Raw genomic sequence first — 60,318 nt, 5'->3', positions numbered from 1 at the left:
CCGTTTTTCCGTCCTCCCCCTGATTGTTGCGTCGCTCTCCTTTATCTCCTTTCGGTGATTACCAGCAGGTGTGTCTGCTCCCACACCTGAATTGCATCTGGGACCACGCCCAGTGCTGGCAAAAAGTCCACATTATTCAGCATCACATCCTGCACATGTACAATTCCAACAGTGATACTGGCCTCCAAATCAGTTCATACATCACACCTAGAGCCTCCTTCTCGATTTTGGAATGCTTCTACTACTTCATGCGAGAAGCATGAGCTATGGGCCTCTATTTCCCATCTGACATGGTGTGTTGGATAACTGCCCCGATTCCATATGCAGAGGCATCACACGCTAAGGTGAGTGGTAAGTCTGAGTCATATGTGCCAAGACCTCATCACTTGTTAACAGCTCTTTGCATTTAAAAAAGCTGCCTGCTAACTCTCAGTCCATATCCAAGTCATATCCTGTCATAGTAGCTTGTACAGGAGGGGCTAGTACAGTACAGCGCATTGGCAAAAATCTTCCATAGTAGTTAATGAGTCCCTAAAATGCCTGCAACTCCTTCACATTTGTTGGAGCTGGTGCTTCCTGTATGGCTCTTTCTTTGTCCCTGTCAATGTCCACTTCAGGGTGTCCCTGACTATTCCGTCCCCGACAACTCGGGCACAAAAAGCCCAACGCATAAAATTATTTTATAAAAAGGAAATACAGAAGCACTAAAGTTAGAGATTAAAAAGCATTACGCGCTAAATAGGACTGTAATTAATTTGACACCCCCAGTGGAATCATTGTAATGCAGTACTCACTGTGTGTAGCTATGACGCCAACAAATTCACATTTTAGAATCCTTCCTTCATTTATCATCCCGACGAAGAGACGATAGTCATCATCACGTCTTCAACCGCTTATCTGAATCCAGGTCACGGGTCTGCTGGAGCCTATCCCAGCTGACTACGTGCGAGAGGCAGAGCACACCCTGGACAAGTCACCACTTTATTGCAGCTCCACATAGACAGGCAGCCACTCACTCAATACATAGCATAGATGTAAAAATTAATATATGCAGTGCGGATCAAGGACTGACCCAGTGTTGGATCAGACACGTTATTGAGGCCAGATGTCAATCCTGTCACACATATAGGTGGCGTGGCCCAAAAGACACGCCAACAAGGGGTATTATAGGATTAGGACATTTATTCATGGAGGACGTTAGAGATGGCTAAGATTCATAGTTGCATTCAGCTTGCATAAACATACACCCCCCCAAAATGCACCATAATTAGACCATATCACATAACGGCTATTACCATATAAACAACACCCATAGAAACTGATCCAGGATAGGATGGGTGGGAGCAAGTTAGATAAAACTAGAATGCTCTAGTTCCAGGAATCTTCTTAGAGTCCCTGTCAGAGGAACCCAGTGCTGCAATCCTTTGCGTGAGTGTCGCATATTAGCTTAACCTAATAAATGTTCAAAGGGATATTTCCCTCAGTGTGGTAATTCTTTAAAACACGTTCTCTTCAGTCTGGGGGAAATCAGTCCGAACAGCAGGTTATGTTTTCGCCTGCGTTGGTTTGTTTGTCTGTTTGTCTGACTTTTACCAAGATTAAAGTTTCTGGACGGATCTTAATGAAACCTTTAGGAAATGTTGAGAATCTTTCCAGGAATGGTTGATTTTGGTGATGATCCACAAGAGTTGACTGGATTCTGGATCACTTAGAAATTTCCGGTAACATTACAGTCAATGGAGCTTCAAATTCTGTTCCTCTATCTCACCACCAAATTTTATCCGGCTCGGATCCGGAATGCGGATACTGTTGCGATTTGGATTTTCCTATTAAGTTATAATGGAGGTGTTTTCCAAAAAATTATATCTTGTAAAATAGGCAGTAAATTCACTCACCAAAAATCACAGTCATAAAGGTGTCTGATTTTAGATCCAGAATGAGGTCAGGAAAAAATATAAAATGTTAACATTAAAACCCCATTTGTGAGGGTTGCTATGGTGACTCTTGCTGCAGGTTGGTTTCTGCTCCTGCACAGGCATCTTTGAACTGAACGAGACGCACCTGTCACACATCTCACCTAATCAGCTCCTGCCTCTCTGGACAGTTCTCTGCCAGAATATCCTCTTTGTTTCCTCAGTGTTTTCTTTAATACCTGAGGAAACAGATCCAGTTGAAATCGGAGTGAAGTTTCACAACAAAACAATTTTGTTTTTGGGCATAAAATTCCATCCCTATTCACTTTACAGCATTTTGGGTAATATTAAGTAATGTCACCAGCTTTGTGAGAGAACATTAATGTTAATATTTTTTAAGTATTTACTATATGTACTATATAGAAAAACATGGCTGAAATAAAAAAAAACCTGCTCGCATTTAAGTACATAAAAAATTGTTCTGTAAATATGAATTTGACTCTCATGATTACAACCATTAATTTAAACCTTTTGTAGGTATGGTGAGCACTGAATGCATTTGTGTGTCTGCTGCCCCGTGTGGTGAATGTGAGTATAGCTGGGGAGTGGGTGGGCGTGCGCGCGCACACCTGGAACACGGAGGCTAGGAGAGAGGCAGTTGGGAGGCCGTAATTTTTGTTGACCGCTTTTACACGCTGTTTGTACACGTTGGCTTTATTCTATGGTTTATTTTCATCCATCCGTGCAATACACTTTTCGGACTTTGTTCATCGCCAGTGCCGCCGTACTTGGGCAACAATAAATCCACCCGTGAACGCATCCTGGATTCCGCGTCTCTGTACAAACATTTGAGCGCGTCGGACAAATACGCAGGACCCAACGCACCCCTCAGCGGCTAAAACAGGGAAGGAAGCCGCAACACCTTTTTTGATGCTGCTTTGCAAATCGTTTGTAATAAATAGCAAATATAGCAACTTTTTATCTAATATGTGCAAAATAACAAGAAAACAAAGCATGCTAAATTACAACAAATATTTATTTGTGCAATCTACAACAAACAGGAGGCAGTTGCCCAGAAATGACAAACTCTCTAATAATACATTTGAATGGAAAACCTCATCCTACTCAGTCTCTTAAATGTTTAGTGCCATTTTTTTGACTTTACAAATGTCAGAATGCACCTATTTACAGAGGAAATGCTCAAGTGTAGTCTATAAAAGGAGCGTGCTACATAGTTCCACAGTGACCCTGTTAAGATCAACTGCTGAAATTCAGCTTTTCTCCAAGAACCAAAAGGACAGATACAGTACAAAGCTTTTCTTTTCTTTGAAGTTGCATCACAAGGGGACAAATGTGTTCACTGTGCACTCATTGTTATTGTCTTTCATTGCATTCTCCTTTTACTCACAAATCAAGCATAAAAAGAGAAAAGAGTCTGTTGAAAAGCAAATGTGCAGGCAGCCTGTGTGTAATATTCTAAGCTAATATTCTCAACAGCTTTAACGGTATGTACATATGACCATGATGTAATAGTCATATGAACACAGAATCCGTTAAAAAGGCTGGATAAACAAACGTATGCTGTTCAAACAAGCATCAAGAAGGCTCAGGATTTGTATTGCACAACCTGCAAGAATTCATCTGTCATTGGCTAATAATGCTATGAGACCATTAAAACTATTAAAACTTCAAACCTGAGGGGGAGGAGTAAATGAGAAAAGAAAACCTGACAAAAGAAATGTAAATTTGGTCTTTGTTTGGAGATCTGGTCAAAAAGCTAATTGCAAGAAATGAAGGAACTCATGACAGCGTAACACTGAGATCCCTTATTGGCTTGTATCGTCCATCAGAATGCATTGTAGCTCAACAACTGAATGGTATTGTACACACATAAATCATTTAAAATTGAATGCAAGATGACAAATGAAGACATTTTATATTAACTCCAGATATAGTTTATCTGCAGTACATTATCATATTCCAGGTTGCACTTAGTTGGAGCCAAATGTTCTGCGTAAACCAATATATCTTCATATCAGAAGGTCAGCGTGACCTCATTTTCTCAGCAAGACAACATGACAATACGTTCAAGGTGCTGGAATACTGACATCACGTGTGTTGATGCGCAATTTTGTTAAACAGAGCCTAGTAAAATATTTAAAAAAAGCATGAATCTGATCTGAATCTGATCAATTTTTGTTTCAGCAATGTGAATTGGGTTTTCAAAAGCATTCACACTGAAATTACAACATATATTGGTTCTTAAATTATACTCGTACTTTAATTTGGGATTATAAAATAAAACATTTATTCTTCAAGATTCAAGTAGATTTTGGGGAGAAAAACCGAATGTGTTCTATGTTCGTGCTTATTTTTTTAATGTTACATTATCCGCATTTTTAATAAAGACAAACATCCCATTACCGTTATACTGAAAGCTCTCATGACATTTTGAATTTCAAATATGATTGAAACATTTTCAAGGTTTTCATGCTTAATGGCTTATTATTTCCAATCCTGTAGTTTTTGCAACACTTCAGGTTAGACGACTCAACTAGTTAGAATATCCTAAAGGTTTCTTTTTGTAAACTGATAGAGTATTATTTTGATTCATCCCTTTGAATGTTAGGAGAGGAGTGTCCAGTTTTTTTTTCCGATACACTCATGTCAAAGACTAAGAGCCCCAGCTGCAGTTTGTGGTGTGTGTGTGTGTGTGTGTGTGTGTGTGTCAATGATTATTTTGAGCGTAGATTAAACCCTTCTGGCTCACCTGCTGCAAACTGCTGACAACCAATGCTCCACTTTAATGTCGACTACGTTAGAATATCCAACCGTGTGCAACAAGTGCAAACTTCTCGTCATGCTAGGAACAGAAACAGTATGTGAAACCTTATCACAACAAACCTTTAACTCTATGTTCAGCATATAGAGGGGTAGCAACGTAGCGGATCACGTTGCAAGAGTATTTGAAACGTTTCTATTCACATTTTTAAAAATCCACTGAAATTAAGAAACAACATCTGATAAGAAATACATCACAAACATTTCAGAGTCAGCTTTCTAGGGGAGTAAATACGGATTGGTGGTAAATCCTTTTGCATTCAAAGTCTAAAAGGAAAATGAATTGTGACATATTTAGGTCAGTGTTGCTTGTTGGCTCATTTTTGCCCGAGCTGAAGCTGAAAGTCAAACTTTATTTTGTCTTTGTATTGTTTATCGCGCTTCCTTTTCTGCACCAGTATGGTTCCATAAACAGCAGAATATTTTTGACATCTTATTTTCTTTTTTTTTTTTTTTTTACAACATTTGGATTACCATCTCCTCCTGAATGTATCAGTTTCTAGTTTGCAATTGTGTAAAGCTTTGAAAAGGGGAAACAATGATTAAATGTAGAGAGTAACTCTGCTCAACTTCATCGGCTGTGCTTTTTGGAACATTTGGATTCATCTCAATATCTTATGAATCCTTTCTCCAATCAGAATTGGAGAAATGTGAATTTTCCTCACTGTTATTTAAATGCATGCACTGCAACTAAAATGCTCGATTTAAAACCATTTCATCATTAAGTGGTGTGTAGAGATGTAGAAATGTTCAAACAGTAAGAGCATGGAGAGTAATATTTTTAAATAGAGGAATGGCAAACCCAGTTTATACTAGCACCATGATAACTTGGAAGAAATAGAAACATCGGCTTAATATATCAGTATAAACCTCCATATAAAATAAACCAAATAAAAAGGTGAATGTATTGTGTAAATTACATCCTATTATGCCACTTTCTTCTATTTACTGTGGTACAGTACTTACATGCAGCTTTAGTTTTGCCTGATCTCATTTATAGACAAATAAAAAAATACTCTCACCCATTAAAAAAAGGCCTGCTAGGTTTGTTTGTATGTTGTGTGTTTACATGTGAGCAGTTTTGGTGTACGCTGACTACATCTCACAGGCACTTTGAAAATCTGTTGATTCAAAAGACAGAAACTTGGCAAACAAAGGGGAAAGAGAACAGAATCGATTAAAAACCCATCTTAATGTCATTTACAGTATCTTTCTTATGCAGTTTTTTGTTTGTTTGTTTTTAACATGTCTTCAACAGATGTGTGTAAACATCTTTAAAAAACAAACATTTTATCTCACTGGATAAACTTTCTTAATCGAGAACAAAAAGCTGCTTGACCAAAGTAACATTATCAAAATAAGTAAATATAAAATTATGAACTGAATAAAAAAAAAACTACAGCTCTTAGCTTGTTTACCAAATACACGTTTATAATGCTACATTTTCAAAAATGTGTATTGAGGTCAAACAGTAGTTGTCCATGTGCAACGCAAGGACTGAGACAAAAATGGAGCGGCAGGAAGAGTTGACGGTGTGCATTTTCAAGCTACACACAAATAACGCACATTTGATTGAAATGAAAAGAAATGCAATGACTGAACTGCCCTTGGACAGATGAGAATTTTGAGTTTGGACCACGCAAAATATCGAATACCACGAAGCATAGAAAATATAGTGTCAATTTCCCAACATAAAATAAACAGACAAATATGACGGCCATTTTTTCTCCTTTGCATTTCCTACCACACCAAAAAAGCTGGGATGTTTACTCTGAGCAGTATCATCTACATACGGGAGACAAGTCCACCAATGGAGTCTGAGTCTGGTCATGCTGGGATATGTAGTCCAATAGTCCTCATATCTAAGACTTGTCTGGAACTGAAGACATGTCATCAAGATGTGGCATTTTTCACATGAATGTCAGCAACATTTTCTGGAATGTTATTGTGCTAAAGCACCAAAAAGGCTTCATTACATTTGCGTGTGTGTTTATGTCAATGTTCAGCGAGCAGGCTAACGGGGTCTGCTCTGAGATCATCTCACGCAGAGCTCTCACCAGCTGGAATGGCTTATCTAATCTCCAGGTTTATTCATAATTCCCAAAGGGACACATGCACATTCAAAATGTATTGTCGTTCTCATTGGGTTTCTTCTTCTTCTTCTATAAATCCAAGGCAGCTGATCCTCCAGCATTATGGCAAGGTGATGTCTTCAAGGTGGATTCTGCAGTCCAAATCTGACCGTTTGTAGGGTCATGATGACATCATAGTTCGACTTGTAGTTTACTTATTGTTTACTAAAATAAAGATTGCATGCGTGTCTATGGTTTTTGTCCTGCTGGTGGTTGCATGTGTTTCACCGTTGGAGTTTTTATAATGTTACAATCAAAGTGTAATATTGCCTGGGTTCTATGTGTGTGTGTGTTTGTGTGCGTGTTTCTGTGGTGCATTCTATGCAGTGTATGTTTGGCAGTGCACCTGTGCGGCAGGTAGCAGGTGTGCATAACCTTTTAATGCCATTAGGTGGGGGCTGGAGTGTTTTCATGGCAGTAGTGAGGGATCAGTAATGCTTTAAATGTGTGTGTGTGTGTGTCTGCATATGAGATGGATGCGGCAGTGGAAACGCTGTCACTCGTTGCAGGTGTCGCAGCTCTCCTCTGTTTCCATTGGAGACTCTTGTGGGCGGTGCTTGCACTGGACAAGCGAAAGGCGAGCTGCTGTTCTTATTGGTCGGGCAAGGCAGGAAGACTGGCCAGCGCAATCACAAGCTGCTTCCTAAGACATGGAGAGATGTCTTATTTACTAAAACACCAATTTTGTTTTAGGGTTCAGATATTTGAGTTTTAAGAAAATAACAGTGAATGATTTAGCATTTTAATGGAAAATTCTACTTTTGCGGTCGCCTTTAAGATGCATCCGATCCAGCTGATGGTCAGTTTAATTATTTTGAACGTTCACTTACAGCATGTCTGTGATCATAGTCCAAAGTGTGTTGTGCGTGCATTTACTCTAGTTCTATTGTGGCTGTTGGTGGAACTATTTTTATGTTATTTGTCCAATTGTCGTAGGGCCCGCCTCCTCTGAACATGCACTACACCAATTGAGCGCAAACAGGATGAGAACCGATGGCGGCATTAACATGAAACTATTGACACAGCTAAAGCAGTGCCAACTTTGTAAATCATCTGACTGTTTAGGACCTAATTGTAAATCGTACTCGATGAAAGTAAGACATTTTTATTAGCCTTACCTCCATCCCAGATCCTGTAGATCCTGCATTGCCAATCATTTCTTTCCCTCCTCCCATGACACTGACCAGCTCCTCCCCAGGAAGAGGGAGTTCACCCTGTGCACGACCGCTGCAGACCTTACTGAAGAACTCCTGGACCAGGCCTCCATACCGCTGAGAGCTCGGCTCAGGTCCACAGACCACCACAACAGAGGGCTTCCCTGCTGCCGGCGTCTGCCGGGCTGGACTGCCAACCTGGCTGCCTCCTGCCGGCAAACAGCAATCCAAGACACAAGTATTGTAGAAATGTTCAGATGCGAAGCGGTGGAAAAAGCGCTATATAAGTGCAGTCCATTTAGGCTTGTTATTAACTAGAACTGTTTTAGAATCAAACCAAGCTTGGGAACTGTTTAGTTCTGGCAGTTTTTAAAAGGGTCTCCCCTTTATTTCTGGGAGATATTTCATTTACCATTTATTGGAACCCTTCCTCTCTATTAAGGAAAAGAGAGCGAATGGGAAACTTCAGCAGCTGGAGGGTTTGCCCATGTTTCAACTGACCAGTTGTTGACGGGCTGAATCTCGGCACCGGCAGCAGAATGTAGTTCAAAATCTTCTGCATGACAACAGCTTATGCTATAGAGCCCATCAAAGAGGATCTGTTTCATTGGTGTATGCTTGCTTGTTTGCTTGTTTCACCAGAATGTGGTGAGATGCAGATCTAGGTGTGAACTCTAAAAAGGTTTTACATCCTTGGTTAGTAGTGATATTGAAGGGTAAATAAATAATTAAAAAAAAGGTTTAAGTGCAGCATGTGTGCTCATGTTTCTATCGCTGCACTATGTGTACAGTCTATTCTGCTTTCTAAATGTTGTTGAGTGGAGCACTGTTAGATGTGCTTATGTTGCTCTTCTTCTAAGATGGAGAACTACTGGCATTATTATAGTCTTATTCATAAAATAAAGGGAGGCCAAACACGACCAGTCTTTGATTTTTTTTAGTAGAGCGAACAGCCCATGTTATTTATAGAGCGGCAATGTTAAAGTTAAATGCAATTTAAAGGCAGTTGTAGATATCTTGAAGCAACAAATACTTTATGTTTGTAAACTAAGCGTGCTGTAATATTTTACAGTTTTGAACTCTGATCTCTCATCAGTGATTCAAATGGAAAATTATACTTTAATGAGGGACTAAATACTTCCTTTCTCTCGCTCACTGATATATATATATATATCTTACCTCCGTCGGCCCTCCATAGAGACTCAGTGCTTCCAGAATGTTCCACCACGCTGAAAAGGCTGGAGAGGCCGTCGGTCAGACCGCTCAGCACAGGGCTGTCTCTGGTGGTGGTGGAGCGAGCCCAGGCTGAGCCACCTCCACCACTCAGAGATCTTTGCTGGAGACTCCACAGGCTGCGGTCCCTCGAGGAGGAAGCCCCATCCAGTCTTGAAGTGGACCCTAAAGACAGAGCTTACTTTGAAGATCTGTAGAGCATTTCAGTAGAGCCATAGCGACAAATTAGATAAAGATAGGTCTCGTGATTAAAACAACTCGGACACAAGTTATTGGATGAAAGTTACCAGAAGAGACGCGGCGCTGCAGTTTAGGTGATCCATACTTGGGTGAACAACACGGCCTCTCAATGCGGCCGTGAACTTTATCCAGTGACGATGATATCTGCCGGGTTCGGGCTGATGAAAGGGACGAGGTGTTTGTGGACAAGGGCCGTGTGGACCAAGGCTTGTGTGAGGGATGCAACCCCGCCCCCCTGCTGCTGCTCAGGATGTCGGTTTGAAGCCCAACGCTGACGCACTGCGAAGCGGTCTGTGTGGAGCTGGTGGACACGCTGGCCACCTGGTGGAGAAATGGAGATGATCAAATGTTCCTTCAAATAAGTAAGATTTAAGATCAGAAAAGTCTTAATAGTTGTTCAAATTCCTGAACCCCCCCCCCCCCCCCCAAAAAAAGCCTTTCAATATAAAATAAAGAATATGAAAACTAAGAATAAAAGATGACTACAAATGATACTATATGTATTTTCATACATGTAAACAATACGATGATCAGAATATGGATTAATTCTCAAAGGTCAGTGTTTCTTCACATTCTTATTGCACTTATCTGTGAAGTCCAAAGGCAAGAACTGGTTTTAAAAAAAATATAGACTAGCTATTATTTAATAGATTTGTGTTTTATTGATGAAAATTAGCATAAAGCACCCAAAAACATTTATTTGAGCTCTTCATTATTATTCGTTTACTACCTGACTACCAGTTTCCTTTGGAGACTTCCTCTCCAGAGAGGAAGAGCGTATAGCCTGACGGACACAATTGGTCATCTCCTTCATGTCATCGCTTAGATTGGCTGAAATCTCTCCGATCTCGAGGTCGCGGAACCCTGAGGATGGCGCCAACCCCTCAGCCAAACTGCCAGTTGAACCACCAGTGCTGTTGTTGATAATACCAGGAAATGAACTGGTGATGCAGCCACTTCTGCTCTCCAGCAGCTCCCTGTGCTGGTTGGACAGGGAGCTCAGCCACTGCTCATACGAAGACGAAAAAGATGATGACGGTCGCGGAAGCTCCAGAGTTTCCACCGCAGGCACACTTGAGTCTGAGCCACTGAGTGCAGGGGAAGAGCTGCCATTCTGGGCCTGCTGCAGCTCTTTGGCCTCCTGGTATTTTCTTTGGTGCTCCTTACGTCGCACAGCAGGAGGGCTGTAGTAGATCCGGATGCCGGTGCGGTCTGGAGCAGTAAAGCTCCTCTGGACAGACTCCTGATCCAACTGTGACACCATTAAGCTGCTGCAGGAACCATCCCAGGTTTTACATGTGTCTTTAACTTCTGGGGTCTATGAGGAGACGAGAGAGAGAGAGAAAGGTACTAGAGAAGTCAGTATATCATGATCACATTCCACACTACCCAATCATCTTGAGTTTCAAAAAGGGGAAGAGAGGAATTATGGTTATCGATGAATAGCACAAAGTAGGTAACCGATCAAAATATTTAACAAGATATAAAGTAAAGAGAAATCATAATATCACAAGTTATGCACCTCATCGGTCAGGTAGGTCCAACTTTTCCTTGTGAGGTCACCCAGATGTGGGTGAATCGATAGAGGTGGGACTGTTTGAAACCACTCCTCCTGATTGGCTATCCCACTGACCTCAGCACCATTCAGCTCTGACATAATTTTCAGTCTATTGATATGAGAAAAGTATTTATGAATCAATTTTGAACATTGTGAATATATATGTATATATAAAAAAAGCAATAAGAAAACACTCTTAATCTGGTCAAGTCTAAAAGATAATGTTTTCATTGTTACCTTGGTGATCCTGTGCTGTTGGCGACGTCTGTGTCTGCAGCTGATTCGCCAGGTATTGACTTTTCCTTAAAGGACAAAGAAGATCCAAAAATAAACGTATTTGCCTTTAAATGACATGAATCATCTGTTCAAGTGGCTTCTGTAGCATTTTTACATTTGATTTCCCACACCCTGAAAAACACATTCCTTTCATTGCCATTCCATTCCTCTGGAACTATTTTCACAGGAAGAAGTGATTAGTACTGTTTAATCATTCTATGCACAAACACATTGACAAACACAAAACTGTTGTTGCCGAGTTAGTTTTGCTCTTGTCACACTCTGAAGTCAGAGAAGGACCAGGGACAGAGAATGTGGAAAAAGGGGACAACTCACTGAGCTGTAAGGACGTGTGCAGCATACTAGCAGAAAGCTACGCACTAGTAGCTTGCAAACAGAATTTGTATTTTAAGAAGACGGATTAATGTAAATATGTGGAAATAATGGTTTGTTTAAATAAATGTATAATTCATCCTACGTGAAATACTCTATGTTCAGAGTCTGCAATATAGTTGGCATGGCAGCAGAGTTGTCTAAAGAATCTGTTTAAAGTCATGGCTTGGTTGTAACCTAAAAGTAATGAATGAAACTGATGGCTCATACATGCTGGTCAAACTTAAACTTCATCTTCTTTATGCTGCCTGCTTCAGAAAGCATATCCTCATCTGATCTGGTGCCCCCCCCCCCCCCCCCCCCCCAAAAAGAATATTCAAAAATATAACAACACTTGCACTAATTGACCTGATGGGGGCAGTATAATCAAGTGACTTTGATGGCCCTGCATTAAGCCGCCTCTAAATTGACAGAAGAGCAGGCTAGAATGAGACATTGTGAATTAAAGCATGATCTCGCACCAGAGTGTCCAGTACAAGACACAATCACATAATGGGAGTGAAGTGAAATAAGAATACTCTCATATAGACATGAGAAAGAAATACGAGGCAGTGGGACCAGACTGGAATGATTGGAGAGGAAAGAGGTTGGGAAATAGAAAACAAGGACATACTACTCAAACTGCCAACCAAAGGATGGCAAAGCTGCTGTTGAGACGATGGAGGGACTGACCTACTTATTAACAACGACGAAAGCCCTCTATAGCCCCACCGACATGTGGCAGCAGCTTGGCAGTGCCCGTGCTGGGGTATAATCAGCAGGTCAGACTGACCATATTTTTCCTGGCGAGCTAAACTTGGTGGTTTAGCTGAATGGTTTCTGTCGGTACAGGGGGCTCTAGTGCTTTTAAGGTCAGTTAGTGATTGAGACCACACCCATTAAAAACTGAACGCCAGAGAAAGTATTTTCTTCCTGTGGCAATACAAATATACAATGCATCATTGTGTATTCGTTCTTGTCATACTCTGAAGTCACACCAGTACTCTGGCGACTCTCTCTCTCTCTCTGATACCTGTTGTGCAGCAGTATCTCTCAGTCTTTGCTCCCACTGGGTTCTCTCCCGGCTCAACCTTTCCAGCAGTTCCAGTTTCTCTCTGCTCCAGTTCCGTTCTCCGATCTGAAGCTGATTGGTCCAGGTTGGCCACATCGGAGAGTAAAGAAAAAGGCGACAACTATGAGAGAAGCTGCACACTGACTGGATGGATGCGGAGGGCAAACACACCAGGATAGTACTGGGACGCTTATGAAGTGTGAAAATACATATATGGAAAGATTTTCAATAGAACTATACGTGATTCATTCATTAATGTTTACCTGTTTGGTTAGGTCCATCACGGCTGCATAGGACTCAGCCAGGAGGTGTTGGTGTTCTTCACGCTCCTTCTTCAGCACCACCTTCAGGTCTGGAGGTTCCAGTGCATCGGTGGCAGCCAACATGGAAGCAGCCTTGCCCGTTTTGTTCTCAAGCTAGAAAAACATCAAGAGAGAGTGTAGTAAGATATTTAAAACATTTGAACACTAATTGTGTCACTTCGAGGAGCAGATAAGGCAATACTGGCGCAAAAAAAAAGTATATTATTTTATGATTATATTTATGTTTATTAGGTTTATGTATTTATTTTGCATCTCGACAGTGGACGTTTTTTTTTTTTTTGCTGCGAAGTCAATGAATCCGGACAATTGTTGAAGTAGAACAGCAATATTACAGTGTAAAAATACTACAATACAGTATGCTATAAGAAAAAAGTACACAAATAGGTTCGTCGCCATTAATACTGGTTTTGCCTGGGCTTCTCTTTCTATTACAAATGTGTGTATATATACTGTATATATATATTGATGTATTATTTACACAAACAGACATTCGTAAATCTTGTTCATACGTTTTATATGGCACAGACTGGGAGTGATTCGTGAACAATGACATTAACATTTCTAAAATGCAAATTTGTTATCCCGAGAGCCTGTTCTGCTATTCTTACCTTTCCCTCCACCATTTCTAACAATTTCTCTCTCTCTCTCTCAGTCGCTCTCACCTTCAGTTTCACTCCTTTTATCACTCTACACAAATCTGTCAAAGAGCTTGTAGGTGGGATCCCTTGAATTTTATATTAGCAACTCTGCTTTCCCTTTCCCTCTGAGTCTAAGAGTTCGCACAGCCAACACTACCCTGCTGTCGATTTGGCACAACCACCCAAATACCCACACCGACACACAAACACACACAGCAATCAGTCATCTCTCTCAGTCTGGCTCTGCGGCACTGACGTCCATATATGGTGCTCATGGAACTGTCTTGGGGCCAATCCCTCTAGAACACCAGCACACTTAGCTCATCTCCTGACACTGAAGTGATTCTCATCAATGATGATATCCAATCCAGGTCTCTTTCATTCAATCTATTATTTCTTTTACAGACATGACCCAAATCATTTGTTGAAATACAGTGAAGACAGAAACAGCACTAATTAAACCTACAGCAAATAATGAGTTAATATCAGGATTAGATCCATTACTATTATGACGGCACATATTGCAGCAACCAATCAAATATTATTCCAGCTGCATGCTTCAGGGTCTTTTATGTTATTTAACTAAAAGTGATTTGCTTTTGATGATGAGCTTGAGAATTGCTTGAGGACTTTTTCTAAAACCATATAAAATCTTACATTTTATTTTATTTAACTTTTAATTGTGAACCTTCCTTCCCTGAATGGAATAAATTCAACAGATGTGAACAATCAGACCTTCCAACTGCACACTTATTCAGAAACAACATGTGTTCATATCTTCAGGCGGTTCTCGACATATGAAAATGTTTGACGGGTAAGAGTCGGACAGCGTGTGAAATTGAGCTGACTCGTTTGACAAAGCAACAGTGAGAGGAGGTGCTGCCAGCAGCCGAGATGGATGGGCAGAGATTGGAATGACTGGTGAACAGCTACACATGTAGACACACACACACACACGCACACACACACACACACACACACACACACACAATACCAGCCTTAATTGATGCCATACTTTGTAATGTGCATTGTTGGTGGAGAAGAGATTCCAGCTGTGGCAACTAGGTCCCATGAACAAATACACACACACATACATGTTTGCACATGTGCATGCACAGATGTCCGTGCACACACAGTGTTTACGTAGCAATATGGAATAAAAGGTATTCCCAAAACGTGCGTGATTTTGTCTTCCAAATTTTGATACATACAAAAACAATTAAGGATAGTGTGTGTGTTTGTGTGTGTCACACAAATACCAAAACATTTAGCACCACCCATTGAAAACCTGTGACAGGAGTAAAAGCAAAATATCATATATTTTTTGTCTTCCTTCCTTCTGTCATTTAAAACAACCCTTTCTTTTTTTACCTGCGTGATGAGGCTCTTTAGTTCGGTCCGCTCCACTTCCCATGATGCCTTGGCCTTTGCAAACTGCTGGGTAAGCTCCTGCGATCCCTGTCTCTCCTGTCGGAGCTCTCCACTCAGATCCTGCAGCGCCACCTTCAGGTCCGCCAAGGTGCTGCTCACAGCACTGGACTACGGGCAAAGACAAATGATGCACGTAAGACTGTGTGTGTGTGTAATCATGTGCTTGTACATGAATGTGCCACTCTGCCTACTTTGATAGTTGGACTGAGCGGTTGTTCGTCTGCAGTAACTCTCTTGGCGGTCTGGTGGGAGGGGCTTGACAGATTTTCCTCCTCCAACAGGAGGTAGAGATCCTTAAGACTGTTCATCTTAAAAAAGGAGCCGGATCCACGTAAATCTTTATTTCATGCTACGTTTTGCAACACACACTTAATGGCAAACTAATAGGAACAAATGATGATTTATTCTCCACATTTCTTTCCGCATGACCAACATTTAAACGTGTTGCACTTCATATTCAGACTATTTCAAATTCTATTTTAAATTATCAAGGTAATTGAAATGCCATGAGTAAATCTGGAGTATGGACTTTAGGCACAAGACTCTAGAGAAACAAAGCTGAGAGATATTTGTTGTTTCTGCCCCTTCATACCTCCAGAATGTCTTTCCACTCAGTGTCCTTCTTGCAGCCCAGTCGCCATTGTTTGAGGAAGCAGCGCAATTTGAGGCTGAGCAGCAGCAGTGCCTGTTTGAGATGCTGAGACTCCTGGACCAGCAGAGTCCTCTCCTGGCTCCACAGCTTCTGCTGAAGCCGCACGTGGAGGCCTAAACTTTGTAGCTGGAAGTCCCGACGGAGCAGAGCTTTCTGGTGCTCCGCCTGCAGCTGAGAAGCACAAGACAGAGCAAGACAATCAGGCCAAACTGTTCATTTACTAGATGTTGGGCAGCTTCTCATGCAAGTTAATAATCAATCAGGAGCATCAATTTGTGTCCTCTACCATTCATAATGCCATTCAAATCACCAAAAGCATGAAATAGTTAAGGTTGTTATGCATAATATTTGAGCCAACAAACACTTGCTGTATCTTGGTTAATGGTTAAATGGTTAAAGTTTTTTGTATTCAGGGCTTCAAACTGACCTGTGTGATAAAGATATCTCCCTGAGTCAGCGTCTCATTTTCCAGGTCCGTCTGACGTCTACGAGGCGTCTCCGCTGCGTGAGACAGCCCAGCCTGGAGGTCACTGGACTGGACGGGCTGCAGGAAGGGAACGAAGGAAGTGAAGACACGTTGAATGGAGGAAAAGAAAAAAGGTGCAAATTAGAAAACCAATAGGGAGAAGATTAAGGTAAAGAGAAGAAGAATGATGGAAGCAGCAGAGAAAGATGTGATGGATTAAAGTAGAAATAACACAACACAACTTGTGTGCTTTTTCTCTCTGACCTCTTAGGAAATATTTTTCATTATGAAGGTGCATTACTGAACTTAAAAGAAAGAAATAAAATGTTCTAATATCATAAGAACACCTTCATTTAAAGACTGATCAGTCCTTTATTTTTGTGAGCATATTTTACAAGAAAAAGACGATTTGTGATGTTAAAGTCCTCGGTGGATGGTGTGGTGTTAGCATCGGCACGCAGCTTCCTGTATTGTTGGTGCTCTGTCACAGACACATCTGTCTGCAGAATATTGTCCCCTGCCTCTCACCCACCCACTCAGCCCAGGGTAAGCATACAGACTTGCACAGTCAAGGTTTCCATGGAGACATGCCATCAAAAGGTCAGGAAAACAAAGAGGTTTTGTCCCCACATCTGACAGTGAGGTCACTGTTTGTTTGTTTCCACCGCTGTGTTGCTAACATGAGCTGTCACCACGCTACCACGTGAGTTACTGCATGTGCAAGATTTTTCTTTTTTTTTTTTCTTTTTTCTTACCTTGTCTGCATTCGTGCTCCACAGTGACGTACATAACGTCAGTCACTGTTAGAGTTCTATGCAATTTTTATTCTTATAGTGATTGTGATTGTGCAAGATTTGAATGTGTATACATGCATACATGAGCCATTGCTTTATCAGCTTCACTAATAATGAGAACTTCAACCATAGCATGGGGTTGAAAACATTGTCAAAAATACTAAAATATTTAGATCACAGCAAGATTTCAAATGATTTAATTTTCTGAGAACAATATTAAATTTGATGTTCTCAGTCATCCAGGTCATGGTAAATCATGAAGAGCAAAAACAGAAGCATCAACTGGACTCGTTCATGTTCGATCAAAGACGTTTCACCTTCATCAAAGGGTCTTCTTCAGTTCTGAGAGACTGGTAGAGAGTTTACATAATTATACTCTTGTTGGAGCAGAAAACAAAGTAACAAAGAAGGGACTGAAACCGCCAAGGCAATCAGACTCCCTAGGAGGATTAGCATTTCCTTAATGCTCCCTGGCAGTCATGAAACCTGACTAATCATTTGCCCCCTCCAGCCCCTTTTTGGCTCTTCATGATAAATTTTGATTTTTAAAATTCGAATATATCAAGACATATTGGTAGGATGATGGCGGCCCGGTGCCTCACAGCGAGATGGTCGCGGGTTCGTCTCCAAACTTTTTTTTTTTTTCTTTTTTTCTTTTCTTTTTTCTTCTCATAACGTCAGTCACTGCTTGAGTTCTATGCAATTTTTATTCTCCAAACTTGTGGCCATTCTGTGAGGAGTTTGCATGTTCTCCCCGTGTCTGCGTGGGTTCTCTCCGGGTTCTCCGGCTTCCTCCCACCACCAAAAACATGCAGCCTAGGCTGATTGGTGACACTAAATTGCCCGTAGGTGTGAGTGTGTGTGTGTGGCTGATTGTCTGTCTCTGTGTTGCCCTGCGATGAACTGGCGGCTTGTCCAGGGTGTACCCCGCCTCTCGCCCATTGATTGCTGGGATTGGCTCCAGCTTGGCCCGCGACCCGATAATGGAATAAGCGGTTGGATAATGAATGAATATTGGTAGGATTATTTTCTTCTTCTTTTTTTTTTTAACATAAACAAAATAGAAACAGAAATATAAATCCCTTGCATCGATCTTCACTGATATATTCACTTGGAGACTGTACAGTTGAAACTTCAACTTGTTATAGTGCTTTCATGGCGAACGCCATCAGGACATATACTGACATATCCTGACACTGCAATAAATAACACGTTCTGTTTGTTGTAAATTTAGACGAGTAGATCAGAAGGCACTTTCTCCTCACCGTGTGCCATGACTGATTCATTAACATTTTATAAAGCGGTTCTGCTCCATCTTGAATAACATTCGCATCCATCACATTCTACTGATCCGCGTTACACACAGTAGCGCCTGAGGCTCCACAGCAGACATTCAGCCCACAGGAGTGCTGCAGCGCTTTGCCATGCAGATACTGAATGTAAGTCTCTCGTGTCTCTCCTCTACACCTAAAAGATCAGGGAGTTAAAGATTGAAAACAATGACACAGAAGAAGAAGAAAAATACTGATGTCACAAATAAAAAGCAAAAAAATATATTTTAACAGCAGAAACGCTTCGGTGAACTAGTTTAGTTTCGCTAGTGCAGCTAAGCTTGCTGCATTTCTGCGGAACAGATTTGCAGGCTTTCAGATCTAAGCTAGATAGAACTTGCATTTTCAGAGCCACTATTCTCTAATATGTATGCTTCCATATGAAGGACTGTGATTTCATGATTTTTGACTGACTCACCAGCGTATCATCTGCCTCCTCTCCCTGTTGCAGCTGGTTGTTTTCCTGCTTTTTAGTCTCACTGATGTTTAATTGGCTGCCCGCTTGACATCTCACATCCGATTCTGATTGGTCCCTAGAGTTAGGCTGCTGCATGCATGCATGGGCAAGTTGATGAAGATAATAAATAAATAATACAAATAGAAAAAAAACAGAGGAGAAAAGGAGGAACAGGGAGGAGAATTTGTGGAAGGAAAAGAAAAAGGAAAGTAATGATACAAATAACAGTAAAAAGACAATAATAAATTAAAAAAAATTAGAAAATGATTCCCATCCATATAAAAACAAACAAAGAAGACAGAACCCATTAAATATGGATCTCATAAGATGAAGAAAAGTATGTAGAGGAAAAATATCTTTGTCGAAGAGGAGAAGGACAGAGTGGAGAAAAGAAAGAAAAGGAGAATGGAGGGTAGGATAAATGGCTAAAGAAAGAGGAGAGAAAACATAAATACAGTAATAGGATATAGAGGAGTGTTAAGAAAAGAGAGATGGGAGATAAAGGAAGGAGCGGGAAGGAAAGCGCAGATAAATAAGATAAATAAGAGGGAAAGAGAATGAGGAACAGGGAGATGGAGTAATGAAGTAGGGTAAAGGATGAGGAAAGCAAGGACGAAGGAGAATAAAGATGAATGGGAAAGAGGGAAGGAAGAGGATGTAAGGCGAGCAAAGAGAGCAAAGGGCCAGTTGAGGAGATGACAAGAATAGATGAAAGGAGGTTCAAAAGGAGAGAACGGGGGCATGGAGGTCAAGTGGGTGAACCGACGGTCCCATGGTGCCCATGCAGGAGTAAAGAAAGAAATAGGGAGAGAGAGAAAGAGAAAAGGGAGAAGAAATTGGAGGGGAGTTGGGACTCAGGATTGGCCTCTAATGGAGTCATCATAATGTATTTCTTTAAAACGTCATGTAGTTTAAACACAAGCTACTACAAATAATCAAATGAGACTACCAGTACTTTAAAATAAAAAAAATAAAAAACACAGATTAAAACAAAATTGCAAAAATACTAATTTTACTTTCATTTACAGCAGAAAAATATCGATGGATTCTCAGCAGATGTTTTTCCATCTCTGATGAGTCAAACGTGCTTTTTTACAACCTTGTGTATGATAAAACTAAATTTCGTGTGGAGCATATATAATTGAAAATGCATCCTCAGACTGAAATAATCAATAAATCCCCAAAAGTCCACAGAATCGAAACAATCCAAAAGTTGCTTGACAACACAAAACACTTAAATTTACTTTAAATTTATCTTTATTTTTTTTCACTTTCGATAGTTAGATTATGAATGTGAGTGACTTTATGAATACAAATGTAGCTGCATAAGAGAATAGATATGAGTGATAGTGCTGAAACAAATTAGGAGTAAGCCCAGACCGCATGTTGAATTCAATTAATGATATGCTGATGATTAATCAGCGTATATAATTTCCCCCCCCTGCACTTTAACCTCCCTATGTGCATGCAACAAACAGGCTCCGTTCAAGGCCTAAAAGCAGCATCTAAACAACAGGATAGGAGGAAATCTAACTACATGCAGGGGATATGGGAGGAATTCCACGGAGGCGTTTACACGGGAAGATCAACTCTGAATGAATCCAATAAAGTCATTGTTGTTGTTGATGATGTTGTTGATTGTTGAAGTCCAGGCCATTAATGCTGGAAACAACCTCAAATACATGACAGATTCAGTGGTTGTGGGTCAGAAGACTATTGTGCCAGATCAGCTTTTGAATGTGTGTGACAAATGCTGTAATCTTTGAGCGGCTGATAGACCAGATGCTGCTGCCGTGCAGTCACCCTTGTGAGTGTTTTGATGATGAATGAGCCACACGTGACATTTAGCAGCCATCATCTTACTTTGCCTTTTACAATGGCGAGATAGTTTTCACTTTTTGTCAATGGCGAGACATCAGATTTGAGCATGTCGTGTAAATCCATTCTCCGCTGTGAAAAGAACTAAGGCAGCATGTTTTAGATGGGACTGGGAGTAGTATTTGGTAAGTAAGTGATGATGATTAGATACTAGATCCAAGAGAAAGGAATAATAAAAAAATAAAATAATGAAAACAAAAAGTAAAAGTAAAACTTTCAAAACTGTCAATAAATGAAAGAGATAAAATGACAAGGCATGGAAGGGAGAGGTGCGTTTCTTTACCTTCTCCTCAGCAGCGTTCAGTCCATCCTGGCCATCCCCAGAGCAAAGAAGGGAGGTGCAGGGTGAGGAGAGAGGAGACGCTCCTTCCACCTCGGAGTCCCTCCTGCCCACCGGGGGTTTGCCCAGGCTGTCTACTTGTTCGACAAAGGCCTGCAGCTGAGCGTGTAAGGCCTGCAGCCTGCTGGTCAGCGCACCAACCAGAGGCCGGTCTGCCAGGTCAGACAGTTCTAAAATCTGCAAAACAAAGACAAAAGGCGCCGTCAGTGATGGATGAAGGAGCAGCTCGGGCTGATACAATGGACCAATCATAGAAGGAACAAATGCCAAATTATTATTATTATTTTTTTTATGGAAAAATCATCTGGTTTCAGCTTCTCAAATGTGAGAATGTGCTGCTTTTCTCTGTTTCACACCACTGCAAACTACACATCCAAGTTAGTCACACAAAACAAGTCATTCAAAAGCCTACTGCTGCTGCATGTAAAGCAATGCAACTGTTGGTATCAGCTGCAGAATGAAGACTTTTGGAAAATGGGTCGGATACTGTTTTTTTGGGGGGATACAAAACTTTACTGAAATCATTGCTCGCTTTTTACGATGGTAAAGAACAGACTCAGACATGGAAGAAGAGTCGAGGCTCAGGAAGAGGGTGTGCACCTGATTGTGTGGCTGAGGTTTCTCCGGGTCACATGGCCCTGCTGCATCGCTGCTGCAGACCTTGTGGTAGATGGTTGAGGACATGGAGAGGCAGCTGGACTCAGGGGAGGTCAGGAGCTGTATAGCCGTGGACACCAAACGCGCCTGGTCCCTCATGGCCAGCAAGGACTCGTGGTCATTATGCCCCAGGCACAGAGCGAGCGAGGCTGTCGCATCAGAGTTGTCCTCCAGCTTCGTTTTTCGTTCCCTGAGCTCTGTGGCTTCATTCTCGCCTCCTACTGGCTCTTTGCGGTGGGGTGGGCTGATTGAATAACACAAGCAGTACTTCAGCACCTCTCATTTTAGCTGACATAATAGTAATGATGCAAAAGTTTACTGTCGACCTTAAAATGCTCAGAAAAGAAAAATCCAGAAACATATTTATTCCACGTTATTCCATCTGCTGAAGATGATCTTTTAAATCATAAAAAAAAAAAAACCCTTCTGAAAATACTTAAATATCAAACACGGGTCGCACACACATGATGTCAGTGACATCATATCACAGCAGTTTTCGTCGCAGGCAGTGACGCTTCTAAACCTAAAACTCCGTTTACCGGCGTCCACACGCAGACGCGAAAACAGAGGTTTCAAAAACCTTCACTTTGGCCCGAGTTTTCAAAAACCTTCATTTTCAGTAACAGAAATATACGGTTTCGTGCGGACGACAGACCAAACCGTAGAAACGTAGTGTCGGTTTCGGAGAAACCCGGGTGCGTGTAGCCACGGCCTGATGTTGCAGTTATAAACAAACTAAATGAGTTACAACTCAAATGCCCTCATCTTGGTAAAGGAGAGTGGGCAATTGAAGCTACCTAATGGGAAGGCACTCGGCGGAGTCCCCAGCCTCAGCATCAGTTTCCAGAGCCAGTCGAAGTGAGGAGGAAGAGGAGGAGGAAGGGGCATGGTAGGAGGCCAGGTCGCAGCGTTGCAGGTTGGACAGAAGCACTCTGTTCTCATACTGCAGCTTCTTCACCTTACCGCTCAGCTCTCCGATTTGAAGCCTTGCCAATCTGAGCTCCTCCTCCTGGGCCGGAGAATCTGTGCTGATGAGCACAGCCCCTTCCTGGATGGCGTGCACGGGGCTGCTGTTGAGCAGCTCGTCTGTCAGCGATGCCAGCGAGTGAGACGAGAGGGTGGACGATAGCAGGGGGAGTTCAGATTTGTAGCGGTTCATCTCATTCATCAGGAGCTTGTTCTGTTCCTCCATCTCGATGAGAGACCTCCTCAGCAGCTCCGCCTCTTCCTCCACAAATTGGAGATGCCTCTGGAGCTCCATGACGTTTTCAGACGGCGCACCTCCCACTAGCACCGTGGCTCCGCCTCCTTGGCCCGGACCTGCCCCAGAACCACTACTAACACCATTAAGTTCCTGAGGACCATCTGGGGGGGGACAAGATACAATGAGATGTAAAGCAGTTGAGAAAACAAAGGTCATGAAATGAATATGGCAGATTCAGGAGAGCTGGTTGGCTCATCTCAGCGTAACCAGCCCTAAGCCTGAACCAGGAACGTGTCCTCTGTTGGGACAAAGCTGAACTAACTGTGGGAAGATGTGCATATTTGTTGCACAGACATGAGAATGAAGCAGAGTACAGGCAGAGAGCTCAGGCGTTTTAGAAAGTTAATTACGTGTATGCATGATATTAGTTTTGAATCTACCTTGCGGCCCCTTCATGTCGTCCATCTCAGCTCGGAGGCCTCTGTTCTCCACCTCCAGCTCCACGATGCGTCGACTCAGCAGGTTGGCCTCCTCCTCCACCAACTTCAGGTGGATTCTGACCTCTGCCTCACGGGTGTGAGGGGAGTCAGCCACCTGGGGATGGGGGGGGGGGGGGAGCAGAGTCCATTCACACACTTCAGCAAATCAAAGGCTGAGATATTACCATTCTCAAAGGAGATTAAAATATTCAGCAATATTTGATTATCTAGATTTTGTATTTCTTTTTTATTATGGATATTGATTTTATTGATTATGATTGCTCATCATTAATACAAGTACCCACATATTCAGTATTTTTTTAGAATGCCTGCATTTTGTGTGGTCAAATTATCTCTATAAATGGGAATAGGTAGCATCTCGGTTTTATACTTTATACTTTACACGGGGATTCAAAGACACTCACAGTTCTCGGGCAAACCAGCGATGCAGAAAAATAAACAAAATAGAAACTGGTTTTGCCTTCCCTTGGCGTGCATTCAGAAAATACTTCTCTGGAGTACCATGAGTCTAACTGGGCAATCAGTCCCACCTCCATACTTCCAACTCAGGTTTCACCATTTGTCTGTTTATGATTCAGGCAATTCGGTGCTTCTTAATAAAAGGGCTCTCGAGTAAATATGTAATATCCCACATCCTTCCCCATCCTCATCCTCACCTCCTCCACTGTGAGGGAGACGTTGACGTCTCCATACAACGACCTGTACTTGCTCAGCTCCTCCTTCATGGCCTCGCTGTCCTTCGCTAGTTTGGTCAGCTTCTTGCACATCAGGGCTGATTCCTCTTTGGCAAAGTGGAGCTGACACTTCAGGTCTGAGCTGTCCTCCTGTGGTGACAGGACAGAGAAAGAGAAGAGCGCAGAGGTGAGACTGATCCGGAAAACACACACACACACACACAAAGACAGACATCCTCAAAGATCAATAAATAAGATTTATGTTTATCTATAGAAGGAATCACTATACATATTCCTGTCATGCACTGAAGAAGGAAAATATTTCATTTTTCATTATTTCATTTTTTTGATATACCCTAATTAATAGAGGCAATTTAATTATATGCACATCCTCCCTAACCTCAGACGCTATGATACATAATATTAAACATTATTCATACTGAATAAAAAGGCCCGATATTTGAGAGTTCTTCAATTCCATTCAGCCGAGTGGCAAATCCCACCTTTGAGTGATTTGCCACAAATTGAAAAACAGATGGAAAATTATAGAACAGAGTCACATTGACCCGCGATGTCCTCCAGAACTGAAAAGGGACGGGCGGCGCACACACACACAGGTGCGTCTGCACACACACACACCTACAAATGATGCCCTTCATCCAGACTCCGAAAAGAACAGTTTCTAAACTGAAAGTGTAGAAAACAAAGTGTTGCTATTATATGTAGAGTAAACAATTAAATTATTTAGATTCATAGCAGCTGCTGTATGCAATTAGATTTTGTCATTTTTTATAGCTGCCATTATTAGAAAATGTGAAAACACATTGTAATTGAAAGGTGAGAAATCCTGTTACCTTAATCACTTCAACAGGTTGTCAAAGCTAATGCTAATACTAATGCTAATGCTGCTCCGTGTCTGCAGAATGCGGAACTTCTTGCAAGCAGCTTTTGCAAAATAACTTTTTAAGGTGATAACGCACACACACACGCACGCACACACGCACAGACAGAGACAGGAGTTATATCTCAACTCACGGTATATAAACAGTAACTTAAATGACCGTTTCATGTTCTAACAGCTTTGTTGTTGTACTGCTCGTGTTTGTACGGCGTTACGTTGAAACTACTGCCAACCTGACGTAACCCTGGGAACCGGTTCCTCAGAAGCAGCGCTGCGGCTGTCTGTGTCATGGCCTGTGGAGCGTTTCCAACCACATGAGGTGGTTTACAGACATATTCATGTCTGTAAAACTCACTTATCTTACCCAACTTTCATATCCTCCTGACATAACCCACTTTCGACCATCTATCACGTTCCGCTTTTCAATCTTTCAATCGTGTCCTGCAGAATCCTCTGAGATCTCTCAGCCTTTTGCTACAGATTATTGTGTTACACATCGCTTTGTTGGACAAATGTCAGGACAGGTTTTGCCTTAAAGGTTCAGTTGAAATACATTTTATTGCCCTACTGATTAGTTGAGCTGTGTGCGTGTGTGTGTGTGCGTGTGCACGTTACCTGTGGACCTAGCCTCTTGTCAGGCTTACTATTGGGCCGTGCTCCTCTCTTCTTCAGGGTGTTCTGCAACAGACATGAGCGGCATTAGAACAATGACACCACGCTGGCTGCAGGCTGTTCCATCGACATTGAGTATGAACGTCTCCTGAATTTAATGTGCAGGATGCAGGATGTAAAGTCATTTTGGTGCCCAGCACAGACACACACACACTCAACTGGCTCAGTCTGTTTCCATGGAAACAAGCTACTCTGCAATGAGCCACCGACAACAAAAGAAACAGAGGGATGGAAACGGTGAGGAGAAAAATAGCACAGCATGTTTAGAGTTAAATAATGGAACCATCCAGCGCTGAAGAATCTCTTAACCGTATCACCTATTTTAATCTCTCCATCCCATTGCCCCTCCCCTTTTCCTCTCCTTCTCATCCATCACTCTTTGGGCTTCTTTAAATTTTTCATCTCCATCTCGCTGGGTTTGTCCTCGTGGTCACTCCCTCAGCTTCAGAACCCACTTTAGGACCGTTTCATTTTTCAGCATCAGGATACAAAAAAATAAGGGTACTAAATGTAGCAATTGGGGCAGTGAGCTCCAGAGCGTTTTGATGTTTTCACTCGATGACAGGTTTGGAAACATGACAGAAATTGTAGTTTCAGTTATTCTGACTAGAACTGAGTTACTGCTACTTTTATTAATAACAGCAGAGCAAAAAATATATATTTTTGCTGAGCGGTAGTCGTGAGATTTCACTGAACTGCCAGAGTCACCTGGAGTATATTAAATGTGCAAGACTTCTCGTACTTTTACTGACAAAGTGCAAAAAACGTCAGCACATACTGGCAATTAGACACCGGAAAGGCCTGAACCAGGACCACATTATGGTGAGTCAGTTCATCAAACACCTGCCTGCTCCGATATACCATCATGTGCTTGCAGGCTTGCAAAGTGTGCTTGCAGGCAACAGAGGATTAACAGGCAGACAGCTGAACCCAGGCTAATGGATAGTCTGGGAATCCCCTGCCAAAGGCTGTTCTTGCTTAAATGTTAAGCCTGAATGTTATCAGATTAGCACAAGGTGTCTATTATTCTGCTAATTAAGCCTTAATATACTCCACATAGTCTATTCCTCATTTTCTCTAGACAGAACTGAACTGTGGGTCAGTTCCATCACTAAAAACCTCTTTTATTTTTGTAACGTCTAAGGGTGACTCATCCACTTCATTTGGTGCAGACACGTATTACACCTCCCCCACCCCCCCCCCCAGGTTCAGATCACAATTCCAGTCTTTGGTTAGAGTTCCCCCTGGGCCTGAATCAACCTGAACAGTTCAGTTCATTGACATTGTGAAAGCACTTTAAAGGATGGATCGGCCCTTTGTACCAAATAGAGCAAGTTTCAGCATGCAACATACAACATAAAAAAGAAAACGAAATTAACTCATTCAATGCCAGCCGTTCTCAGCTCAGCCCATACGCCAGCAGTTTTTGCTCATTTAGCCCTATTTTTCCATGACCCACAGAATATTGTCTACTGTGACGATGCAAACACCGAACTTACCAAATGACAGATTAAAGCCCCTCCTCCATCAGGAAAACGTGTGATCCTATTATTTTTTCGTTTTGGAGTTATTGGCCATTAAAGAGAGGCACAACAAATCTTGAACATTAAACACAAGCTCACACACCGTGATGCGATTTCTCATGTGTCCGAGCCTGCAGGGCTACACTTACACTGTTAGCGGCCTGAGCCCCATGTTATCTGATGGCATATCTACCGTAATTGCTGAACTATTATGCGCACCTGTGAAAAAGCCGCACCCACTGAATTAAAAAATATATATATTTTGTACTAAAATAAGCCGCACATATTCGTAAGCGGCAAGTGCATTAAGACAAATGCTATTTAACAGAACACGGCTCGTAACGATATCCGCAGCAGGTCTCCAAGGTGAACAGCGTCTGGCATGTTAGATCAAGGGAAGTCGGCAAATCAGATCCGTAACTTCGGGATAAGGATTGGCTCTAGGGGCTGGGTCGGTCGGGCTGGGGTGCGAAGCGGGGCTGGGCTCGAGCCGCGGCTGGGGGAGCAGTCGCCCCGTCGCCCTCCCCTCTCCGCCCGTCGGAGGCTGCGCGGCGCGCGCGCCCGCCTGGCGGGGTGTCCCCGTCCCCCTTGCCCCCGTGCCCCTCATCCTCCGTCCGCGGGAGCGTGGTGCGGCAGGGGTGGGGACGCCCGGGAGGTCGAGGGGGTGGGTTCCTTCCCCGCTACGCGGCGCGTCCGACGCCGCGTAGCGGATGGCGGACAGGCGGCGGGGGACCGGGTACGGCGGTCCGGCGGCGGCGACTCTGGACGAGCGCCGGGCGCTTCTCGCGGATCTCCCCAGCTACGCGCAAGCGGGGCTTTCCCTCCGGGCGGGCGGGCGTTAATTTTGTAACGAAAATAAATAGGCTTTAACGAAACACGGCTCGTAACGAAAGTGGGAAAATATACGTAAATTTGCCGCGTCGTTGCATAAACCGCAAGGTTCAAAATATTGGAAAAAAGTAGCGGCTTGTACACCGAGAATTACGGTAACAACTTCAGGCCGCATCCCCTGCTCTTCAGGCAGCAGCAAGGTCTTATCAGGTATCATTGCACTACACTTCATTAATCCCACATCTTCAGGTAATGGAAGGAGAGGCGAGTGGCCTTAGGAAAAAATATAGCTGAGGGATTGAGAAAGGTTTAGTAAAAGAAAGATGCAAAATCAATTTCAAGGAAACATAAGGCGGGCCAGTCCTTCTTGTTCGTGACTTAACTGGTGGATGGAAGGGAAAAGTGAAGAGGAAAAGATGACAGACTAGAGCGAAAGAGAGAGAGACAGAGAGAGAAGGAGGAAGAAAGATAACAGAAATAAGGAAGCACAGTACATCTTGCTCTATCCGCCCTCCGATCCAATCAGATCTGCCGTTCAACCAGGCGTCATACTCGGCTACAGAGCAAGACGTTCTCAAACACACCAGAAGAAGACATGAGGAAATTCCCAGAATAAAGTTACGAAGGTCTCGTAGGCGGGAGTGAAAAACAGATTGTGTGACTGGAGAGGAATGTACAACACAGGACGAGACTAAACAAACTGATGCGAAACACGGAAGACGGAAAATGAGGATTAAAACAAGGTTGACGCTTTGGCTGAGGCAGCTGTAACAGCGTCCTGGGAGTTTTAGCACGCTTGTTAGGTTGGGGCCTGTTGCACAGGAGAACAGGTGGATTACTTTCAGATCCATTACTTTGCAGCCTTTTCTTGCTCGTGGACAGACCGGCTCATATATTGGTTTAAAAGCTGCCGGTTATAGACACCCCCCCAAAAATAAAGGTGTTGGGGGGGGGGGGGGGGGGTCTCAGTCTCAGTATGTGTGTGTGTGTCATTTCTCACTAAATTAAAACCCTGAGTAAAACAGCTGAAAGGAAGACACAAGTCCACATCTCTCCTCATCACATTTGATAACAAACCTGACGGAACTCCCAGCATGTCAATAAATACAGTGTTAATCACGTCTCTCCAGTTTCCTGCTGCAGAGGAACGCAGAGCGGAGCAGACAAAAATAACTCCAGCGTTCTCCGATGCTCCAGGCACCCCGCTGCTCATTACTACACATTCACATTCACGTTTCCACACTGCAGTGCCTCATGTTGTGAAAACATTCTAATAGCATATCAAATGATTTCCTTGTTCTGTGAACTCATTATATTCATACTCATTTAGATTGGAATGATTTAGAACTCTTTTGTGCGGGTCATCATTATTCAGTCTAGAGGAGCACGAAACAGACCCGCTGATTTACTGGATATTGTCAGTGTCAATTTTTCCTTGTCTACACACACACATATATATTTATATTATACTTTCATATTTCTATTAATGCACTGCTTCTGAGTTTTGTTAAATAGAGCACTATTGCTGATGGAATTTCCCTCTGGGATTAATAAAGTATTCTGATGGATAAAAGTGAAAAATGACTGCTGCAGAAAGAAATAGAACATTTGCATAGTGAGAAAGTTGTGATGGATGGATGGATGATGGATGGGTCAAAGCTGTAATGTTTCCTCCTGAACACTTCAATTGACAATAAGATGAGAATCTGGCCTTTGAACTTTCTGTAAGCTGCTGGCCCCAAGTAAGCCTGTACACCAATGAAGGGCAAAAAGCAGCAAGTCATTTTACCACTAGATGCTGTCCTACCAAAGAAGGAGAAGAAGGAGCAGGACATCATTCAAGGAACATCTGGACAACTTGAGCTTTTCTCTTCAGCCAGCTGAACTCAGCGGACATTCGATTTGTCACCAGCTACTGCTACTGCGTCAGTCAGAGACTCTGCAGCACAATCACCATCTGAGCTTCTGCGTCTCCAACACGAACAACAGATGGATGCTGACGTGGTGCAGCACAACCCTGATCCAGCTCACATCCGACTGTGTAGAGAGTAAAGGGTCCATTAGCACTGTGTTAACATAGCATTTGCTGAGCAACAGCGCACCCCAAGAATTATGGGTGATGGATGGACACACACACACACACACACACACACACACACACAGTTGGAAATATGCAAACAAAGCATCACTGAGAGGAGAGACTTGCATTTCTTTGCTATCAGAGCTTTTGCTCACTTCCAGATATGTTCATTAGAGAAGTGTGTGTGTGTGTGTGTATGTCTAGACACTGCTTAGGCAGTGTGTTAGTAGGTGACCTTGTACAAATGAACACTCATCAAATGCAACCGGAGTGCTTCATATTGGAAAGTCTGGGAAAATGCACGAAAACTTGGGCACTCAGCATTTAGCTGAGCTGAAAATGGCTGGCACTCAATGAGTTAAAGACAGCGTGTCTACATGAGACGAGGAGAGGACGGACGGCGAGTCAAGGACGGCGTTTCCCATCTGGATCTCCTCCTTGGAGAGGAGGCGATCCAGCAAAGAGAGGATGCAGCATCGATTTACATCGGCCCTCCTCCCAACAAAATGCTCCGACATCCAAAGATCATGTTGTGTTGCCGTGGCAACAGCTTAAGCGGCCTGTCGCCACGACAACATCATGTTGTCAGCACATTCAATAAAGAAAAAACAGGAAGGGGATGAGGTGTGCAAAGGAGGAGAAATTAATAGGGAAACAAAGGGAAGGATCAATGATTAAAATAAACTAAAAAAAAGGTACAGAGGAAGAAAAGAAAGTGGGAGGAGAGGAAGGAAGGAGGTTAGGAGGTTGGATGGAGACGGAGACAAATAAAAAAACAGGGCAGGACCCCTAAACTCTTAAAATACAAAACAAATAATCACGTCCTTCTCTTTATTTGCTTTGGTTTAAAACCCCCGTTTTAAATATCCCAGCAAATTGAATAATTTACAAACTGCTGCACAAGCAAACAGAATTTACATAAATAGCACCAGCAGAAGGTCTTTGCATACAAAAAAAACCAACCTTAGACATAACGATGTTGTCACATAAATGAGCTGAGACTGAAGATCATCTATATTTCTTACTGAACTGCACCTCCGTCATGCAAAAAGAGGAGGATCTAATTACGGGCTGTAAACAGTTTTCTGCAGTTCTTCTTTAAAACGCATGCAATTCATTTGCATATATTTTAAAATCGCTCATCCGAGGGGAATTAAAGTTAATCTACCATCTGCTATGATGTATTGTTTAATATCTTTGTCTATGCTAAGAAAAAAGGGGCTATTTCCACACTGGACAGCTAGGATGAAGCCTTACGTGTGATAGAAAACACAACATGTTCATTGGAGCTCCTTTATGGTGGATCCTCATCATTTCCGGAGCCATAGCAGAAGCTTGAGAGAAACATTTGGGTTGGATAAAAACAGGTCTATTAAGTCCTTTGTGCAACAGCAGCCTGCTTTAGCTCCGTCACAGCAGAACAAAGCCCGGTTCTAATGGCCATGTCAGGGCACGGGTAAGCTTTAGGTGTGCCTAAACTGGCATAAAGCTGATGTGGATTACTGCTTGTGATCAGCTGTCATTTCGGCAAACAGTCGGGACGTCGCGAAAAAGGCTGACAAGCTTTTAGGGATTGGTTTTGTTTTCCGTTCTGAATGATTTTCCCTGATCTCAAAATGATAGATTGATAAAAATAAATAAATACGAACAGTTTAATATGAGTGCATCAACGCTGGCATCACGTTTGTGCACTAAACATTAAGTAAGGGCCATTTACACGGTGGCCGTTTCACCCAAAACAACTTCTGTTGCATTTTAGCCCTGTTTATGCGAGAACGGCATTTTGAAGGCGTGTCAAAAGCAGTCCAAAAGACACTTCAAACGTCCTAAAAAAAAGAAATGAAAAACTCCTGAATCTTCCCTTTCTTCCACATCCATTCTGATGGAAATGATTTTCACTATATACTTATTGGGTCCAAGGTTAATAGAGAAAAATGTATTATTAGCCTCAAGACAATAGAAGGGCAAGAACAGGTCACAACAACAAATGTCCTCCACCGGGCTCGTTCTGTCTCGACTCGACCCAGTTACAAGCTCTGATTATTATTATTATGGGTCACACAAACATGTTAATGCAGGCACGGAAACACACACAGCCGAACACAGGCGTGGACGTGCTTGTGCATTGAGCTAAACGACTTGTTCTCAATGTGCTTTTAAAAGCCTTATCGACCTGCTGCTCGGCAGAAGTTATTACAAGGGAGCGGGAGAGCCCTGATCGCAGATCAGCAACTGACGGGTGTTACTTTCTACAAAGTAGATTCTTCCCATGGGACAATAAAGTGCTTGATTAACTATGTAAAGAGAGAAAATATACTTGAAAGCAGAAGGAATGAAAGAGGAACAGCAACAAAAAAGAAGCAGCAGATAAAACAAGGCTGTTCTCACGACAAGCAGCAGAGAAGTCTGATGCTACTCGTGAGTTTATTAGATCGGTTGGTCATTAAATATTGAGCTTGTTTAAAAGTTGAAACTCTTTAAGAACACTTTATGAGCTCTAGAACATTTAACACAAAGTTGCATCAATGCTTTTTTTTTATTTAATGAAATCACGACTACACTCCAGATGTTTATTACGTGCACATCCCTCATCTTAAATAGCGTCTTGCCATGTAAGGTCACCGAGTCTCTGCTTCTGTTGTAAGGAATTACCCTGGAAAAGGTCATCAGAGGCCACACACACACACTATACCGACACCAGATCCCTTATGATGGTTCTGCTCCACTGCTTCTAACAAATCAGTACTGGGACCACTGGGAGGTAGCCATTAATGTTTGCGCCTCACTTTGACAGAATAGCACAAACTTGCTTTGCCAAACCCTCTGAGAACTGGAATGGGAATCACTGGAGACATCGGAGTAAAGCCAAGATGACTGAGAGCTCGAAATAAGCACCAAATGCCGGCCAATCGGGACTTGCTTGCACTTGACAGAAATTCTGAAACGCATCCAACCAGCCAGCTTTCTGTGTTCAATAAAAGTCAAAAGACGTGTAAAACCACTAAAGCTTTAGCCACTGGAAAGTTGTCGGAGCTAATTCCCTGCTCTGATGATAGTTGAACCGCATAATAATCATCTTCATTTTCAACACTTATCAGAATTAATAGATGGGTGATAGAATAGGTGTCAAAGACTTTTATCCATGTATGTGACAAGTGAGAAGTACTGTAATAAACCCCGTAAGAAGCATCCAGTGCTCTACTGAGATTTCAGCTTTCGGCTCCCGCTGAGCCTGATCCGGCAGCAAATCCTTTGTGAACAGTAGATAGACAAATATGTGTCATCACTGCTGCGATCATTTGTAATCCACGTTCCAGGTCTCTGGTAGGTTTCAAATCCTACCAGAGGCACGTCTTTTCTTTTTCTTTTTTTTATCACCTGCAGCTGTACATAAAGTAACAGTTAGATAAACAGAAGTTTTTTCATTCATCCTATGTGCCTTTAAGACCTTTAGGTTATTCAAAATGAGCCAAGTGAGCCAGGCTTTTCCCACTATACCTCACATCTGAGTCTGCTACGTGGTTCAGATTAAAATCCAAAGGAGCAGGACTCTGTGAGGAGCTCCAACAGCGCGGGTTTCATACTTGACTTATTTATTCTTTTTTTATACTAATTATGCTCACATATGGAGTAAGTCCCGGCTTGTAGCGTTGCTGTGAGCAATGCTTGTGCTAATTATGACAACTCCTCTGTCAGGGAGTCTCCACAGCATATTGTGAAATTAGGGCACCAAGACATTCGCAGTCTGTCTGGTTGCCACCGAGTAAATGCTTCAATTCATGTCTTCAATCTTAATCTCTCAATCTTGTTTCCGTCTTTTTAATAGCAGCTTGTGGACACAGCTGCCACCTTGGTGCATTCGATGACAGCCTTTCTGTGACAACGGAGGAGAACCGCTGCAGGTTAATGGACCTGTTGCAGGGCGGAGGTTAACTATTTAACCAGTGACCGGCGTCTGGGCTTTGGTGCGCTGCAATAACGCCTTTATTCCTGCCATTATCAATCTCAACAGCAGACCATGGCCACAGTTCAGCGAGGGTTTTGAACATTCAGCGATGGCAGCTGAGGGTGGGTGTCCATGAAAGGATGAGAGACGTGCTGCAGGACTCGCCGTCTTCAGTTCACATGTAAAAGTGGTGAAGTCAGTGTTTCTGATCATGTTGGTGGAGTCAACCCCCCCGGTTGATTCACTTGCCATGACGACGAGGAAAACAAAATCACAGAATTAGAACCAGATTGAGATTTGGAACATTTTAGTACCTCATTCTGCCCCTATGTCTCTCTGTGTGTGTGTGCGTTACAAATTGGGATTATAAACCTTTATCCAATCCTATCCCTCCCAGGAAACGTTCTTCTTCCACCTTCACTGCATACCATTCCGTCTTTTATTCCCTCCACCCTCCCTCTGTCCATTCTAGCTTTAAACAGGACCCACTTCTTCGCTGAGGAACAAATCGGTCCTAACGCCACTGAGGTCATCCCATGCTGATCCCTCCATCTATTCTAAAGCAGTCAATCAGTGTGTAATTACATTACAGCCTCCCTGTCTGCTCGGTTAAGCTCCAGATACCCACAGCTCATTCCGCCCCGTTAATCCGTGATTGTTTCTGCAGCGGATGGAAGATCGCTGCTATTTTAGCACAGCAATGATCCTTGCTACAGCAAGTCATATGAAACAAGCATACTTGGCTGTCTGAGGCCCTGTCCACTTGTAGCCGGGTAGCTACCAAGAACAAAGCTAGGTGTCTACGGTTTGGCCTGTGATCCACGCAAAACAGCTGAATTATGTAACAAAAACCCTGCCAAAGTGAAGCTTTTTGAAAACTCTGTTTATGCGTTTGCGTAACTGCACTTATGCGGTTAGGTGTGGATGGATTTTATATATTTTTTTATAAAAGGTCGTGTGGATTAAAAAAAAATTAAGTAAAAGAAAACCATCTACATGTGTACATGGTCTTATATGCCGAAATTAATTAATATATTTAATAACTGATTGAATGATTTCAGTTATGACTACAGTTGTTTAAAAAAAAACATTTTGGCTTGAGGCCACATATCAGCTTTTTTTGAGGCCTTTTTCTGGCGAAATGACATAAACTTCATCAGTACAGGCAGGTGGCCCAGTTGTCATGACAACAGATCGTGTTCTGATAACAGTTCTTGTCAGGCTACAGGCTTCCTTTCAGGGAAACACCTGCATGATGCAGAGTTCTGCATCTGCACGATCTGCACTAGTAATATCTAAATATAAGAGCAAAAAGTAAAAAACAAATCCTGAGACATTTTACATGTGGTTTCATGAATTTTCAGGAATATTCCCTTGATCTATGGAGACCATTTCATAACTCAAAGCCAAACTTCAAAAAGAAATTCACTTTGCTAAAGAGTGTAAAATGGGAACAGCCCCGTATTTGAACATGTTATTAAACTTGAGTGAAAATCTGCAACAAGGCTAGATCAAACCAAAACCATTTTTAGAAATGTTCAGACGTATCTTAAAATAATGTAAAACACAGACGACATAGAACCAATCTCCGCGCCTGCTGCCAAATTACGGATATGGCGTGGATCAAAAATGATTATTTCTATTATTATATAAACTTTAATCATCCTGAATCTGTATTTTCTTTCACACTGATTCAGTCCCTACAATATTTCTCCAAGCCCGTGACTCTCTTTTTGAGATATCTGCAAGACAAGCAGACAGACTAGTGTGTTTTTAGATTTGCGTAACGATAAATGTTTTGTCTTCCACATGTTGATAATGAGACTGAAAGATCCAGAAAAATGGGACAAGCGTGTATTTTACAAGTATTTACATGGTTTAAGTTTCTAGATTAAAGTCTAGAATCAGCATTTGATTAGTAAATCATCCTTCTGTAATTTAGACTGATTTTTCCCAACCAAGCCTTGACCACTGCCTCTCTCACACACACAGGGCCGGGAGAACAAACAGAAACAGTGGACGTTCTACTCTTTCCCCTGACCTGGACCAGAAAAGGCTGCCGCTACCATTCAGAATCTTTTATATAACCTGATCAATGAGTGACCGCCATTGTTCCTGTTGCCATCCCAGTTACATAACTCACTAATTAGGAAGAAGGAACCCGGCTAGATCTACAGATAGTGATGCAGATGAAGCAGAGAGACAGAAGATAAGCTGCAGGGGGGGAAAGGAGAGAATGCATGCTGTCCATGGTTAAGGGCCCATTCAGGCACAGACACCTGATACTCTGCATCAAGTGTCTGTAGTTGAGACTGAACCCTGTGTCTGCCTTTTCGCTGGCATGCATTTGATGCAGCCAGAGCAGATTCCTAAAGGCGCATGCATATAGATCAGGGGTGGGCAAACTTTTTGACTCGCGGGCCACAATAGGTTCTAAAATTTGACAGAGGTGCCGGACCAAGAACAGATGGATGGAGTGTTTGTGTGAGCTAATATAAATGACACATGAAAGCTATAGCATTCAAGGATTTGGCCTTTTACAGGTAGCATTACAGGGAAAAGGTCAAATGAATGAGGTTTAATTATTATACAATTTTATTTAATGATATTATTTGGACAAGTTTGGCGGGCCGGATTAAAAAGACCAACGGGCCGCATATGGCCCCCGGGCCTGGGTTTGCCCATGTCTGATATAGATGGATCGATCACAGCGCTAATCTCAAGGTAACGTTCAAAACAGAATCAACAAATCTGGCCAGTGTGGAATCAACAAATCTGGCCAGTGTGGAATCGCTATTGCTGAATTCATGTAGGGTGGAGGCTTTCTAGGAATCAGGATTTTTTTCATATATATATATAAATAGGATTCTATGAGAAATGACAATATCAAGGTAGCAGATTTTTCTTTATGCACTTAAACATGGCCAAAGGGGTATTGTCTTTGATGGTGGCGGGGCGGGGGGGGGGGGGGGGGGGGTGCACATCAAAGGGTTACCTTTTGATGTGATATTCCACTTTGATGTGCTGTTGAAGTCATCTGGAGGAAACCTATATATACAAACACACAAACACTCTCAGGTATCTTCCAAAGATCAATGACAATTACGAAGATGCAAGCATCACCGCAGAACTCCGAGGACAAGGCTCTGGCCCTCCATGCACAATCCACTTTACAGCTCGGTGAGCTTTTCACAGAATTCCTTGGGAATCTCACCAAGGAAGAGTGGGAAGGCCTTCAGTCAGGGACCGTCGATCCGAATACTGACGCACGGCTTGGGAATTTGTTCACAGATTTAGTTCAAGTCGTAACTGATGATGTGCGTCAAGCAGTTCTGGAAAAAGCTCCAGAACTGCTTGAAGAGATTCCCAATTCTCCCCTGAAACCAAAAACGTCAGGGACCGGCTTTACTGTTGCACACCAGCAAGTCCAGGAAGCGCTGGAAGACGTGATTCCACCGGTCCTTGCCTTTACAATGGGTGTTCCAGAGGTCGTTGAGGTCATGACACCGTATGAAATGTCACGGCTTTTATCCAACGAGGTGATGAAGAGCTTATGCTCTTCGTCACACAGCAGCCCCGTAAAAACTGCGAACACGCCGGAAGGAAGTGGGCCGCATGTCTTCACAAATCCCGGGAACAATTGGTTGAGGATACTGCTGCACTTCAAGGTGCTCCTCCAGAGATTTGCACCCAAGGTCCGCAAATTCCTCTGCAGGAAGAAAGCGAAGGAAGTGTCGGCAGTGAATGTGGGAGATTTTATTCCTCCAGACGACGTGCGATGTTCCATTAAAAATGCCGCCGATGCCGTCGTCCAAGACATAGAGAGTACCGATTTTAAAAGGGAAAATGTCGTCTGTGAACCCACAGAAAGAAAAAAGGAATTTCTTCCAGAGCCACCAGAGGCCATCATGGAAGAGGAAGATCTCCCCACTGCAAGGGTCTGTGGTCAAGAAGAGAGGAGTGACGTCCAAACAGCAGCGTCGCCTGAAGACTTGGAGAAGCGCTGTCGCTGGATTGTCACAGTGCTCTTCTCAAGGATCTTCCAGGGGAAGAACGTTGACATAACGGACATGATGGAAATGACCGAGCTGATGACGAGTCTGTTAGTCGCCAGGATGCAGGAGTCGAGCATCTCTCTGGAGATGGACCTGCAACAGGTCAAAAAGCTCGCCAAAGCTGTCCATAAGAAGCTCTGCAAACTGATGGACGACACGTGGACAGTCTGCATGATCCTGATGGGGAAGAAAGTGCCAATTTACACGCTGGTCGTCGACATGCTGGTGACATGTCTGGAGAACACAAAGACACAGAAGAGCAACGCTTTTGTTCGGGTCTTCAGGTCTTTCTGTGGCCTCTTTCGGAGGTCAAAGAAATCCGAAGACCCATCCAAGTCTTTTCGTTGAGACGATCAGGTCCGTTGTACCCCGGCCCCCCCACGCCTTGCAGGTCATAGGTGTTGCAGCACCTATCACCGCTGGCTATGGGCGAGAGGCGGGGGGTGCACCCTGAACATGTCGCCACACAGACAACCATTCACGGCCCGGCATCATGTACCCCCCGCCCCCCCCCACGCCTTGCAGGTCATAGGTGTTGCAGCACCTATCACCGCTGGCTGTGGGCTAGTGGCGGGGTGCACCCTGAACATGTCGCCACACAGACAACCATTCACGGCCCGGCATCGTGTACCCCCACCCCCCACGCCTTGCAGGTCATAGATGCTGCAGCACCTATCACCGCTGGCTGTGGGCGAGTGGCGGGGTGCACCCTGAACATGTCGCCACACAGACAACCATTCACGGCCCGGCATCGTGTACCCCCACACCCCACGCCTTGCAGGTCAAAGATGCTGCAGCACCTATCACCGCTGGCTGTGGGCGAGTGGCGGGGTGCACCCTGAACATGTCGCCACACATACTGTATTGACAATTTAGAGCAATAAAATTCACAAACATAAATAAATTATTGAATAAAATTAGAAAATGTCTATCTTTGTCTTGTCTATTATATTGATGGTGTAAATATTTACATGAATCTTCAACAAGAAAAAAAAAGTCTTGTACTGTATCTTTATTCACTATTTGTAGTCCTGGAGTCCACTTCATTAACTATTTGTAGTCCTGGAGTCCACTTCATTAACTATTTGTAGTCCTGGAGTCCATTTTATTAACTATTTGTAGTCCTGGAGTCCACTTCATTCACTATTTGTAGTCCTGGAGTCCACTTCATTAACTATTTGTAGTCCTGGAGTCCACTTCAGTCTCCAGCGACTTTGTCTTTGTTAGAAATGACTAGCGTTGTGTAACATTTAACATGGGAGAGGGCGGGACTTCCCCTTCTACTTTGTCCAATCGACGAGCGCCCCTTTCAGCCACGCGACGTTGCTCCGAAAGTTTGTTTCGTGAATAAATCACAGTGGCAACGCAGACCTTTTTAGCGAATTATAAATGCAGGAGTTTGCTCCCAAAGGAACCGAGTCCTCTTGGTGCAGTGTGAAAGCACCCCTAAAGAGGCTCAGATGCATCCATCCATTCATCCATCCAACAACCATCCTTGGAGACGAGAGGTTCTGGTTGGAACCCAGACCATCAGAAGGTTCTAGCTCAGACATGGGCAAACCATGGCCCGCTTTTCAATACGGCCCGCCAAACTTGTCCAATTACCAAAAAATTCAAAATCATAACTTTCATTTTGTCCCTGCAATACCCGTGTTTCACCAGCAGATGGCGCACTGACAACCGTTGGCGTGTAGCGAATTATTCTTTGCATTCGTTTCTTTTTCCCCATTGCTCTCTGACCCGTCTGTAGAAATGAGCGGACCAAAGAAGAGCAAAGTAGACGGTGAGGGCCGAGTGTTTAATAAAGAGCGGACAACAAGATTTCTTTTCACCGAAATCCGATCTACGGCTGCATGTCTGATATGCCAAGAAGCCGTTGCGGGTTTTAAAGAATATAATATCAGCCGTCACTTTGCCACAAAGCATGCAAACTACGCTAGCAAGCAATCAATGCAAGAACGGGAGTTCTTGCACAGAGTTCTGCCATCGCTTCTCTGATTTAAAAAAAATTGACGCATCACTTCAGCTGGTGTCCCGTCCCGTCACAAGACCCTGAAACCGACCCGCAGGAGCTGCAGTTGGAACTGATCGATCTTCAGTCCGACTCCGCCTCAAAGGATAAGTCCAAGTCTCTTAACCTGAATTACTTTTATGTCTCACTTAACGAAGCAACGTTTCCAAACGTCCGGAGGACGGCACAGAATATGCTGCTGTTTGGCTCGACCTACGTGTGTGAGCAGACGTTCAGCGTCATGATCAATAAATCCCGTTCTTTTAATGAAGTGCGCATTTATGCACAGCAGTGGAACAACAATGAGTGCAGCAGAAATGATTGAGATTTAGTATTTCGTGTTTTGATATGTTTTGAATGTTTTAAGTGATCATCTTTTTTCAATAAATGTTGATTTATTTAACTTTACACGTTCATGTGAAATTTATTAAAAACAGATGCAATCACCAGGTTTGGCAGATCACAGTGTCATTGCTATTTTAATCTATTTACATTTCTCCTCACACTGTTGTGCCAAAATATGTGTAAATGCTGCATCTTGCATATTCATTGAGACAAACGTACTACCTGGATTAGGGCTATTTTGCACATTTGAAAGACGCAGTTCTTCGTACACACTGTTAGTAAATCGGGTTTTACATTTATCTGTGTGTGTTTACTGTGCTATGAGGTTTGCTGCACATTACACGCAGCGCTTTAGTATATCTGGGCCAAACACTCATCCAAAAGCTCCTGGCCCGGCCCCTCTGTCAAAATTTCAAACCCAATGTGGCCCGCACGTCAAAAAGTTTGCCCACCCCTGGGTTAATTCATTCTAAATCTGATTTTGATGTCAACGCAATTCTTCGCTGCTCATAATATCGCAGATCGATTACGACTGTAAATGAACTGTAACGAGAGCCAATTAATACAAGACTGAAACTGAGGTTGGTTCTGATATCATAGTAAGGGTTGGAGGAGGAAGAGAAGAGTAATAAACACAAAGGAGAGAAAGAGGAGATCTGATCCATCCTAATTGTTGCGAGCCAGTGCTGTGGGTGGAACCCAAAATGCAGAGACTGACACGGGGAAACGTTTGCACTTCTTTAGCTTAATAGTGACAGCTTTACTTTAACGAATAGAGACTGACACAAAGACGGGCTGGCATTGCTAATAAAGGCAACTCAAGAACTCAGCCACAACCACAAAGGAGAAGCTATAACTAGAACGGTGGACGGTGGACGAGCAGGCATCCGGAAAGACGAAAAGCCAAAAAAACTCAGCCTAAAGTACGTCAACAAAAATATCAAAACTGACCATGGTGGAGCTGGCACCACAAACAAACAAAAGAAAAGTGAACACGAAGTCTGAACTTAGAAACACGCAGAAGTACCAAAGGCCAAGCTGAGAACGAACGGAGAGGACACAGGAAGCCGCAGAGAGCAGTGCTGGGCTGATCTGGCAAACAGCAGCCGGAGAGCAGCGTGCAAAAAGGCTGAAGGCTGGTTGTGGGGATGAAGATCATGTTTGTCTCTTCAGGTTCGGCCAGTTTGTTGGCAGGTAAACACGCACTGCAATCAACCGAGCAGAGAGGAGAAGGTGAGGAAACACAGAACCAAACCATGCAGATTGGCAAGAACATAGAACATAGAAACAAAGACACTAATGCGCAACGAAAACAATACAGGGCTGTGTGTAATCTGAGGAGCTCGTCTTCATCAGCAGGCCTGCGGCACCACGGAGCATCTTCATCAAGAAGTCAGTGCTGGGAGAACAAAGTGGGAGACGTATGAAGCTAAGCATTATGATGAAGATTCATACTTACTGCATCAGAGAGCCAACAGCCACATCTCAACTAAAACACACTTTATTCACATTTTTTTTATTGTTCTACAAAGCCTTAAAATGCTGTTTCTCGTATCAGATCTGATGACAGGTATTCTATTTGATTGATAATACAGCCAATGACGACTCCTCAGTGACGCTACACACACAGTTGCCGTGCTCTGATGTCTCTGATGACAGAGCACATACGTAGCCATACGTAGCCATAGTAACAGTGGCGAGGGCAGATCAGGGAGGGAGGGGCCGGCTACTCGCTCTCCACGTTTCCGATTCCACATCACAGCAAGAGCCGGCAGCACAGTGATGATGTCACACAGCCTCGCTTTGGGACCAGGAAGAGGGAAGCAGGTAGAGAGGAAGAGGAATGGGAAGAAGGGAGGAAGGGAAGAATATCAGCAACTACTTTGCTGATATTCAGTGTGTCCCATGAACAAAGACCTTGGTCCCAAGTGGTGGACGTGTGTTCATATCCCAATGATGGCCCTTTGATGCATATCAACTCCAGATTCTTTCTCCCCAAAATAACCACATTGGCAGTAAACGATGACATTTATAGAGTTCTGTGTTGAATAAATTCCATTCGGCTTGCAGGACACAGCTTGAAAAGGTTTCGCCTCTCATCCTGTCCTGAATGACTTCCAGATATTTAACCCAGTCTTCCAGCTTTGCTCTGTGCATCCCTCGCGGACACAGATTAGTGCTGAGCGTATGTAATGCTGTTAGCGCTGCAGGTCTTTGTCAATAAAGGGAGCCTTCAAATGGGAATATAAGAGCTTCACTCACCAAACAATACAAAAAAATGGATCTGCTGAAAATATAGTTACTTTGACACAGAAATCTGTGCTAGAAAGGGCCGCGTTGACTACATTTTTAATGAAATGCTACTTGAAGCTGCTTGAAGCTGCTGACAGTCAGACTCCGTCCCCCCAGATCGACACCAGAATGGCTTACGACATGGAAAAGTGTGGCCATTTCACTGAGCAAAGTGTGAAGCCATTAAATCCAAATGGAGCTTATGGACATTTTAAATTGCTGTATTGATTCAGCTCCAGAAGATCTCTGTGCCTCCAGCCCGCTCGGGCTCGTCTGCTCCGTGGTGAGAAACTCAGCAGCGGAACCGCAGACGGGCTAATGCTGCACCGTCTGCTGAGTAGATTAGCAATTACCCCGGGAGAATTCATGTACACGACGCAGGGAAACCGCATAAACGTCTCAGTTAACAGGGTGGATGTTTATCCTCAAAGACATTACAGTAAGGAGGAGCTCAAGCAAACATCATAATCAGAATTCGAGGGATGTTTTTTTTGTAAGTTAGGGTATAAGGAATGTTTAGTGTGCAATCTACAATGAGTGACGTTGACATGACAGCATGTGTAATAATTCATTTTCAAATGTCTGACTGACTAGCACAGGGGTGGGCAAACTTTTTGACTCGCGGGCCACAATAGGTTCTAAAATTTGACAGAGGGGCCGGACCAAGAACAGATGGATGGAGTATTTGTGTGAGCTAATATAAATGACACATGAAAGCTATTGCATTAAAGGATTTGGCCTTTTACAGGTAGCATTACAGGGAAAAGGTCAAATGAATGAGGTTTAATTATAATACAATTATATTTAATTATATAATTTGGACAAGTTCGGCGGGCCGGATTAAAAAGACCAGCGGGCCGCATATGGCCCCCGGGCCTGGGTTTGCCCATGTCTGGACTAGCAGGACGCCTACAGAAGCACGTCATTCCAGTTCAAGCAGTCAACAGTCAATGCAAAGTGCTGCTAACAGACCGAATCCCTGCACAGACGATCATAGTAGCGTCAAGCCCCAAGGAGTCATGATAAAAAACCAGTAATACCAGCAGAACTGAAACAACGAGGTGAAATTCAGACTTCGTCAAACACATTATTTACATCTGGCCTTTTCTTTTCATCAAAATGGCGTCCCTGCATAAAGTCTATTGTGTGTAAATGAAGGCTTTATCCAGAGCTCTGTAGGGAAGATAGATGAACCCAGCAGTGTGTACAGTTTCCTACTGGTGCTGCATCTTACCACTGACATCAGCGAGCACACACACACACACACACACACACACATGATTAAAGATTTAAAGCATGGATGCATGAAAACCACAAAGGGAACTAAAACACATTGTATAATCTCAAAGGGCCATCCATAGGGGTTGATCAATATCAACACACACTTTCAGCACACCCTAAAAAGAATACACACTGCATCCCTATGTGCAGGGTGTGTGTGTGAGTGTGCATTTCCATCCTACAGGTGAGATAATCTGTACTTCATCCAGCAACAGCTGCTTTTAATGGAGCATAGAGAGGAGGGGGGAGCAAGACAAAGAGACAGAGAGAGAGAGAAAGCGAGATCAGCCCTCCTACCCTTCATCATACGTCTGTTTTCTCTCTTTTTTCTATTCATGGTTGTTCAACATCCAACCTTTGATTCGATACGACCCTAAAGACCTTTAACTTCTAAAAGACTTTGGTGAACTAAAGGAGCAGTTAACAGGACAAAGCGAAGAAGTGAAATCACAATCACTATGTGGTTTGGTATTATTTTATGCAGATCACTATCGGCAACAGCTAACATAGACTTAAAAACAGCAACACATCCAAATGGCTTAGGACTGAATGAAGATTGGCATCTTTGGAAACTTGCAGTGTAACAGTCCATATTTTAGAGAAACGTTCAATGTTCCACCTGCTGCAGAGACACAAAGTCCCAGGTTGTGTTTCTGCCCTCGAGTTATTGGAGCAGCAGGTGAGTCACTTTTTTTTTTAAATACGACGACGGTGCAACCGCCCCAAAATGAAGAGCTTTCTCTACAAAGCTCTTTCTACAGTTTGGACACCTCTGCTTTAAAGGCTCTACAGGCTCTACCTCGAACACACTGTTTAAGAGACGCTGCACCAGCGATCAAAGTGTTCTGCCGTCACAGGTCAGCATTTATCTGGGTTTCAATCAGAACCTGAAAACAGCTTATTATAGCCATAAACCCATCTATCGCTTCTACCATTTCCTGTTTCTCTGTTTTAGGATGTGATTGCTGTGCACAAACAAGACACACCAATATATCAATTCAATATCAAGACAATAAATCCATGAGTTAAAGTAAGTTATTTATATAAACATGCTCTCGTTAATGTTTTTTATTTTTTTTATTGAATAGTTGCAGATTTCAGACGGTTATTCTGTTCCATTCTAATAAAAACAACCTGAGCATCACACACTGAGTAATATTTGTCCTCCCTGTGGTGCTCCGGTCCAATAGTGGTGTCTGTACATTTATCTGCCCCCCCCCCCCCCCCCCCCACCCACTGGTCCTCTACTTTTTCTCCTGCTTTTATAGGGTTATTACTCCCCAGTCGCCTCCCAGTCTTCATCAGTGACTGTGAGTTCAGGGTCCTTCAGTGTATAGATACACTTCGTGTTCCAGCTATTGAGGCATGAAATGACCTCTATTGAGAAATGACCTCTGCAAGCCTCCGGGCTGCTAAAGAAGGCTCACCTACAGAAGAGTATATATATATATAACACACATTTGCAGCAGGGAGGGGGAACATGAGGAGGAGACAAACAAGGCTAATTGTGTGTGTATTAAAGCATCATCACTGGTCGTGTGATGTCAGCCCTGCATTTCCCTGGGCTTGAAAGACATTGTTCAAAAATGAATCCAAAGTAACTGCATGATTTCTTCAGTCTTTATTACCCGAACCCAATCACCCAATTGGTGACGCTTTAAAACTAACAGTGTGTGTGTGTGTGTGTGTGTGTGCATGTGTGCATCCCACATTCATTCATTCATTCATTTTCCAACCACTTTGTCCGTTATTGGGTCACGGATCGTGCTGGAGCCTATCTCAGCAGTCAATGGGCGAGAGGCGGGGTACACCCTGGAGAACAAGTCAGATTTGAACCCGCGACCTCTGCGCCACCGGGCGTCCCTTCTATATTATTAACACATTAATTCCCTCCTTTATAATCATTTTCTTCCCACTCATCAGTTTACAGGTCAGTTGGCGGTGACAGAATAGTTTTTCCGTGCCTGTTTACATTCATCTCTGTACTTTAATTCACATCAAATCTGGACCATGACCCCAAATTTGCAAACATGCACTACATTAAATGTTTTTAGTTTTCCACTTTAATATGATCATTTCACTTAGAGTCTGAGTAACAGTCTGTCAGCTTTCAGGCCGAAGGCAAAAAACAAATGACATCTTATCTTTGCTGCAATCCTCCACATCGTCCCGTCTCTGGTGTGGAATGACCAATCAATCACCCTGCCCCAAATAACGGCAGGTTTAAATCTGGATCACTTTGATTCCCTGACAACAACCCAGACTGCCTGCTGCTTTCAGTGTGTCCCGTTGGCCTGAGATGGGGGGGGGGGGGGGGGCAACACGGGGGGGTCATTACCTGCAACCTGGAGAAAAGCAGATGTAGGAGAAAGGGCTGACAGAATGAAAGGATGATCCCCTGCTGTCTGACTGAAATCTATCACTCAAAGTACATTTTTGATTCTCTCATAGGAGAGAATAAATTTCATGAATGAAAAGAGTGAGAATTTTATTTTAAAAACGCAACCCACTTTTTTAACATTCGATCTCACTGTTTTAGCTTGTGAACGTCTCATTGGCACAACAACACTCTCTGCATTAGCATTAACGCTCATTGGAGCCCTGGACATTACACACTGCAGCCGCGCCTGCATGCAAGTGAACGCCCTGTCTGCTGTGTGTGTGTGTAGGACACACACACAGGAGACACACTACACACTCAGCTCACTGAAGCCGTCTCCAGCTTGTCTTGTCCCACATCCCTCAGCTCCTTCCAAACAATAGGCAGCACTTCCTGAAAGTCAGGAACAGTGAACAGTTTCCTTCAGCAGCAACTGGGGAACGAGAGACGCCCGCATTTAGCATTTAAAAGCCAAGTGTGTCCAAAAACACTCCCTTGTTCCCTCGATCATTTATCAGTTTATTGTATAGTGTGCAATCATTTGCAAATTAGGTCACATATATTTTTCACATATTTTCTTATTTAGATGAAACTTGACAATGCAGGCATTGTACAAACTTATAGAACATAAACATTTAAATACTCTGGATATGTTGCATAAAATAGAGCGGAAGCAAAATAAATGTACTAATATTATTTTTATTTTAAAAGACATTATATAGAAATATAATAAATGATGCATACAGTCCTGAAACAGTAAGCACGGTGGTAAAAAAAAAAACAGATCAATAGAGCCAGAAAACTGTAACAATACACTGCATAAAGACATTGATAACGGGCTTTAGTGTTATATATATATATCCTAAGAAGAGACTCTGCGCATTCCGACCCAGCTCTGTTTCAGATATCCATGATGGTGACAAAGCGCGCGTCTGACTGTGTGTTTTTGGACGTGTGTGAAATATGCAGATGCGATTGAACGATCTTTCACTCATCATGCTCTCAAACACACACACACGTACACATACACACAGAAAGGCAGAGAGAAGCCTCCGCAAATGACCTTCAAGCAAATTAAACCCATGCAGGGAGGGGGACAGGAAAAAACCTATAGGCATGAGAGAAAAAGAAAACAGGTGATAAATGAAAAAGCTGTATTTTCCCTTTTGTTGTCCAAATTAAGACTATTAGCGCCAGCCCTCCCAAGACCCCCCCATGGTACAGCCCTCCCCTTAGCTATCACTCTCTTCACTGTCTCTCCCTCTGCTATATTGTGTAATGTCCTTTTCTCCTCTCCCTTTGTTCCCCTCTGCTTCCTTTCTTTGTTTTCCTCCCGTTTCATTCACTGTGTAGCACTTTGTGATCACCAAGCCATCCTCCACCCTTCAATTCCCTCTGTCCCACTCTCCTTCTTTTCATCTCTCTCTTACTCCTTTGCGTTTAATCCTCTCGTAGAATGAGCTGGAAGAATTCTTTTTTTTTTCGATCACCCTCTGGTGCAGAATCCAACCTGCACACCCCAGTGGAAGCATACAAAGGCTGTTCGACTCCCCTTAGAGCGTGAGAGGATTCTGTCTGACTGGCAAGAGGACAACGGTGAGGAGGAGCGGCTGGAGGGTGAACGATGAGTAACATGATAGCAGCAGGTTAACACAAATATTAAATACAAATGGTTAACACAGGACAGGAACGACATCTAAATATTCAATCACCATATAAAAACCTTATAAAAAGGTATGGTATGCCAATTGTTTTTATTTGTATGACGCATCAATAAGGAGCAACAATCAACTTTTAAGGTTAGAAAAATGAATCTCTTAAAATGATTTGTTAAGAGATTAACGACTAAAACTGAGCTCATCGGATTCATGAGAGGCCTGGAATTATTCCAGTTAGTCTTGCTGAAGGTCAGCATAGTTTACGCCCAGTTACTATGGCAACTAAGGTTGGTAAGCAAAGCTGGATCTTGCTTTGGTAATCAAATAAAGTGAAAATTCAAACAGCACGTATTATTTGTCAATTAATTACACTTAACTACACTGAAGACGGCAGAAATTAACGCAACCTTTAAAACAAAAACAAAAACAATTTCTGATGACTAGGAATCCACTTTAATCTGTTTGCAAAAAGAATGTGCAGGAAGATGAGACTCTTTGCTTCAACAGATCTTTAGATCCTTCATAAAACATCTGGAAAGATGCTCCATTGACATCCCAAAAAACCAACAGAGAGATCCTTTCTCTCTCTCCGTAATCCACCCATTCCCACTCCGTGCTCCTCCTTCGTATCAGACCGTTCCTCCGTCAGAGGTCAAACAGCTGGAATGGATCGACAGGGAGAGCGCACCCGAGGAGGAAAATAGGAACAATAGGACAAAGATGGAGAGGTGTGAGTGAGAAAGGGGGAGAGAAGGGAGAACGGACAGCAGCAGGAGGAGCTAGGGAGATAGCAGATTTTTAAAAACAGAGAAGTGAGACGGGATTAAGAATCCCTGCATCAGCATTCCTCTGGGGCGGGGGCGGGGGCAGCAGGTGAGTGAGGGAGGAATGAAGAAGGAACAAAATAAGATGAGCGTCTGCTCACCACCAGAACATGGATGATTTCACGTTCACTACTCTGCTCCCACGCGATGCTGGCACGGCGCGCCACGCCGATGGAGAAGCGAAGCTGGCAAACCATCAATCAATAATTCACACACACCATCCACACCTGTGAATCACCAGAGCCTTTATTGTCTGCATATATTCCTTTTGTCTGGGGTTGAATGCCCTTTTGTTCAGTTTGTTTAAACCTTTTCCAGCGATATCTCTTTATCACACACCCATCACTTTATGTGTTCCCCTAAAGGTCGGCTTCCTGTCTCTCCACCTCTGGGCGGTGCTCGACACACGAGCGAAACATTCCCGTCGCAGCTCCTTGAATTATGTATCACGTATAGCTATGTAAGGAATTCCCTTCACGGGACAGTTAGCATACCACAACAGGCCACAACAAATCTTATGAATCTTACTGCGATTGGTCAACAGTTTAGAGAGCAAGAGACGCATGTGGGAGTTCGAGCAACCAATGTCATTCAATTTATTCTTATAAAAAGCAAAAAATAGCTGCTGTAATTTAAGGCACTGGAGTCAGGAGTGCAAAAGATGGGCAACTATTTTAAAACATTTCTATGGCTTTGAGTAAAAATTCAAAGAAAGTCCAATTTACAAAGAGGCCTGAGGAGAAGAGCAAGCTACAAATCCCAAGCAGCCTTTCTTACAAAGAAACGTCGCAGCCCATGCTCCGACGGTCGGACGCAGGAGCCAGCAATTATACTTTGAAGAAAAGTGACATTGAGTTTTATAAATCCCTGCATCAAAACCAGAGTGGTTTAAATTCACCGTCCCTCAGATTCTTGCTACAGCAGCTCTTCAGTGCCATTGCTGTAGCAAAGCGAAGAAAAGCATCCGTCTCATAAGAAAAGCTGGAAAAAGCAACTCAAATGACCCGGCAGGCAGTTTCTACAGTGGAAATGCAGACCATTAAGCCATTCTTGACATTAAGAGTTTAATTCATAAAAAGGATAAAACCAGTAAAAAAAAAAAAGCGTCTCAAAAACGACACCAGTAGGAATCCCTCTCTCGCTTATCCACCCGTCCAGTCACTTTAAATAGCAATGATGATCTACTGCAGTAAAATTGATGTTGGAAACATTGGGTTTCCCTCCCAGCCTCTATTCCATGCAAACACAGTCCAGCCATGTATGCAGGCAGACCCAGTTCCCATGCAAGCCATCCACCCAGCCATCCATCCAACCCTGACCCACATCAGAGGCCTGGTCCTGGGCCATGTCCATGTCCATCGGCCCATCAGACGCTGAAAAAAGCAGAGAGAACAAAAAAGGTGGAACAAAAGGGCCTCATTTTAGGCCTTCCTCTTGTAGGACGCTGCTCATAATGAGGCTTTCAGGAGACAGTGGACGGGAGCGCAGAGCAAATTAGAATCCAAATGATCCAAAGGTCTTTGCTATTTTGATTTCCGGAAGTGCGACGTTGTGTCGGTTTCATTTCTTCACCAGTCGGCGGCCCCAACATTAAGATGAGCGCTCCTCCTGAGGCTCCCAGACAATCACAGTGTTTTCATCAAAGGACCTAAAGGTCAATGGGCTAAATCAGGAATTTCCCTGAACCTCAATGTTTGGCTGAAATATCCAGCTTGGATCAGAACACAAATGGAGAACCGTTGCAGCAGAGACAACTACAGCTACATGCTGCCTGCAGACACAGGTAGAAGCTAAGCACGGCAGCGCCACCTTCCCCCCTCGTACAAACAGCATTCGTCCCATTCATCTAAGCCAGATCGCCCAGCTCAGTGGAAGACGGCGTCCTTCGGCCCGCCTCCATACAACGCAGCTTTGATGATGTGCTCCTACCTTGTCAATCTCCTGCTGCAGGACCTGCCTGGCGACCTCCAGGTCTTGTAGTCGGACCCTCGTCTCCTCATTCTCCTGCTCCAGACGACTCCTCTTCTTTTCCACGCTGTCCAGCTGGCTGTGGAGACGGATGGACACGTCCTTCGCCACCTGAGACAGTAATGCATTAAATGCATTGTCTGACTTAAAACACCACCAGTGCAAGGTTCTAATGAAAAGATCTTGGCTACATTGTAGTTAGAGTGTAAGCTGCACTGCAGTGTAGCGACGGAGAGCTAACGTCGGTATTGTCCTCTAAAATCCAGATGCAGTAAGTAAGTCTGTGTTTTCTCTCACCTCAAAATGCTGCCATTACTAACAGGCCTCATTCGTTCAATTCTCATTATGTTGGTTAGTCTATATAACGTGTCCTCTCTATTAGCAGTATCTATTAATCTTAATCTAACAAAGCAAAACAAATAGTTGTACTTGTGGGAGGAGCTTTCTTCATGTTGAGGAAGGAAATCTTTCTTGAAATATATGCTGACGTCAAACGAGTCGTCTCCTCTGCGTGATGCAAAAATTATTAATACGATTACAGTTGTGATATTCGAAAGGACAATGAGGGCTGCAACTTCATAATGAGGCGAGGACAACCAATGGAAAGAAGTCGTTTCGTGCTGAAAATGGTTGTAATACTTATCGTTTCTTTTCCATTTCCAATAAAATCATAATGAAATAAATAAACATGGTGCTGATACAAGTGCGCGTAAAGTAGGTTGTCGTCTCATTTCCAGGATCCAAGTTTATCGTTTTGATGATAAAACATTCACCTATTAGAGTAAATGGTGATTTCTGAACTGCGTGGGGAACCAAACACTCATTTCTACAACTTGCGTAAACAAAGTGATCATTTTCACGAGTTCTTTTGGATGAATAATAAATAAAGATTTAAGATTTACCAGAGCTGGCAGCAACAAAAATAATGTAAACACTCTTATTCAGAGCCATAATGGCAGCCATTAGTGACTGCAGCATGCAAGTTTACACTGATGTGGGGCGGTGCATGGCGCAGCGGAAAACACTGTTTCCTCACACACCAGGAAGGTCCTTGGTTCAATTCCCTGCAAGGCCTTACTGTGCAGAGTTTGCATGTTCTCCTCGTGTCTGTGCGTTCTCTCCTCCTCCGACCTTCAGAAACATGTAATTTAGGCGAAATGGTCACTCTGACTGAGAGGCCGGGTGCACACTGGACACACTGGAGCCTGTCCCGGTCAGCTGGGATGGACCTCTGAGCAAAACACAAGCCAGCTGCTGAAGACGAGACAATTGGGTATGGACCAATGCCAGGTTGCAAAGAGTCCCACAATGCCTCTGTGTTTTGTATCTCTCTCTCTTGTTTTTTTTTTTACTTCTAATTTGATTTATTACCACAGTATCACTTCCATTTCCTAATTGTTATTTTTATATTTTTTGTATATTTAACAGTGAAATAAAAACTAAAGCAGGAAATGCTTCACGGCATAGTTAAACTGTGGCTAATAAGTCGTTACCATGGAGATGTCCTTGGGCTCTCAATCAGATCCAATTAAATTCTGTCCTCTCCACCCTCTACCAAATTTGATCACGTCTGACTCCAACATGTAAACTGATTTGTTACCAAAGTCAGTGTTTCAAAAATAATCATGATATTATCAGAGGGTGACATCATTGTGGAATTACATTTTTTCTGTCATTCAGCTTCTCGCTTGTGTCAATAATTATATTTCTGCTGCAATATCAATATGGATTTTGAACTGGTAGCTCGAGAGGTGTCAGTTCACCTCCTGAGCACTGCCAAGGTGTCTTTGAGCAAGGACACCAAGTTAACAGAAATTGCTTTTTAAATTCAATATTTTCGCCACTGCAAGTTCATGGATCTTTGTCGTCCTCTTCTCCATTCCTCCTTCTCTTCTTCATAAAAAGACTTCCTCCTTAGCTCTCATTTGTCAGCCGTTGACTCCTAATTAATGTTGTATTGTTCTTCAGCGTTACAGGGAATGTAGAGGAATTCAAATCCACTGAAGCGGTGGCTCTACCCAGCAACAGAGCTATAGAATGTAATAATTAGAATTCACCACGGGTTTTACAGAGCTCACACACACACACACAAACACCTACACACTAACACACATAAAGACACACACACACTGGACACAGGGCGAACAGAAATATAATTCAACATGTGGCAGTTAGTCATCAAATAGCTCCCTGTTGTGTGTTCTTGTTCCTCCTGCTATTCATTTTGACTGCAAACAAACACACACACTCTCTCTCTCTCTCTCTCTCTCTCTCTCTCTCTCTCTCTCTCTCTCACACACACACACACGCATATGTGCTCAAACACACTCGTGAGTGAGTGTTTGTGTTTCCATAAGGGTCATCACTCCAATGATTTCCCATCATGGGTTCTGTCAGCGGTTTTACATGCTACACGTTATTTGTGCGAGTGCGTGTGTGTGTCTGTCAGGACCAAACTTAAACAAAAGGACATGTGTCTGGTTTCACTTCCTCAAAAGGAAGATCTGTTGGATTTAGTTTGATTGAAGTTAAATCCACAGGAAGTTTTTAACTGATTGTGAAAGAGTCTCAAACTCAAATAAGGAAAAGGGATCTTTGGCAAAAACTGAATCCATTTTTAGAGTTATTCTTAATATATGATCCTGGGAAATATAGTCAAATTACAACTACTTCTCATGTTAGTTGAAGATTATGCACTTAGGACCAGATAAAATACAGTGAGTCTGCTGCACAAAGAACAGCAGACTTGTTGTGCTTTTGCTGTTCAGCTTGCAGGTGTAAATACAGCTGGGATCGTATCCGAATCTGGGTTGTATCACCATGTTTTGTTATTTTCAGTGCACAGAGGAATAGCACTTTCCACAGTTTGCTCAATCTACTGTCCTTTTCCCCAAGGCTGGACTCTGGAACCCGTTTCAGGCCTCTAGAACACTGTTTTTAAGTAAAGAAATATCCAAACCAAAAACCTTGCGTGGTACAAAACGCTTTTGTGTAAGTGGTCCCATAATAACGGTGCGCAGCGCCAAGGCGTGTGATATACTGCGGGTGTCTGTGAAGGAGTCGGGCAGGAAAGACGAGTGCTTGGAGCACGGATCACCAATGAGCTGCCTGCAGGCCGGCGTCTCTGGCTTCCATCCAGACCACAAAGCCTTATGACACAATGGGAAAAAAAAAGAAGCTCGGCCTGTTATGGGGCTCATTATTCACTCTTGTCATTAAAGAGATTGGCAAGAATTGGGCACAGAGTCAGCGGCGCTTTGAAGACAGAATATAAAATAGAATTATAATCACTGAATTGTGCCAAATTCATTCACCCAGATGACTCAAGTTGAAATCCTGGGTTATCCTTCTGGGGGGGGTATCTTTTGATTTACTGCATGCTAAGTTTATCTTACCAGTGGCAGGGGCTGTACATTGGCGTCATATGTAGCACAAATACAATAGTGCATAGCACCATAAAGCTGTCCGGCTCTCACACACACACACACACTGCTGGAGAGGACTGACGTCTGTCCTTATATGGGCAAGAGAGAGAAACCAGCTGACATCTCATCCACCTGCTAAGACAGAAAATACTCCAGGATGTCTTTAGGGAATCTGTTCACTCAGACTATTTCCTTTGTGCAAGTGTGTGGGTTGGAGTGTGTGTGTGTGTGTGTGTGTGTGTGTGTGTGTGTGTGTGTCCAGATGTATGTGGCCTGGGCCACAGTGTGTGACTGGGCCAGGAAATGATGTCAGATATTCCCATGGATTTGTAAGTACTCATTTGTGTTTACTGAAACAGATTTTTTTATCTTCCTTCAAGTTCCTCAGTTCTCTTTTTTTCCCCTTCATGCGTCTTTATTGCTCGAGTCAACTCCGATATTCTCCCTGGAGATGCAGGAGAGTGTGTCCAGCTGTGCCGTGAGCTTCATAGGAAAAGACTCGGCATCATTTACAGCCGCTGCATTTTGCTACTTACACAAAACGCAGACACTAACTCGTCACAACCGACGGCCTTTGTTGGGTATTCCTGATGCATGCTATTTGCTGAATGAGTTGAATGTTGTGTCAAGTAGCAGAGGTAGGAGTGTTTTGTTGAGGCAATTTATGAAAAAGTAAATGAATAAACACAGTGTTTACACGACTAGAGCTAAGAAAGGGTTTAATGCGCGCGCACACCCACCCACACACACACACGTAGTTCTGAGTAACCCGACCTGATGTCTGAGTCTTTCGACCTGGAGGTAAAACAGGAACATGGAGCCGTGTGTCTTGCTGCGCTGTAGTTTTTCAGTATCCTGCGCTGAGCCAGCAGACGTGACGGGTTTTTTCCTTCAGTTTTTTTCACTTCTATTTTCTCCATTGTTTTTGACTCACTCTTTATCTTAAACGTTATAATTTCAGTCAGATCTTCTTTTTAATAAACATATTCTTCTTCAAAAACCTATATGTATCTTGTTTCTCTTCCTATATCTTTTGTCTTTCCATTTGTATTTTTACTAGATCCCCCCCCCCCCCCCCCCCCACATGCCCCCGCCTTAACCTCTCACTGTGATTGGCTGATTTGAATTTTCAAACATTGACAGAAGCCCCCTTTTTTTTTTTTAACTCAGCACAGAAACACACACTCACACACACAGAGGATGTAGGCTCATCATTTTGCCTTCCTCCTCTCTTCCAAAACAACCAGATGGTGAGACAGGCGCTGAGAGACAGACAGCAACAGCCGGCAGAAAGTCCTTAGAGAACGACACCACAGTGTCTCTGTCTCTCTCTCTCTGGGTATAAAGACTTCATTGTGTCCTTTATCACATGCAAAACGTTAGAGGGACGCTGTGAATTGGATGCAGTGCGTTACAGCCCAGGGTCAGCGTGACAAGAAACACACATAGAGGCTTAGTTCAAACTGGAGCAAATGTGACCTCACTCCCGTCTTCAACAGTGAATGTCTCGGTTATCAGAAATAAAATAGCGTGTTTAGAGTAATAAAGCTGGCATAGAGAATGGTCTCCATTGCAGCACTATGGTGTGAGCTCTGAGTATTACGGGATGAAGATGTTCATACAGCCCCCCCCCCCCCCCCACCTCATCTATTTCTTGAACTGCAGCTCATAATAATAAATCACCCGTGGCTCGGCCTTGTATTCTGCGCACCACCATTTCCATCAGCCTATGAAGTATACACGGACACTTACTTTGACATCTTGCTCCAGCGACCGGATCAGATCTCCGTCCACCTGCCCAGTCTGGGCCACGCGGATAGAGCGCCGCTCTGCCTTTCTCAGCCGGTACTGTAGGATGCGGCACGTCTTATTTGCCTGACAAATGGAAGCAGCGTGTCAAGAATGCCACGTCCGAGTCTTCTTACTTTGGTGCCACTTTACCCCGTCCTACCTGCTCCAGCTGTTGCCGTAGATCCTGCAGCTGGTAGACATCGTCCTCCATGTACATGTCCCTCATCTCCAGCATCTCAGACCTCAGCTCTTCCATCTCATCCTGACAATAGTGAAGAAGGGAGGACGGCTTTAATATTAAACATCAAGAGCCAAGTAAAGGGGTCATGAGAAAATCCTTCAGCGTTTAATGCAAGTTTGTGCTACACATGCAAGACAGCCTTCCGATCCTAGTCCATCCATCCAGTCGATCGCTGCTCACCGCTGCACATCTTCCTCTTGCTCATCCTCCTCAGAGGGATTGCCATTGCAACAATCGGTGCCCTACATTAAGCTTGGTAAGATATTTCACATCTGAAGTCAGATGAAAGTGGTCGTCAGAGGTACAGATGTTGTAAGTAGCTGAACAGCACTGAGAGACGTAATATGATAATCTATTGATCCTTTCTTGCTCTTCAGTCCAGGAGGTCAAAGGTCCAGGTCAGTTATTAGATTACATTAGACAAGACTGTTATCGGTCCCTGCAGAGCAGCGACAGCAGAGCAAAGGAAATTCCTGAACAGTTGCATAAAATAACAAATATTTAAATAAGCGTGAACTCAGATGACATTCGTCTCAAACACAGGCAGAGCATGTGCTTAATTTACAGTGTGTTCCTCATCTCCATCTCATAGACTCACTAGAAAGGACTCGCTTCACATTTCTTCCCACCAGCAGGAGTTGCATCATCCCTCTGAATCGCTGCAGTAGCAATGCTGCTGTCAAAATTTACTACAGCCAAGAATGTGGGTCAGCTTCTACAGAGCTACAACTGGAACAACGAGTTCTACGTGTGTGTGTGTGTGTGTGTGTGCGTGCGTCCAATTTTGTTTAAAGGTTTTGATGATCCAGTTATAATAAAATGCAGCGAGACGGAATCTACACAACTTTGATCACTGCTCTGCAAATCACCAAATCGACAATAGGATGGAGAGAGGAAGACGGAAGGGCACGAAATAAATGAAAAGAAGCAAAGGACAAAGTGAGGGTAAAACCACAAAGGAAGATACATCGGGGAACAGAAAAGGAAACGGGAGCAATGGCGATGGGGAAATCAGCATAAGTGTGGCAGCAGCAGAGGGAGGGAGCCAGAAGACAAAGGCAGACAGTGAGAATGTGACGACACACAATGAGGGACTCACAATCAATGTTCCCGCTAATTGTTCATGTGTCTGAGCAAACACACGAACTCCCTGAGCAACATCATAACAATACATTTTATGTTGAACGCACTTTATATTGAGCAAACCTCAAAGTGAGTATAATAAAAACATAAAAACAAGAGACAAAATCAACAAATAAAACATAAAATTAACAAGCAAGGGAGGTAAAAAATGTTTTTTCTAAACAAGTATAGGGAAGAGGAAAGGTGTTAACTGTGGATGATGGAGTATATATATATATATATGATAGTATTTTATGGTTTATTAATGCAAGTATTTATGTAGGGTAGGGTAGAATTTTTTTTAATATAAGTATTCCACTTCTTCCTACTCCTTTTTTGAACTATGTGCTGCATTTTGTTATGTCTTTTGCTTTTTTATCAGCATTTCTTTCTTTTGCATCTACAAATACTTACATAGTTTTATACATGTTCGAAAATAAAATTAATTAATTCATGTGTGCACTGTGGTCAGGAGAGAGTCCTAGAACTCCTCGTCTCCAAAATACAGTATATAACCAAATGTGTACTGTGTCTCCAACGGTTGGACACGTTGTCCAGGTTGATGTCCTCGCCTGCCTGCAGCTTTGACTTTATACGCATCGGCTGGTCCAAACACTTCAAGACCATTTCTGAATGCTATTTTAATACAGTTCATTAAACTATAAGTTCTCTTTCTCATTCTGCTCTGGATGCTTGAGATGCAGCACAAACAGCACTTCTCTGCCAGTGCAGCAATGTCTGCTGCTCCATACTCAGAAGTGACGTCAGAGCTCAGTGCCTGGACGTCAAAAACAGACGACTCCTCCTTCATCCTCTGGAAAACGCGCGTCGCTCGAACAAGAAAACATCTCCCCCAGTCTCACCGTTTCTTCTTCTGTTTGCGCTCCAGCTAAAAATAATCGCATCTCCGTTTCACTCTGGCGTGCTGAGATGACGCTCAAACACCTGTGGCGGCGGACATCGATTAGCTGCGTAAAGACGCACGTGACTCTCATCGTTAGCGGCAGCAGCCGGTCACCGGTCACCGGTCACTCACTGGCTCACATTGAAAAGTAGCACAGGATGCATTTTTACGTGTTTATGTTATTTTCAATTCAGGTTGGGTTTTGTTTTTGTGCGCTGCGCGAAGACCGCATCAGCAGTGCGCAATAGCGCACTGCAGCTGTGGAGTCACTTCACATCCTCAACTCCCTCATGTGAGACGAGTTAAACATGATCACACCGAGGAAGGACCATCTTTGCAAAATGTGCAATATATAGACTAGAGCAACGTGATTTGGAGCGCTTTATTGCGCGCCTCTCGTGGCGTCCTGGAGCGACAAGGGTTAACCGGTAAACAAAAGCAAAGACTCTGATAAAAATACCACGACTGTGTCTGGATCTGATGCAAGAGTCTGGAAAGCGCGTACAAATGAAAGTTCATTTCGTTGACACGGTAATTATATCCATTGACATGTGTCCTCTGGAGTGGACATGTCCACTCCAGGGGACACATGGGTCTCAGGATGATCTATATACAGTATCGCACTTACTTTGAGGTAATCATTTTCAGATCGCAGCTCTTCTATCTCTCGGAGGAACTCCTCGTGCACGCCGTCCGTGAACTCCTCGGTGAGATCCGAGAAAGCCAGAGACGCGCTGGCAGGCACCCTGCTGTCAAGCGAGGTGGCCGAGCGCTCCTCCTCGCCGGGGGACGCGCCGCCTCCCCCGGACTCCGTGCCCAGGGACAGCCTGTCCTCCCGGTCCTTCTCCTCGTGGGGGCAGGTGGTGGTCTTGGTTTGCCTTTGTTTCTGTCTCCTCGCTTTGTCAACAAACGCGCCGCCATCCTGGAGCGGCTTGTCTCCGCCCGGCTTGTCTCCGCCCGGCCCGCCGCCGCCCCGGCTGCTCCTCGAGTCCGCGTCGCTGCTCGCAGTGTCCGCAGAGAGCTTGTTTTCCTCGGAGGCGCAGTCCGACAGCTCGGAGCTACTGTCGGTGGAGGAAAGCTTCCCGGCGGGGAAGCCAGAGACCTTGGATACACCGTCCGCCACCTTCCTCCTCCCTCCGGCGTTCTTTGCCGTCTTGGCCTTGGACGCCGCGGCGGCGGAGAGGAAGGACTTCCCCGCCGGTTTACCGCCGCTGCTCTTCTCTGCTTTGCCGTCCTTCCCACCGAGACCTCCAATCGGGCTGCGCCTGGAAATGCGGCTGCCCAGGTGGATGGCTCCCGGCTTGACGCTCAGGGTCGGGGTCCCAGTCCCTCCCCGAGTCTTCGTGAGGGACCACCCCGGCGCGTCCTTCGGTCTGGCCGGGGACGGAGCCCGGTTGACCTTCTTCTTCTTCTTCTCGCCTCGCGGCTGGGCGGACGCCGCCGCAGAGAGCTCGCCGGTCCCGGGCACCGCGTGCTGCTTCTGCCCGACGTCCGAGCCCTCCGTCCCGCCGGCGCTCTCCATCTGCTGGCGGAGATGAAGCCTCCGTTCCTTGGGCGAGGCGAGAAAGAGATGCGCCGTAGCGTTCTGGACATCAACCTCCTTTGTTTTTGTCATTCATTCATTCCGTTTAGACCGAAACGAGAAGCACAGAAATGAACCTCCTCCTCCTCCTCCTCCTCCTCCTCCTCCTCCTTCTTCTTCTTCGAGGGGGGAAAACAGCAAGAGGAGGAAGCGGAGTCCGCAGGAGTCGAATAAAAACGCGCAGCCAAAGTGTTCAGGATAGCACTTTGTTCTGGTGGATCGACAGCTCTTCTCCTCGGGATCTGTCTCTGTGCCGCTAACTGCCGGTTCCTGCTCAGGGGTGAGGCAGTGTGGTGAATATGCTCTCTCTCTCGCTCTCTCTCGCTCTCTCTCGCTCTCTCTCGCTCTCT

At 43.6% G+C, this 60,318-nt stretch overlaps 1 protein-coding gene across 1 annotated transcript; it reads right to left on the bottom strand.

Moving 5' to 3' along the window:
- Nucleotides 1–7,198: 7,198 nt before the first annotated feature.
- Nucleotides 7,199–60,001, bottom strand: mtcl2 (microtubule crosslinking factor 2). Its single transcript, XM_068747386.1, has 24 exons — nucleotides 59,015–60,001; nucleotides 56,280–56,381; nucleotides 56,081–56,203; nucleotides 50,865–51,014; nucleotides 25,653–25,715; nucleotides 24,119–24,286; nucleotides 23,403–23,556; nucleotides 22,556–23,123; nucleotides 21,702–22,002; nucleotides 21,045–21,278; nucleotides 18,845–18,973; nucleotides 16,263–16,379; nucleotides 15,776–16,006; nucleotides 15,375–15,491; nucleotides 15,124–15,291; nucleotides 13,055–13,207; nucleotides 12,753–12,863; nucleotides 11,309–11,373; nucleotides 11,036–11,180; nucleotides 10,244–10,831; nucleotides 9,561–9,834; nucleotides 9,220–9,438; nucleotides 8,005–8,249; nucleotides 7,199–7,529 (listed from the first exon to the last, which is right to left on the bottom strand). Exons 1-24 carry the CDS (start codon nucleotides 59,999–60,001, stop codon nucleotides 7,383–7,385), a joined length of 5,559 nt encoding a protein of 1,852 aa, XP_068603487.1. The 3' UTR covers nucleotides 7,199–7,382.
- Nucleotides 60,002–60,318: the final 317 nt, after the last annotated feature.

This window comes from Brachionichthys hirsutus, chromosome 2 (assembly GCF_040956055.1).
Source record: "Brachionichthys hirsutus isolate HB-005 chromosome 2, CSIRO-AGI_Bhir_v1, whole genome shotgun sequence".
NCBI lineage: Eukaryota > Metazoa > Chordata > Actinopteri > Lophiiformes > Brachionichthyidae > Brachionichthys > Brachionichthys hirsutus.
Note: the sequence above shows the minus strand (reverse complement) of the source record. Positions and strands in the feature narration are given on the sequence as shown.

Bases quoted from the DNA above. Each gene is read 5' to 3' on its own strand.
- mtcl2 (XM_068747386.1), bottom strand. From the start codon at position 60,001: ATGACAAAAACAAAGGAGGTTGATGTCCAGAACGCTACGGCGCATCTC. The intron at 22,003-22,555 runs GTAGCTTCAATT...TTATTCAATCAG, and splicing joins GCCGAGTGCCTTCCCATTAG to CCCACCCCACCGCAAAGAGC. The intron at 9,439-9,560 runs GTAACTTTCATC...CTCTGTCTTTAG, and splicing joins GCAGCGCCGCGTCTCTTCTG to GGTCCACTTCAAGACTGGAT.